Source organism: Prosopis cineraria, unplaced genomic scaffold, assembly GCF_029017545.1.
Source record: "Prosopis cineraria cultivar Desert tree isolate PC_DT_omini unplaced genomic scaffold, ASM2901754v1 PC7, whole genome shotgun sequence".
Taxonomy (NCBI): Eukaryota; Viridiplantae; Streptophyta; class Magnoliopsida; order Fabales; family Fabaceae; genus Prosopis; species Prosopis cineraria.
Window position 1 is genome coordinate 32094470 of NW_026555338.1, and position 64601 is coordinate 32159070.

At 32.6% G+C, this 64601-nt stretch overlaps 4 protein-coding genes and 1 pseudogene across 10 annotated transcripts in view; 1 reads left to right on the plus strand and 4 right to left on the minus strand.

Annotated features, from left to right (window-relative positions):
• LOC129316003 (gibberellin 2-beta-dioxygenase 1) overlaps window positions 1-469 on the minus strand; it is a 1965-nt gene extending 1496 nt beyond the window's left edge. The window contains exon 1 of the mRNA XM_054960224.1: window positions 1-469. This exon is cut by the window's left edge and continues 97 nt beyond it. Coding sequence (XP_054816199.1) covers window positions 1-307 — 307 coding nt within the window. The 5' untranslated portion in view covers window positions 308-469.
• Window positions 470-25017: 24548 nt separating this feature from the next.
• On the minus strand, window positions 25018-27123 carry LOC129315790 (cationic amino acid transporter 8, vacuolar). 2 transcript variants are annotated; one of them, XM_054959843.1, is made up of 2 exons: window positions 26527-27123; window positions 25018-26442 (listed from the first exon to the last, which is right to left on the minus strand). In XM_054959843.1, exons 1-2 carry the CDS (start codon window positions 26951-26953, stop codon window positions 25175-25177), a joined length of 1695 nt encoding a protein of 564 aa, XP_054815818.1. In that variant the 5' UTR covers window positions 26954-27123; the 3' UTR covers window positions 25018-25174. The 2 variants fall into 2 exon arrangements, with proteins under 2 accessions (XP_054815818.1, XP_054815817.1); XM_054959842.1 differs by having other exon boundaries at window positions 25018-27123.
• A 3518-nt stretch (window positions 27124-30641) lies between these two features.
• Window positions 30642-39152, minus strand: LOC129315647 (ubiquitin carboxyl-terminal hydrolase 15). Of its 3 annotated transcripts, none has more exons than XM_054959519.1 (15): window positions 38925-39152; window positions 38369-38474; window positions 37577-38020; window positions 36170-36608; window positions 35641-36082; window positions 35368-35483; window positions 35155-35243; window positions 34370-34455; window positions 34092-34254; window positions 33801-33924; window positions 33530-33687; window positions 33281-33365; window positions 32824-33036; window positions 31907-31968; window positions 30642-31646 (listed from the first exon to the last, which is right to left on the minus strand). In XM_054959519.1, exons 3-15 carry the CDS (start codon window positions 37861-37863, stop codon window positions 30938-30940), a joined length of 2973 nt encoding a protein of 990 aa, XP_054815494.1. In that variant the 5' UTR covers window positions 37864-38020; window positions 38369-38474; window positions 38925-39152; the 3' UTR covers window positions 30642-30937. The 3 variants fall into 3 exon arrangements, with proteins under 3 accessions (XP_054815494.1, XP_054815493.1, XP_054815492.1); XM_054959518.1 differs by having other exon boundaries at window positions 35368-35486; window positions 37577-37988; window positions 38927-39148; XM_054959517.1 differs by having other exon boundaries at window positions 35368-35486; window positions 38925-39148.
• A 7563-nt stretch (window positions 39153-46715) lies between these two features.
• LOC129316735 (disease resistance protein RPS2-like) lies at window positions 46716-51241 on the plus strand (annotated as a pseudogene).
• Window positions 51242-53098: 1857 nt separating this feature from the next.
• LOC129315463 (C2 domain-containing protein At1g53590-like) lies at window positions 53099-60406 on the minus strand. 4 transcript variants are annotated; one of them, XM_054959142.1, is made up of 12 exons: window positions 59805-60406; window positions 59405-59479; window positions 58662-58805; window positions 58334-58426; window positions 58098-58229; window positions 57296-57448; window positions 57106-57147; window positions 56852-56900; window positions 55802-55894; window positions 55532-55715; window positions 54816-54939; window positions 53099-54601 (listed from the first exon to the last, which is right to left on the minus strand). In XM_054959142.1, the coding sequence occupies exons 1-12, from the start codon at window positions 59928-59930 to the stop codon at window positions 53573-53575; spliced, it is 2244 nt and encodes a 747-aa protein (XP_054815117.1). In that variant the 5' UTR covers window positions 59931-60406; the 3' UTR covers window positions 53099-53572. The 4 variants fall into 4 exon arrangements, with proteins under 4 accessions (XP_054815117.1, XP_054815119.1, XP_054815120.1 ...); XM_054959144.1 differs by lacking the exon at window positions 59805-60406 and having other exon boundaries at window positions 58681-58805; window positions 59405-59480; XM_054959145.1 differs by lacking the exons at window positions 59405-59479; window positions 59805-60406 and adding an exon at window positions 59185-59377 and having other exon boundaries at window positions 58681-58805.
• Between the last annotated feature and the right edge of the window lie 4195 nt (window positions 60407-64601).

Genomic DNA, 64601 nt, shown 5'->3' on the forward strand with positions numbered 1-64601 from the left:
CACCGTTGCGTCCGATGTGTTTGTTACCGTAGCCAAAAGGATTAGCAGGTCCTGCTTTTTGCTTCTCATGGAGGGGAAGAGAGAAGAAATTGGCAGCTTCGGATTCTAATTTGGAAATGGCATCCACGGGGACGCCGTGATTGACGACCTTGAAGAAACCAAAGTCCTCGCAAGCTTTGACTATGAGGGATTTGGCATCGGGTTTGGAGAGGTCTACGAGAGGGATGGTGGACAGGAATGTGGGTGCTGGTTTGGAGTTTCGTAGGTACGAGTATTTCTCGGAGTTTGCTTTGGACAAGACCACCATTTTTGTTTTGTGTGGTTCGGTTGTTTTGCTCTGCAGAATCTGATGTTGCTGCGGTTTTGGATGGTAACAAGCAAACTACATGAAGAGAGAGAGAGTGGGGGAGGAAGAGAGTTTGGGAAGGAAATCGAAGAGCTGATAAGGCTATGAAGAGAGAGCTTGAGGAAAGCGGTAGGGGGTCTTGGGGGTATTTATAGCTACAGATGGTGGGCATGACGAAGACGAAGACCAAGGTGAAACAAGGGGCGTTTTATGTCTACTCTTTTGAATTACTCCCTCTAATTTTATATATAAAATATTTTTAATTAAATTTTACATATAAATTTTTTTATTATTTAATTAAATTTATATAAAAATATAATTATATATCAATTTTATGTATAATAATATTATAATTAATATTATAATGATAGTAAAAAAACATATAATTAATAGTTTGTTTTATTTTTAATATAAAAATAAAATTATTTAATTATTAAATATCATCATCACCTTTTATATTTAAAAATAAAATAAATTTTTAAAAAATACTTTACATGTGGGGATGGTGGGAGTAATTGTTTTCTCTTTCTTCACACGTTCATAAATTAATGCATTGCCACATCTGATCAATATAAAACCAGGAATGACATTGAAAGGCTACAAATTGAATTAAATTTAAATTAAGACTAAAATATGTGAAGATCAGCGATCAGGAATTGGGACTGAGACCGAGATTTTTTTGGTTATTTCGTATGAATATTTATTACTTTTGTTTCATACTCAATCCTATATATCCGGTAAAAAAAAGTCCTATATATAAAATAAAGGGAAAAGAATTTATTCTTCTTCATTTGGTAAATTTTTTTTTCTATTTATAACTTATATCATTAAATTTTTATTACAAATTTCTTCATTTATTCTCCATCAAATATTGATGAAAAAAATTTATTTTTAAAGTATGTATATTAAATGAGGATAAATTTAAAAAATTATTAATTTTAGGCATAATTAATGAGTTTTAAAATTTTTTTTATTTAATTGAAATATTCTGAAAGTGACTTATGAATATGATCAAATAATTAATTTGCAGTCATTGAAACAATAATTTGCTCATAAAATTTGATAACTTATAAAAGAAAAACTTGTTAAACATAATATCACTTTCATTATAAAAAGATATACTCTCTCCTTCCTAAATTATAGGACACTTTTGAAGGAGTTTCTTCATCCTAAAATATAAAGTACTTTGAATAGACTAAGGTTTCATTAAATGTGTCAATTTTAATATTATCCTTTCTCTCTCGATAATTAATTTTCATTTCTTCTCTTTTTAATATATTAAATGATGGGTATTTTTAAAATTTTATATTTTTATTTTAGAAAGATAAGGTTGTTATATGTATTTAATGAGATTTAATAATATGTAAAATTTTATTTAAAAAATTTCTCATAATTTAGGACAAAGGAAGTAGTATACATGATATATTTGACTAGTAAAATCCCTAGTTTTTTCTGTGTTTTAAAAAAGTACTTTCATTTCAGGCCAAAAAAAAGTATCTTTTTATATTTTTAATAAAATATAAAAAAGATATTTTATATTAGTTCAAGCTAACCGTTCACATTGTCTCCTCATCATTCTCTCTCCTAAATTTTTTAATAAATAAATATAAGTGAATTGGATAAACTCATCAAAGTCAGGACATGTCTCAAGATTTAAAGAGCGTCCACAAATGTAGTTGCAAATAACTTACTACTAAATTTTTGTATTAGTAATGAGATTTAATCCTATAACATCGCTAGTTATAAATCAACTTTATACCAATTAGAGTAACCTTTATTAGCGTTCTCTCTTATATTCTCTAATGGATGCAAATCTTTTGAAAAGCAACCTCAAAAATTTGAGCATGTGAAAGTACTAGAGCTTGATACATTGGCATTTTGTAGGGTGGTAATTCGGGCGGGTCGAGCTTATTCTAGTCAAGCTCAATTTGGGTAGGACTTATTTGGATCGGGCTTAAAGAATCCTACTCTTTCTAAAAAGCCCATATAACCAAATCCGGCCCTAACACCTTGGGGCTTCGGGCTTATTTAGGCCTGTCCGAATACCCAAAACGTTTTTTAAAATATTTTTTATTTTTTAATCAATTTTAATTTTTAAATAATTTTATTAAGCATAACATATTATTTTAACTTGAAAAGAATAAAAAATAATGAATTATTAACTTTATAGTTAAGTATTTAAGTAGCTCTGTTACTGTTTTGTTGTATTATGTGCAATTTATTCATAAATATTTTCTTTACTTGTAAATTAATGTCTTATTTATTTAAATATTACCCTTATCATGGTTATATAAAAATATTTATATATTTTAATTGAATCATATTATTTTAATCATGATCAAGTTAATCTCAATTCAACTATGGTTAGATCACTAAATTAAAATTATTTTTCTGATTAGTTTAAAGTTTTTAATAACTATTGAATAAACTATACTTTTTATTTTTAAGAATATGAGAAAAATAATCACCATTATATTATATAAAATAAAATTATTTAATTATGGGTAAAATATTATTTTTTTGAATTTTTTTCTTTAACCTTTTTATATTGTGTAAGTCCTATATATAAAGGGTATTTACTTTAGTTCATTCTTAATTTTTAACTAAGTCTGACATGGATGATAATCAAATAATTATCTAAAAATATTATTTTATTTATTATGTTTGTTTAGTAGTAGAGCCAAAAATTCGTATATGTCTAAATTTTATTTTTAAAGTTATTTTTAATTTAAATTAATTATCTTATTTTATAAAAAATATAAAATATAATTTTTTGGACAAGAAAATGGTGTATATGAATTGAGTCTTAAAATATAAAAATTAATATTAAAACATATTTTATTATTATTTTGAGATATTTTATTTGATTAAAAATAATAAAAATGGGAAAATATAAATATTTTTATTTTTTTAAATAACTATAATAATACACTCGAATATATGGTATTTTAAAATAAAATAATATAAAACTTAAAAATAATTAATATTTATTATATTATATATATTTTTTAAATTTTTTCTATTCGGGTATTCGGGCCAAGCCCGAACAATGGGGCTTGGCCCAAATTTTCTTAGGCCTCTTCGGGTGGCCCGAATAGGTCCAAACAATAAAAAATAATTTTTTTTGAGCTCAAGCCTAAATTTTTCGGACGAATTTGGGTTGGCTCGTAGTTTGGTCTAAATTATCGGCTCTAGTATTTTGTGTTGTTTAATCCCCTGAAGAGGATATTGGAGAGAGTGGATATTAAAATATTTGAACGTACAAGAAATATGTACTTCTTTGATCCTATATATTTATAAGTTAATTTTAATATATTTTATTAAAACTTAAAAAACTTAAAGTTTATTAACTATATCTAAAAATTTAGTAATTAAATTTTTAATTTTGTTCATATTAAATGCTTATAATATATTACTTTATTTGACTATCATTTAATGGAGAATAAAAAAATTAATATAAAAAATTAATCACATGGCTTATAAATAAGATTAAAAAATTTGTTCTCTCAACCTTATAAATAAAAGTTAAATGGGTATATATATAGAGAAACTCATAATATTCACAAATAATATATATTTAGTTTGATTTTATTTAAAAATAAATAATTTGGATACACCTTTTACACACGAGTTAAAATATTATTAAATAAAGCTTAATACATGAGGACACTGGTTTTTGTTATTGGGGGATAATACCATAAATTAAGTAAACCAAATATTGTAAAAAAAATTATCTGAATTTATCTCTTAAGTAAGAGCACGTCTTAGCTCAGTCCATTGTGGCTTCTCTGAATCTTATCATGAGCCCCCCTCCTTGACAAAAAGAAACTTTATCCTCAACGAACCAGGAAAATTCAGGTGTGTTATTAATTAAGGCAAAGGGAAATCTAATACTAAAGCCCAAAGTGGAGTGGTTTATCTAATTATATTCCCCTTTATGAGTTACCCATCTTTATAAAATGGAATGGCCATCACAATCCTTGCTGAAACTTGAAAGGCAGTCCAGTCATCACCTACCTTAGTATTATTAACTTAGATTTCCTTCCACTAAAATATACACACGATCCCCTTATGATTTATATCATTCAAAAGGACTTGTCACATCACCTAGATTCCTTTGATCCATGCCCCTTTTTGTTCTTCTTTTTCCTTTTTATTTATTTATTTTTACTGTTCTCATTGCTGCCCAATTCCTCCAGCGCTCATCCAAAACAGGAATAAAGGTGTCATTTTTATAAGTTAAATTGTAGGGGAAGATGATGAATTTTATGCTTTTGAATTTTGGAGATGCAAATTCAATTGAAACTTGGTTTCTTGCAAGAGCAGAGGTAACAGGAGAGAATGGCAGATATAGAGGATCAAGGCATTCACTTTTTGAAGCAACAATGTGCCCATGGCTTCATAAGCATAAATGGAAACACTGCTATTTGAAGTAAAATAAAGGACATTACTATAACTTTATTGAGGTACGTTCCCCTTCGTCCAAGAATCTGGATTCCTATTCATCCAAATCTTAGGTTTCCCAAAATAGTAGGGTAGGGATATGTCAAGATCGTGCCCATTTCTTGTTAAGTTTGATCTTTCTCGCAATAATTCAATTAAATTCCAAATCACCTTTTAATCCTCATTCATCAGTTAGCACCACCAATTATATTTAACTTTTCTCTCCTCTTTTTCATATCTTCCAAAAAAAAAGTTTAAGTTAATAAAAAGTTTTTCATTCCGAGGCACATATTATTAATAGATTAGAGTAAAACATCCATAATTAAAGTGTTCGGGTTACCATTCCAAAAGCATGTGTTTTGCAAGGGTTGAACGCATGGGCAGAGACGCAGAGTCATATGGCGGTGAGAGAGGCAAACGAGCTGCCTTACTTTAAGAAAAATCATAAATCTGATTGGCATGTTTTAATATTTTACATTCATATATATTATTAAAATTTTGAACTACTGGACCTTAAATTTCAATATTTTACACACCCTGTCATCTACCTAGTGGTTTTGGCTCTGTCAATGGCTGAATGCTGGCCACCCAAACATGCTTTAAGCTGTCACTCATGCATGCAGAGACAAACAAGGTCATATTCCTTATAAATAGACATAATGAACACCATTTTAGACATAAAAATATTTATTTAACGTTCGCAGTAATTGTTGGATTTGTAAAAATAGTCAACTTGTTTGTGTGGAATTTTTTTGGTGGCCTAAATAAGAGAGCTTGAATTCGCGTGAACAAAAAATCTAAGATAAAATCCAAAAGGGGTCCTATGAAAGGGAAAGAATATGATATTGGGAGGGAATATGACCTTGGATAGGCATGCGCATTTCGAAGAAACTGGTCATCCATATCGTTCACTTCATCATCACCACCATCGCAAATCAAATTCAAATCTATTGATAAGCACGCACGCGCACACACACTCTAGCACCGAAACTAAAGCATCAACACCAATCAATTCTCTAAGTGTGTGTGTGTGTGTGATGTTACACTATAACAGAAAGGGGTCATACAAGTGCTAGCTCAATCCGGCTTAGTCTGGACCCGTTAAGCCCCTTCAACTTGAGTAGGAGGTGTACTATATGCTAAAAAACAGTTGGAAGAGTGGGCGTACTTGCCTTGTGGAAAATGCTAACGTGAGAGATTATATGTGATAAATAAAGAACACATCAAAATCAAATGAAAGAAGGGTTAATTATATAAATAAGAAAGGAAATATATGGGATGGTGCAGGAAGAGAGAATTTTTTTTTATTTAGTTCTGGTAACTAAGTCCTTGAACTAGATTAATTTAATTTGATCAACAACTTATGAGTACTTCTTTAAGAAGTATACTTTTCACTGAAAATTTAATCGTTGTTGCATATCCATAACTTGAACTTGAGACTTATAATTAAATTAGATCAACTCTTAGTCAGTTGATGTAAGCACCCGGTGATTAGAAAGAGAAATATTAAGAAAGGTGAAAATGAATTGAGGGATAGGTATGGTGAGGGAGGAGACAGAAGCACAGTGTGGTGGGCTCTTCCTGTTGCATCATCGCTCTTGGTGGGCACCATTCTCTTCCCCTTGTTTTCAATTCTCATTTCCCTTTCCCTTTCCCTTTCCCTATCCCCTCCTTCCCTCATTTTCTTCATTTTTAATTCATCTATTAATTTGTTAATTTTTTTCATAAATTCTTTTTATTTCCTTACTTTAATGTACTTTCTCCGATTTAAATTACAAGGTATTTTCAACTGTATTTCACATATTAATTAAAATAGTTATTTCCTTGCTTTTCTGAAAAAAAAAAATCATGTCTTCTCCTTTTTATTCTTAACACACTTTCACTGGGGCAAGAAGAAGTGTTTAACCAGATTTTATTTCTCATATCCATATTGATTAATCGAAGGGTAAATTTAAAAAAATAATATAAAAAAAGAGCAGGGAGTTTCCTACAATATTAAAAGGAAAGAATTTAGTTTGCGTTGTTCCTGGCTCACTCTGAAACTATGGACATGTAGAAGACATTCTTCATTCTCCATCTGTCCCTCCCGTGCCCTGCTTTCTTCCTCCGGGGACCATTCTTCTGTTTCCCCCCATCATTACAATTTACCATCCTTCCATTATTTTATTCGCCGTCCTTCCTCCCCATCCTTATCAATCATTTCCACTCTCTACTGCTTTCACACTAATCTAATATAACGAGCTACATGTTTATCTTTTAATTTCCTACTGTTTAATTACTCCCGTTGAACAAACCATTCCGTGCTTCTTTTATTGAATTAACTATATTAACAATAACAATTCAGGTATCTACATACAATATATAACTTGGCCGGTTATATTTAAAAATTGGGAATTTTCTGACCAAATAAACGGCATATTTTTTTTATTTTTAAAAATGATTGAAAGAGGAATATAGGTCGTAATTGGAACAGGTAGTCAGCAGTGTCTTCCATCAGACGGTGGGGGCAGCCACCAGCCATGAAAGGGAGCTTGAGGTTGAGATTGAGAGCGACTGATACATTGAAACTTTTAGACCCCTTTCACAAATATAAATATTTAAATACACCCATTACTTTTATATAAATTACTTTTAACATTTTTTATTACAACTCATTAATTTTGTTTAAAAATTTAAAGTTTTTTTAACTTTGTTTTTACTATTTATATATATATATATATATTAATAATGTATCGATGAAAATTTAATAATATAATTTATAAATAGAATAAAAAAATATTTTCTCTTCACCTGATGAGCAAGACTGAAGAAAGTATATAAAAAGTAGATGGTTGGCGGCATAAAATATTGATGGTGATGATGATTAATTAAGAGAGGGAGGAGAACAGAATATACCGGCATTCTGTTCCATTAATCTAATGTTATCCATTTAATCAAATGATTATGTCGGGTAGGCTCGCTTAACTTTGATACTTATTCATTATGTAGTATATGCCTGCTGTACTGTGACCTAATGACTCCTCACAATAATGCCTTTTCAATTAATTTATTGATTTAGGTCACTCGGACACTTAATTAAAGTTGGCCGCCTTTTGACTCAAATAATTCAATGTGTTTTTTATTGGAGGAATAAGGAGTCCTGCTTCAAAGTTCATCATGAGCTCTTCAATTTAAAAATCTTATCTTGAAAATTAAAGTAAATTTTATTCTTAATTAAAATGCGGCATAGACAATAAAAAATGCACAAGGGTGAAGCAAGGCCTGTTTAGGGGACGTTGATAGTACTCATCCTAAATGTAGGGATTAACCAAACAATTTGTTTTATTTTCTCTCTGTTAATTGCAAACATTGTGTGTGCAGTGAATAAAAAAATATCAAAAGGAAATTTTGATAAGCAATGACGTCAGGAGCAGAAGGAATGGGCGGTGAGGGGAGGGGAGGCCGTTAATGGAGACGTGGAGAGATATGATTGGGGTGTCGGTCAGTTAGAGAGGTGGTATTATGAATGGGCGGGAAGTAGCTATAGCCTCATAATGCCTAGTACTAGGTAAATGGATTTCGGGTCAGCTCGCGGGATAGCCCACACGGGTTAGCAGTTTTGCAGGTTGGATTGGGTCAACCCGTCAGATAAAACAGGCTGAAAAATTCAACCTAACTTATTTTTCAGCAGGCTAGTGACTAGTCAACCCGCGGGCTAGCCTAAAAAAAATTATCAAACTTTTTTAATAATTTAAAATTTATACAATATAAATATATATATATATATTTATTTTATATTTTAAAGAAAATTAGAAATTAAAAAATTTGTAAATAAATAAAATAAATATAAAATTCAACCAAGCAAATTTATTTTGCTAGATTTTTATTATTAATCATTTTCTCACCTAGGTGTGCTATCTTTGTCGCTAATAAAAAAAAAATTGAATATAAACTCATATTATTTTTCTTAATGAATTCATATTTATAATTTCAATCAATAGAATTTATAAGATTAATAAATAATATATATTCAAAACATTTCTATAAAAACTAATAAATCATCTTCATAAACTATAACAAAAATTTTATTTGCAAATTGTAAAAAAAATTTACACTATATTTTAAATGTAAAGAACATATTTAAAAGTCATAAATTATATATTTAAGAGATATTATCATTATTGTAAATTTATAAAAAAGATATAATGTAATTAAAAAATAAAAATTATTTTTAAAAAATATTACTAGCCCGCAGGCCAGCCTGTTTAGCCTGCGGGCTAGCCCGTTTTAACTTGTTTTTTTGCGGGTTGGGCTAACCCAACCTGTTTTAAAAAATGAGCCAATTTTTTTAACTCAATCTGTCAAATTGTGCGGGTTAAATGGGTTAGCCCGCAGCGTTTTTTTAGCTCTAATAATGTCAGGTCGCCTCTCCCCTCCCTCCCCCTCCCCGTGCCTTCCTATTTCCCACCCACTCCTCCGATTTTTATATATAAAATATTTTTAATTTAATTATATAAATTAATAAAAATTAATTATTTAATTAACAACACAATAATATTTTAATTTTATCTTTAATTATTATAAATAAAAAATAAATTTTTTTAAAGTAAATTAATGAAAGTGCTTATCTTTTTTTCTTTTTAATTTGATAAGAGTATACTGGTTCATTCATTAAAAAAATGCTAATAACTCCTTATATTTAAAGATAAAAAAGATTTTAAAAAACTTCTTATATATAGGGAAGGAGAGAGTAGTCATTATGCTGCTTTCACACTAAAATATAAAATAGTGATAATTAATTTATAATTTTTTTAAAAAAATTATAATTGAAATCTTAATTTTTTAAAAAAAATTGTATCTTTTCCATTATACTTTCATCAAATACTATATATAGGTATCTTGACAATAATAATAATTAAAATTTTAATGTACTATTTAAAAAATAATAAATGAAGTAGAGATGTAGTTAAAAAATAATTATAGAAATCATCTAATATACCTTATAATTTGGATCAAGTAAGGTTTTTAAAAGATGTCTTAAATCATGTCTTAGCAGGAGTACCTACTAGCTCCTTGTATTATTATTATTATTATTATTATTATTATTATTTCCTTATACTATACCTTGATTTTATTCACTCTCAATATGTCTAAATATTATTCACATTTTAAATATAAGTATGGATAATAAATATTTTTATATGATAACAATGCTTATTTATCATTTAATCATAATGTAAAATCTAAGTAAGATAATGACCTAGTTTTAATCAATTTTGTTAATCTGGTTTATCCAGTAATAATGATCTTATAGACTAAACCCACAACTAGCTCAGGTACTTTGCAAATCCCCCACTTTAGTTTTTTGGTACGAGTACATTGAATTTGCATCGCACCCACCATTAAACATAGAGCATTATAGAAGCGCCCCCCCCCCCCCCCCAAAAAAAAAAAAACACACAGGCACCTGGCTATGTATGTATATAGATTTATAGATTTTCCTCAGAAGTTGAATAAATTAAAACAAAATGTGGCATCACTGAGCGGGACTTACCAATAATATTAATAATTGTGATATGAGTTCTGGTTAGTTATCATTAATTAATTAATAGATAGGATGGATGTAAGGACACAATTGGAGGGAGGGAGAAAAAAAATTAAAGAAAAAGGAGAGAGAAAATGGTGAGAATGGAAGAATCTCTTGGATGCATGGTACATTTAGCGTCTCAATTATGGGGGCACGTATGAGAACGAACTCATCGATCCACTAGCTACTTCACTTGCATTATTGCTTCAACTTTGATGTGACCCTTATTCAACGACTTTTATTTTTTAAAAAAATTCCTCTTCTGACAAATCACCATCGCATTTCAATCCAGCAGAAGATTACAGAAATTTCTATGGCCCCCAATATATAAAAGTCGCGAAATATAAATGTACGAACTCTCTCTTATTTTTTATTCCTCCCATTAAAAAATATAAAATATTTTTAAGATGTAATTATTATTATTTATTAAAAATATTTTTATTAAATAAATTATTTTATATTTATTTTATGGAAAAACATTCCATTAAATAAGTGTGACTATGAAAATATAGAGTTAATTTGAAGACAAGGAACTATTTTATTGAGAGTAATATTTAGTTAAAAGTATCTTATATCTTTTAAAGGAGGGAGTATATCACATTAATTCTTCTAAAACACCAAGTTATAATAATCTTGCATTTAGCCGTCGTAGAAAAATGTGAAGCCAAATATATAACCAATTTTTAAATTAATTAGGACAGGAACATGTTTCAGATGAACATTTTTAGAACACTTATTATCATGTCGCGTCAAAAATGCAAATGTCTCAAAAATATTTCCTTGTTTACTCGGCGGAAATATTCCAAGAGGGGAATTTTTGGCGTCTCACGAGAATTTATTTGAAAAAGCTTTCATAGCAAAACCATAATTAGCAATGGTGATATACTACTCTTCAATTAAATTAAAGCTCAAGACAACCTTATTGAGCGTAAACAATTGGCTCCGTACTACTCCTTTACTTGATTATTTTTAATAATTTTTGCATGTTTTGTTATTGTCCTTTTTTTTTTAAAAAAAAAGGATTGTTAGTTTTATATAAAAGTCCATCCCCTATAATATCCTTAGTAATTGTTTTGTTGAAAATGAGTTAAGCAATATACTTTGTATGATTCTAGTATTAAATCATTCTGTAAACACATTAACTGTTTTTTTTTAATTTAGTTCAAAATATATCTTCGTCTATGATAATTTTTTTTTTGAAAAAAATGAAGATTTTACGTATGATTTGACTTGTTCGGAATACATTGCATTATTTCATAGATTCCATATGTAGAGAGCCGGACACCTATAGTCTATACATTCCCCTCTATAACTCAATTTTGCCATTAAAAAGGAGAGCATGCGCATGTACGTTTATTATTATTATTTTTTATCATACCTCCATAAATGATAAATTTCACTTTTATATATATATTTTTTAGTCTTATTTATAAATTATTTTTATCAACTTCATTAATATCAATACAATAAAAATATAAGAAGTAAAAATAAGTAAAATTTTAAATATAACCCTTAAATAAAAAAATAAATAAATAATATAATATTATTTTTTTATCTTTCTCTCTCTTAGTTTTTAATGATAATTTGAAGATTTTAATTTAAAATAAAATATTCTCATCAACTAATAATTTATAAAGTGAATCAGATCATACTTTTAAAAAGTAAATAATATATAAAACCGAAGGAGTACTTTCATATTTAGAGTGTCCGACACACAAGCCAGATGCATTGAGTGTTCTGCAGGGAACAATATCTAACCCTAAAATATCTCAATTTTCAAACGTACATGCTCCTTAATCAAGCGAGACACGAGAAAAAAATGATGAAATAAAAATCATAGTACTCAGAGTGAGAGACATAGAAAAAGGAAAGCTATCTAGCTAAAGTCCTCCAGGATTCACATGAATCTGTTACTTCTGGGGTCTCTTATCATATCAGAAAGATCACTCAAGAGGTACTTGGACGCACAAGATCGTGTATAATATATATATATATATATCTCTATAATAGACTAGTAATGCATAATCTATTGCTCAGTAACATCGTACCATGACCTTTATACATTAAAATGGTGTAGATATCGTGTACCATTTCCGCGTTCTAAGTGGTACGGTATTAACTCATTATAGTACTTGTTGGCCTCAGGGATAATCTGGGAAGGGAAGAGAACACATACAGCTCAGCCGGCTAACAATTTTAGAAAAATAAAAAACACATATAAACGAATATGGTACCATATAAATTTAATCCAAAACCTTAAAACATTAAATTTATGAATCTTTTTCATTCGCATGCGTCTTTTCCAATCTAGTCAAGTCAATTGACAAACTTGACATCCCAACAATGCTCACCTCATAACCTGGAACACAGAAGATGATAGAAATCAAAGTGTAATAAATCCATATATATATGTTGTATGTGTGCCTTTGCACGGGCTTGCATTAGGGTTTGGTTAGTGTTGAGAAAGGAAGGCCACAAGAGAAACTGATAATATTTCGTTGAATTTGAGAGAGACAGAGAGAGAGAGAGTTTTCTCAAGAGAGATGTCAGAGATGGGGAATATTAATTGATCTTAAAGCAAGAAAAGTGTGCTGGGGAAAGATTTGGAGGGTTCGGAAGCATATGGAGGAATCAATATTATTAAAAGTCCTCAGGCTCATAATTGATTCCGAAGGTGTGAGTCATTTGGTGCCACGATACTATGTTTATGAAGGTGACACGATGCACAAATTAATTGTGGCTGGACACACCAACAGTCTGAGATGTCAGTGTTCTTTTTTTTGGTACGACCTAGCTAGGGCCATGCATGCATGATTATCTCTCGATTCTTGATTCTCAATCCAAGGCTTATATTTAACTAGGAATACAGTACCACTAATTTCCTCTCTCTCTCTCTCTCTCTCTCTCTCTCTCTCTCTCTCTCACTCATGTATTCCTATCATGAAATTAAACCACCAATAATTGATGGACCTGTGTGTGTATGTTGATGCTGGGAAGAAGCTGATAATATAGAAAAATGGCTGTGTTTTCTTATCTTTTAACTAGTGGATTTAGACTTTAGACGATGACGAAGATCCTTTGTCTCTCACCCAGTATTGTCATCCAATCATAAACATTGTTAAAAAATATAATGATGAAAGTGTTGGTCAGTTCCATATATCTGAGGGGACACAGTAGATGGAGATTTCTGTCATGAGCATTATTTCATTTATTAATCGTGATGTTCATATATGTTAGTGTAGTATATGTTGGGATTCTAGCATTTAATAACGAATCATTACAATTATACTAGCTAACGGTTTGCTTTGAAGTAGTCTTGAATACAGTGGTCACTTGTTATTGGAGGAAGATTTCATGGACCAAATCATTTACAAACAAAAATATCCAGTGCATTAATAACTTTTTCCATTCCTACCTTTCATCAATTAATTTGGGAGTCAATAGATCATGAGAGAGGAAGTAGAGTATGTATCTATTAATCATCCTTTAATTGGATTTATGAAAAATAATTTTAATTTGTGAGAAATTTAAGATGTCTAACTATTTTTCTTAAAACATGTGAAAGTACTCTATTCCTCCTCATACACAGCTATATAAAGTGCTTTCTATGATTTTGAGTAATTGAATAATTTTGCCCTTATTGTAACATCTCAATTTAAATTTTAATAGTTAATTTGGGTTAATAGAAATTTTAAAAAATATTTAGAGGTAAATAAATTAGTAGAAAATGATTATTAAATCTAACTTAGGATATAATTCTAAAAAAAAATAATAAATAAAAAAAATAATAATAAAAAAATATTATTAAATTATTATTATTATAATAAAAAAAACAAAAGAAAAGGTGTAAAAACAAGAAAGGAGAAAAACAAGGAAACTTTCGGCCGCCGCGCATGAACAGTAAAATAAAATAATAAAAAAAAGAAGGAAAGAAGAGAGAGAAAAGAATAAAAAAAATGTGTGGGACCCACTGAATTTTTATAAAACTCACCCGTTTCCTTTCATTTCTTCAATTCTTTTCCTGCGCGCGAGCTGAGGCGGAGAGAAGCGAGTTGCCGGTGCGAAATATCTAAATGTTTAAGGTAAGAGTTTTTAATAGGATATTTAGGGTGTGATTTTAAGCTTTTTAAGATTAAGTAAGTGTTTTAAAAATTTTTCTTAATCATCCTTCTTCTTTAGTTTCTGAGTTTGTAGTGGTAGAAAATTTAAGATCTGGAAGAGGGATGAATTTATGTTGAATAAATATAGTTTTTGAGGTTGTCAGTAGTATAATAAATGTTCTAGAGTATAAATTTGTTGATGATCTTTGAATCTGTGGCTTATGGATCAAATTCTAAACTAGATCTGAAAATATATGTTGATTTATTGAGGTTTCGATGATTATTTGGGATGAGAAATGAATTATTATGGTTATAGGATTATGATTCTAAGCTAGAGACTTAATTTTTAATTTTTGAGTATTTTAGGTACGAATTTATAAAATAAAAAGAAAATTTTGATAATAGAAATTAGTTTAAAATTTGATTTTTAGATTATCAATGTTTATTGATAATTAAAAGAGGAGTTAAAAATTTTACTTAATAGTATTAACTATAGATTTGTATTAAGATTGAAATTAGGAATTATATTATATTTTTAATTCTATTATTAGAATTATTTTATTAGTTTCAAAAATTGAAACTAATATTTATAAATAATATGTTATTTGTAGATTGTATTACTGGTGAAGATTGTGATGAGAGAGAAATTTTAAGGAATAATTTATTGAAAAAGCCACAAGGTAACCATGCTTTTAATTTGTGATTAGTGTTACTTCATGTTAATTGGGTGATTATTGAGAAAATTATGAATTTTGTAATATTGTATAATTGTGCAATATTATTATGAATTTGTTTAATTATTGTGGGAGGTGTTGGGAGACTTGCTATTATTGTTGTATTTATGTGCCACGTGGTACGCCCCTATTGGAGCTCAATAGGTGGCTTGTAAGGGCTCGGGCTAATCTACCTTTGGCCGGGTAATTTAGCACCGAGTGAGGGCTACGGCTCGAGGTTAATGGAGGGATATAAGGATGGTTGTTTATGTGTATTGTAATATTTCTTATATTTGTTAAAATTATATTATTTTTAATTCTCACTTAGTAAGCACACACTTAACTGTTTGTATACACTATCATAAATTGGCTTTGGTTACTGGGACTTTTGAGTCTCATTATGTGGTTAACAAATTTTCAGGAGAAGAGCCACGAGTGACACGTGGAGGAGTCCCAGAGGCTTAGTGGTATAGATCCACTGTCTCTTTTGGGTATTTAATTTATGATTTATAATGTGTTATATTGCCAATATTAGGGCTTTTTGTTTATTGTCAATTATATGAATATATAAATGTAATCATGCCTTTCAAACTATTTCTATTTTTGGTACAATTTGGATGACTGTAATTTTAATATTTAGTTTACTTTGGATTGGTTAAAATGGCATGATCATAAGGCCAAATAACTGGCTTGTGTTGAAAATTGACTAAATTGCTTATTTTACTTGTTGGGAGTATAAGGATGGACAAATGTGATTTAGCCTAATGGCATGTGGGAGGTAAAAATTTATCTGAAATGTTAATTATAAAATATTTTATATTAAAATTATTGATATAAAAATGTGTTGGGTGGCTGTAACCCAACTATAGTTGAGTTAAATTATTTAAAAAAAAAATTTGGTGTGTTACACTTATTGTCTTGAAAAATGAAGAGATATTAGTTGTGCATTTTACTCATCACTATGATATTAACTATAACATTATCATGGGCAAAACTAGACAATTATTGTGGTTTTACATGTTTTATAATAGGGGTATTTAATTTAGACCTATCCTGATTGGCTTGATATTGTCCCTATTATATCAGGACAGGTCTTATCCTGGCTCGAAAATAATCAAGACAGGATAGGAAAGGGGTTGGGACGGGATGGGACACGGGAGTACCATCGGGACGTCCTGTCCTGTCTTGAATATATATATATATATATATTTTTTTTTTTAGATATATTAATTATATTAATATAATTTATACTTATATTAATTATATCAATTATAATTTTAATACTTGCAATTCTTATTTTAAATTAAAGTTTTTTTTATATTGATAGTTTTATTGACATGGAGTAAACACGACGATATCTTTCTTTATAATATATTAATTATATTAATATAATTTATTTTTATATCTATCTATTTAATAACTTTTATTTGTATCTTATTTCTTGCTTTATTTTTAAAAGAGTAATTAGCTTAGTATATCTCCACTAAAGTAGAATAATAATGATTTAATGTTGTGCTTAACTTGCTTGTTGTTGCTGCTCTTATAGCCTAAAAATCATTTGTAGTTGTTATTATAATGTGTAGTTGTGATTAATGTAATTTAATAATTAACTTTAAATTATTGTGATTTATGTACTTGTGGTGTTTTGCTTTTAAACTTAATAAATTATATAATTTAAAATTTTAATGAATGTTATTATTCAGATCTTTCTTTGATATTATTTGATTTATCAGGATAACGGGACGTCCCTATCTTGTCCCGATCCCGTCTCAACTCTTAACAAGACTAGATGAAACATGGGACCAAAATTTAGTCCCGATCTTTTTTTGCTGGACGGGACAGAGGTGTCTTGGTCCTGTCCCGTTCCATCCCCGTGAACACCCCTGTTTTATAGGAACGAGAAAGTGTAGAAGATCAGTGACTTGTATTAAGACTCAAGTTTGTAGTTTTCACTGGTTAAGTTAATTAAGCATTGATCATTGTAATTATAATGATGAATGCAATGTGATTAATTGTGTAGAGAGAAATCGTTGATGATTAGTGTAGTTCTTTTGATCAATTATGAGTAGTCCTTATTATAAATCACTTGAATGATGAGGTGTTAATTAAAATTTTATAATATTACCCCTGTTTATAGTCATCAATCATGAGAGAGAATATAATGTAAATTTAAAAAAAATTCATTTAAATTTAGGAAAAATCAAAAGCTTATTATATTTTCAAACAAAGTTGATGATTTAATCATTTTACCTTAGCTTTGATGAGAACGTCCTAGGAGTCCCATAATAAGGATTAGAGGGAGTACCTCCAGTCTCATTATATATATATATATATATATATATATATATATATATGAGTCACTATTAAGTGCACTTGCTCCCTAAAATTAATGATAGTTACTCCTTCATAATTTGACGACACATTGGATAAGGCTAAAATGGAGGGCATAATTGGAATAATATAATTAATAAATAATACTCCCTCCATCCTAAATTATAAGATACTTTTAGACAAAATCTCACATACCAATAAACCTCATTAAATACACTTAACAATCTTATCTTTTCAAAAAAAAAATATAAACTTTTAAAAATGCTTATTATTTAATATATTAAAAAAAATAAGGAACAAAAGTTCATTATAAAGAGAGAAAGGATAATGTTAGAATTGGTATATTTAATGAAATATCAAACTCCCAAAGTGTCTTATATTTTGAGACGAAGAAACTCCTTCTAAAATGTCTTATAATTTAGGACGGAGGTAGTATTGTACATTAGTTGCTTGTTTATACTTGAGGGAAAATTAGTTGGCAGGTCTTTCTAGTTTTTCTTAGTTTTGAATTAGGTAGTTTATTTTTATTGAAGAAAATTTATATACTTAATTTTATATACTTAAAATACTTTAATCCAATTAAATCAAGACGTATGAATTTTTTATAAATTATTTATTTTATAATAAATTTTTATTATTGATTAAACTAATATATTAAGATTCACATGTCATGATTTGATTGTATATAATTATATTAAGTATATAAAGTTAAGTACGTAAGTCTTGCCCTATTTTATTTTAATAAAGTTCTTATATTTTGATCAATTAAATCTCTAAAGGTTAAAATAATTTAATTTTTTTAAAAAATGAAATTAAGAAATTTTATATTTTTATTAAAAAATTATATAATCTTAGAATAAATTACATACTTTTTATAATTCAAAATTTATATAATTAGGTTATGTTTTCTAAATAACTTAAACACACAATTTTTTTTGAAAATTTAATAATTCATTTATAATTTTAACGTTCAGGGAATACTATATTTAATTGTTGAAATTCTAAGAGCTTGATTACAATAAAATAAACTATAAAAATTTAATTCAAACTAATGAAAAGTAAAAGGACTCGCAGAGGAAGTGTATTAGATGAAATTAAGTTTAGTACCAGAGGAAGTACCTACCTCACTAAAAATAAGAAAAATAGTTAGATTATATTTATTAAATTTGTCGCAGATTGAAATCATTTGAATTTCAAGAAACACCCCAGTTAAATGGTAAATTTTTACAATCCATGATTAACTTAACCAAATTCTCTCTCGTCGTTGGTAATGAACATTGTTTATATAGTTATTGAGGGGCATGGGTTAAAAAAAACATAATTCTTCAAACACTTACTCCCTCGGTTCAAAAATATAAAGTATTTTTTGAAAAGTTGGATATTAAAAAATGTAAAGTATTTTTAATCTTTTGAAGTATAATTATTGTCTTTTTTTAAAAGTGTCTCTATTGATAAATGGCTTTATATTTATTATAGGGTGTTTAATAGGGGTAAATATGAAAAGATAGAGTTATTTTAAAAGTAGGTAACTACTTTATTGGGGAATGAGATTCAATTAAAAATGCTTTACATTTTTGAATAGCGGGAGTATAAATTAGCACTCCATTTGATTCTTTTTATAAGGTTCTGTGACTGATTTCCTCGCATTAAGAAAATTAGTTAAAGATAGTTAAAAATAAAACAAATTTACAACTTTCTAAAATCATCCTGAATCAAACAAAATTCAATATTCTAGTTAAAAGTGAAAGAGCCAGACGAGCATTTTTTTTTTGGAAAATTTGACGTTAAAATTTTATTAAATTTTTTAATGAATCTTATACAAAGAATCAAGGGCTAGGATTGTATGAATAGAAATAAAGGAACTTATATTTGATTACCAAAAAAAAAAAAACAAGAAAGAAAGAAATAAAAGAACTAAAGTACGATGTGAAACTCGAAAATCAGTTTTGAGGTGCCCTATGTTAATTAACATGAGTAAAAATATTCTTACTCCCTTTATCTAAAAATATAAGACATTTTTTAATGAGTTGAATGTTAAAAAATGTAAGGCATTTTTAATCTTTTAATGTGTAATTATTGCTTTTTTTTAAAGCGCCGTTATTAATAAATAACTTTATATTTATTGTAAGATGTTTAATAAGGATAAATATGAAAAAATAGAGTTAGTTTAAAAATATGTATCTACTTTATTGGAGGGTAAGATTTAATTAAAAATATCTTCTAATTTTTAATGAAGAGAGTATGTTAATTAAGGTATTGTCATTATATTGATGTGAGATTCAAATTTTAAGTATAAAATGAAGGAAGCTAATGATAATTAAGGTTCACTCACTTGATGAGTATTTCACGTGATACAATAATATCTATTCAATTTATTGGACAGTTATAAAATATTTTATTATATGATATTAAAAATTATCAAATCTCAAATTAATTTTTTAAAAGGACAATATATGTGAGGAATATTATGATATGTGAGAATTATTACTTGATAAGTATTTCATGTGATACAATAATAACTATTTAATTTATTGGACAGTTATTAAATATTTTGTTATATGATATAAAAAATTATCAAATCTTAAATTAATTTTTTAAAAGGACAATATATGTGAGGAGTATTATGATATGTGAGAATTATTATAAATTTTTGAAGAAAAATATAGAGTATATGATTTGAAGGAGTGAAGTAATGCCACTAATAAAATCCAAATCAAAGAAATATTGTGAAGGGGCCATAATGAAGACGAATAGTGGAAGCACGAAGAAGGGTGGAGGAGGAAGGCGCGTGGCGAGTGTTGGGAGCAGCCATAATTTATCAACGCCCACGTTTTCTACTGTGCGATCCTTCAAATATTAATCGGTCACATCACCTCCCATCACCTTATCATTCCCCCAATTTTGTTTTTTTACTTATCTATCTCCAATATTCCACCATCAATCCATGGACGACCATTCTACGCGCTTTGATCTTTCCCAAATATTTCACGTGTTATTAACACCATCATTGCTTTTTTATATATATATATATATATATATATTATTTAAAATTCAACCTTATCTTTATTCATTCTAATTCAATGTTTTCCCTATAATAAATGTATTTATATGTTGTCACGAGAAACTTGAAATGTGTATAATGTATATGATGTAACTTCTACCGCCAGGCTACAGGCACTGTTTTTCTTACAAATATTATATGTACATATGGTACAAGAGAGAATTGACATGTGTTTATAAGGGTTGATTCTAACTGAAGGGTTATAATCATTTAAACACGAGAGCTCTTATAGAAGCAAATTAAATTACCAAAGGGATGAGATGGTTATGGATATCACAAATCTCATCATAAAGTCTAATGCACAGTGCATGCGCGCTCCTATTGATACTATTGTTTGTCGACAATTTCAACACGTGAACCACACAGAGACAAATAAAGATCCAAAATTAAGGCAAAACCAATAATATAAACGACAATTTCATGGACCACCACTTCAATCTCTTGCGGGAGATCGATTTTAATCAATGGCTAATCTATAGCCACCTCCTTCTTATCTTTCTCTTCTCATCCTCACACAACAATGCAATTGATCATTGGGGATTTATATTTTTGGATGAGATCTTGAGTTTAAATCTTGTGTAGAGAGAAAATCGATTATGAAAAGGTTTTACATTTATATAATCCGACCCGAACGAGATGGGCCCTAATTGGGAATTAAGGGGGGGGGGGGAAGAAGCAAGGCATGTGAGGATCTGAAGTGTGGGAGCTGGGACGGCTACACAGCGGCAGAAAGAGACCACATGATCTATGATCTATCACAAGAAGATGCAGTCTCTTGTACATTATGTTTTCTCCCCACAGTGCATACATACATACATACATACATATGTATATTTCACTTTCCACGCCGCAACATGTTTCACTGTGTCCTGATACACAAAATGTTTATACCACACTCAATCATTCACTCCTCACAATTGCCATCATCCATGCTCCTACACCCGATCCTATCCTATATATCTCCTTGTTTTATGTAGCATTTGGTGAGTTATTCCAAAAATAGCTTTTTGACCACGTTTTAGTATAATATGAAAGTATTTAATTAGTGATAATGTTAGTTGGGGTAAAAATGGAATGTGATATGACAAGTTTGTCTTTTTAATTAACTTATCTTTATTTTGGCCAGTTGGGAGTGTTATTTCGGGATTAAAAAAAAGAAAAAAGAAAAGGTTAAAATAAATTTTATTTCAATTTTCAAAATTCAAAATGAAAAAGGCATTTGTAATTATTTTCAATTTTTAATTAGATCCATCCAAAAAATGTATCTTTCCTTTTTAAGCTTGAGATTTTTAATGTAATTCTATCAAATAATTAGTAATGACTTGCATTTTTTGTGCTCCCAATTTTAACAGCTGACATAATTTTTTAAATATAAAGAGTAGGTTACGCTGATAATAAAGATAATTTCTCTCAAGATATTGAGCATAAATAGATAGAAGTCTCTCAAAAACTCACATAAATTACATATGCGTGTGTTTATGAATAAATGTAATTTGAGTTGTATGAATTTATGTTGTAATCAGAATTATTTGAATCTCAAATAAATTGTGAAAATCTGGAGATTCTCGAAAGGTCATGTTTGGTATGAGTGAAGAAAAAATAAAAGGAAGAACGAGGGAGAATCTCCATCTTAATTAATATTAATACACAAACACGATAATTAAAATTCTAAAGAATTAATGCTTCTCTCAAATAGAGGAACTGTATATGACGTTCCCTCATCTCCTTTTATCTCAGAATCAATCCACCAGACCAAACATGATCTTATTGAAAAAAACTAAAAACAAAATCACTCTATATTTACATAAAAGTGAAATCTAATTTTACGCCAAAAAAAAAAAAAGAACACTTCTAGTGGAGTGAATGGGAATATTTTCATGGTTGATTTATATTTGTCTTCAGGAAGTGCGATCCAAAAATCTCGTTTGTAAAATTAAGGAAGCTAAGATTTTCCCCACAAGGTTAGATAATAATCATATTCTGAACCTTGACACCATGTCTTAATCTAAAAAGACAAACCATCAAGTCGATATAAATGATTCCATTAATTTGCTTTTCACGAATCACGAGAGAGTACTATTATTTCCCCTGCAAAAAATTCCAAGTAGAAATGATCACAACACTCTAAAAACCATAAGATATGAAGAGCCTGGACCAAGACGCAACTACACATGAATTGATCACTCAGATATGTATTATCCGTTCAATCCAACCAACCTTACAAGCTTGGAGTTCAGAAATAGGTGGTTCACACAAAGTGCAAGTTCGTGCTAATATCTCCTTGACTAGACCCAACAGCTTCTTTGATCTTCAAACCATCATTAATATGCCAAACTCAGGAGTAAATGATTGAGATTTTTTGGTAATCATGTCGCTGTTGAAGTTTTCCTGTTTTGGAGCTGAGATAAACATGTGCATCGTATAGTGGGCTTGTTAATAATCAGCATGAGAAGTGAGAACTAAAACTAAAAGTCATCTTTTAGATGATAGGAAAAATAGAATCTGAGGATCATCATTAATTTCCCTTCGGCCTTGAAACAATTAAACTGGTAGGCCCACTGATAAGAACAACTGAATTAGAGCATTAAGCATGCCTTCGCCTAATTCTCAATCATGATAACTGATTAATTAATTGTTAATTTCAGCATTATCCACAGGTTAGTGTGTGAGGATAAGAGGTGTACAATGGAAGATAATAGCCTCACACCACCACTAAAGGCAAAGGCCAACAGAACTGGCGTCTGTGCTTAATTAGACCCATAAACCAATTTCGATTGCTATGTCTAACAAATCACAACATTAATTGATTATGAATCAAACCACGTACACATAAAATCACTAACCAACTTGTCCGTTGTTTGTCTCTAAGTTTTGGATTTCTACAAGAAATCCATATTTCTTATTTATATGACATCGTTTAGGTTTATATAACTTCAATAGTTTAAACTTTACCACTTTCTATCAATATAAAACTCCTTTCATACTCAAAATATGATTTCAATTAAAAAATTTAAAGTTTTTTAATTAAAATTTTGAAGTTAATGATATCATATATTGTTAACGCTTTTAGAGATTGCTGCTGGATATCTCCTCTCATATAAATTAAAGAAATGCAGTAATACAACCTTAAATTAAAAGATTCTCAAAAATCATCCGTCTTCTTTTGATGTTTAAATTGTGCGGAAAAATGTGGGGATAAAAATTGAAGGAGAATATATATAAAGCCATGGATTAAAAAAAATTGTGAGAGCATATACCAGACATTGTTTAATTTTTAGCTAGCCAAAAAATTAATATTCGTTGCATCATCGCAATATAGTAGTACTTTCCTATGAGCACGTGTGATAAAGGTTGACGTTTCTGGAAAGAAATAATAATAGTAAATTCAAATTAAGTGTATTTATTCCTGATCAGATTCAACGCAAAATGAAGTGGTAAAGAAAAATGATTACGATGATCAAGGATTTAGGAAAGAAGTAAAAAACGAAGATCAAGCAAAGGCCAAACAATTAAAGATGAACAAATTATATGAGGAAAGTGTCAATTGCAGATTGAAGAGCGCAAACACAACCACTCTACTGTCTGTATTCAAATTTGATGCCATCCACTATTGTATTAAGTTTTGGGCAAAGCTTGTGTGGGAATCCTAGGCTCATGTGAGCATTATGAGAAAATTTTAGGTTTGCTAAAATCTACTTATCTACATGAGTTACTTGTAAGTTGTTGTAGAGTCATTCGTTGTAATATGACAGTGAAAAAAATCATTCGAGGTTTCTCAAAACGACTGGACATAAGTAGAGAGGTAAACTCGGATCCTGGGTTAAGCTTACTGAATCTGGTTGATTGGTTGGAATTTACTTGATCATGCACCAATTAATAGAAAAAGCGGATAATTTCAACATCTTGAAATTGTCTTCAATGGGCTGATTTCTGTGTAGAGTATAAATTGGGGGCAGAGCATGATGGGTGAGATTCCAAAATAGAAAAAGAGGATGGAATTGAGTTGTATTCTCATTCATTACGCGGCAATCTAAAGTTTGACAGTGGATCAGTTTCTTTGTGATTGTCTGCTGCAAAGTTTGACAGCGTTTCAGAGTGGGGCGTTTTATTTCTGTTGATTATGAAGTGAAACTAAACACAGTTGGCGCTGAAAGCGTTATTCTGTCTGTGTGTTGGGCAAGGATGAAAACATGTGAACATTCCTTTGTAAGGCTTCACCATAATGTTGACTCTTTTAAAAGCAATTTAATTTTATTAAGGAACTTATTAGCAGACATCTAACATTTGCAGGCGTAACTGAATTTTTCTATTCGGAAATGCCGCTAGTCTGCTACAGAACTGTGGAACACTGGTCTCTAGCTGCTACTATTAGAACAATAAAATTACCCATCTACTGTGGAATCAGGACACAAGGTTATGTGTTAACGACCAAAGAAACCCCTTCACCTCAAGAAATACAAAATGCAAATCTGAACTAATTTGATTCCATGACTGAGCAGGTTAAATTGTTCCACATCTTACACAGAAAACTCTATTTGGGTTGCAGAGGCTGTGTAATAAAAACAATATAATCACGCCACTCAAACATTCCCAATATCACAGAATTGAAACTTTTTACAAGACCTCTCCATTTTTCTCATCATTTCCCTGTTCGTATTTTGATCCTGGTTCATTCTCATGTGCAAGATCATAGGTTGTATGAACACCAATGAATAAATAATATAGAAGCATTACTGCAGAGCAAATCAAAAACCTCCAGAATGCCACAGAACCTAATGATCCCAACAGAAAAACGTTCATTGCAATGGACAGTGAAGGCAGCCATGGAACCAGTGGAACACCCCAAACCTTCGGAGTTCGCTTTTTCGGAACGGAAGCCATTACCAATGTTGCCACAAACCAGACAATAGCAGCTACTGAATAACCAACCCATCCTAGCTTATCTGAGCTCCAAAGCGCAGTTCCAACAGCAGAAGAACCAATAACAACACACAAGAGCACAACAAGTTTGATCAAATCATTCCTTGATGTTCTATCCCTGATATAGTATCTCCTCACCAGTAAAGCAACAACCATAAGCATAAAAATGAACAGGGTGCTGAAAGAGAAAACACTAGACAAAACATCCAAACTAGAGAAAAAGGCAATAATTGCACTGCCTATGGTAATCAAAAGAGTAGCATTCACAGGGGTTCCAGTTCTTGGGTGAACACGAGCAAACAAGGGTGGGATCATGTGGGATCTTGCAATCTGAGTCGTGTATCTAGCTTGCCCTAGAGATCCAGCAAGCAAGCTTGTGGTCATTCCCTTCAATGCACTTATACTCACGAGATACTTAGCCCAATTCATGCCAATGCTCACAAAGGCAACAGAATAGGCAGCATCCCTATCTATCTCAGTGTATTTCTGCATCATTGTGAGTGCCAAAGCCATTACACAGTATATCACAGTAATCATAGTCATTGAGCCAATCAAACCCACTGGTATATCCCTTGAAGGCTTCTTTGTTTCTTCGGCCATGGTTGCCACCATGTCAAAACCAGTGTAGGACCAGAACACAACTGCTGCAGCCTCAAAAACTCCTTTTGCCCCGTCTGGGGCAAAAGGTACTAAGTTTGAAATCTTGGCATGAATAAATGCAACCACGATTATAAACCCAATTATAAATGTAGTAGCCACAGAACTAATCCAATTCAATATGGAAGTCCTTCTTGTTCCAGAGACAGCAATACCATTAGCAAGTAAAAGCACTACAACAGCCAAAGGATCTAACATGTTAAACCCTTCTTTGAAAGAACCCACTCGAATTCGTAGAAAATCAGGGTCGTCTTTGATCATAGTAGAAAAATACGATGTCCAAGACCGACCCAATCCAGCAGCACCTACAAGAGCCTCTAAGAAAATGTTTCCAGCAGCAATAAAGGCAACAAAATCACCCAATTCGATACGTAGGAAAGAAAACGAACCTCCGGCGACAGGGATTTCGACGGCGAATTCGGTGTAGCAGAAAGCGGAGAGCAACGCGGAGAGGCCGGAAGCAGCGTAAGATAAGACAATTGCTGGTCCCGCATGATCATGTGCTTCTTGGCCGGTGATGATGAAGATGCCGGAGCCGACGACGGCACCGAAACTGAGCCACATCAAGTCCCACCAAGTGAGGCACTTCCTCATGTCGTTCTCGCTCTCCTTGGGTAGCTGGAGGAGCTCGTAGTCATCTGTGGAGCGGTTGGTGAGGCGGTCCACGAGACGAGGGCATGTCTCCGATAACGCCCTCCGATAGGATTGGAGACTATGGAATGAGTCTCCCGGGAAAAGATCGTGCTTGCTCCACCGCCAGTAACTTCTTCCGGCACCGTCGGAGGTTGGTTCCGACCTTTGCGTCGGCTCATCCATGGCGTACCAAGCAGACGAAGAGGAAGGGAATGCACGAAGAACAAAGTCCTAAAGGTATATGAAGTTATGAACTGATGAAGAAGAAGATAACTATAACACTTCTGTCAACGTAGATTGATGACAAAACATTCTAAATTCAATTCAAATTCAATGTGATACGACTGTTCCTCTGATTCCTTGCTCATTTTATTATTATGTGTTCATCTTCATTATATAGGTAAAAAAAAAAAGTTGTAAACAAGATCGCTTAACCTTCATTTGATTTTTGCTATTTTAATTAGCAATTGTACAAAATTGAAAAAATTGCAGATCTGAGGATAATATCATGACATCCAAGAGGTATCTCACTTTCGATTTTTGCCCCAGAATTTCTTAATTTAATTGCAGAATATCCTTATTTGGTCAAATGAGAAATAAATTTTTTTGGCCAACAATAAGAAAGAAATTATTTGATATTTATTTTTGGGCAAAATTAACTGGGATGGTACCATTGGTAATGCATCAAGGATTGTATCGTGTCCACATTCATTATTTAGTACTGTAATTCATAATTGATAGCATCTCCATCTCTTTGTCGGAATTAATGGTTCATAAATCAATATTTAATAAGTGATTTACTTCTTATACACACACTCATAACAAGCATTACATTTAACCCTCATAAATTTGACCATATAATAAAATTTATTTTTATTGAATTATTTGATATATAATACTATTAAATCATATTTATATATTGTTACCAGTTGCCACGAGTGATTCACAAGTCACAGTTTTTCTTTCTTTCTTCGTTTTTTTTTTTTTTTGCCAGAACAAGTCGCAAAGCCAACTATTAGAAAATACGCCTCATTTAATTAAGAAAATGGCAAAGAAAATATGCCTCAAACAGAAACTCATGATTGTTTATAATTGATTAATTATGAGTAGTCCTAGAGTCTTGTTTTCCCGTTAAATATTCTAGAGGAATGGAGTAAGTAATATGAAATATTGACATGAATATTTGAAATATTGAAGTGAAGGTAATTTATTGTTTAATCTGAATCATCCAAAGATGATTTTATTTAAGAAAAGAAAACATTGAAAAAAAAGTCTTTAAAAGACCGCGGCTTGATAAAAAAAATATTGAAAAAATAAAGAATTTTATGTTGAAAGTAATTTAAAATATGTCCAAAATATTAGTTTTTTTAATGGACACGTGAAGCCAACCCTCAATCATAAGCATGTGAAAATTAACAACATAAGAAAAATTATGAGGTTCCTAAATTTGACCAATGCCGGCTGACGACAGTGGCACCCTAGCCGAATTTGGTTTGGACAGCAATATTCAAGAAAAAAGTATCTTTTCAAAATTTCAAGAGACATAAACGTGACGAATTTTTTTTTTTTTAAAATCGCTTTAGAAACGGCAATCATTTTTTAACAAAGAGAAAGGAGACACTGATTGCAAATTTGGCAAAACGTAATCTGCATGTAAATTGACCAGCAAATTATAGGAAAAAGAAACTTATTTATCAAAATATTACAAATTTAAAAATATTCATCAAGATATTGTAAATTGAAAATCGGTGTCCATGACATTAAGTTCATATTTTATTTTTTGAGCGTGAGAAGAACAAAATTTGGGCTGTGTAACACTGTGTTTCGAACGATTAATATAAACAAAAATTCATATGTCAAATGTGACAAAATTGATTACCATTATCTCTATATCGTTGAGGCTAAATATCATCTCTTCCTCTCCCCCCAGAAAAAAAATTAACCACGTGTCCTCTCTTACAAGCTCAAGCAGCTCTCCATATTTCATGAATATAATATAGAGTAATATATAGATATTATATATAATATATAAAAAAAATTATATATTTACATTTTATAATTTTTAAATAATTTACCTTTTAAATATAATTGTAAGTATGTTGAAATGAATTATATATATATATATATATGCATTTAAATTTAAAATTAAATCTGATAAATTATAAAATGGATATTTATATTTTATCATGAAATTTAAATAGAATGTTTTAATTTTTTCCCAGGAATTATACAAAGTTTTTCAGAAATCAGTGCAATCATTTTTTTGAAAAAAAAATCTATGATAAAATAATGAGATGCTTTTAAGAAAATGAAAAGATTTGTGTACTTAATATTATATATTTAATATTAATAATAACAGTTTGCTATGAGATAAATAATAGGAAGAATGATAAATAAATATCTCTAAAATAAATAATAATAATTTAATCCCATGAAATATGGTAATATCTTATAAATTCTAAGAGACCTAATTGTCATTAAAGTATTTAATAAAATAAAAAAACTCTTTAATTTTAAAGAATGAAAAATAATGTTGAGAGAAAGTTGTAAATGCATAAACCATTTTAGTCATTTATTAAACTAGACTTATAAATTTTAAAGCTAAAATTGTAAATAAAAAAGATTATTACACTTTGCTAATTTAAGAAAAATGGTGAAAAAAAAGGTTGTGAACGCCTAACTTAGTAAATGGCAAAGTGCAACTTTTATCTAATAACAAAGTTTAATATATTTAAGTCTTTTCATTCTCTTAAAAGAACTCATTATTTTATCAGAAATTTAAAAAATGATAACACTAATTTCTGAAAAACCTTGTATAATTCCTGAAAATATTTTAAAACATTCTATTTAAATTTCATGTTAAGATATTTTATAGTTTTTCAGTTTCAGTCTTAATTTTAAATACATATATTATTTCGATATCTTTACAATTATATTTAAAAGGTTATTTATTTAAAAATTATAAAATGTAAATATATAAATATATATATATATTCTATCTACTGTATATAATATCTAGATATTACTCTATATTATACTCCCTCTGGTCATATATATATGATGCCTTTTCAAAGTACTATTTGATCTACTTTATACATCATTAGTTGATATGATTATTTTGTTTCAAATTGAAATTCTTAAATTACCCTTGAAAAAAGAGACAAAAAATATTATATATTTTATTTATATTTTAAATTTTACTTGAGGGTTAGGTTTGTAATTTCACTTATTTTTATTTCTTATACTTTTGTTATATTAATATTGATGATGTTAATAAAAATAATTTATAAATAAACCTAAAGAAAATATATATGAGATAAAAGGAGATGCTTGAGCTTGATAGAGAGGACTATTTTTTTTTTTTGGGGGGGGGGGAGAGGGGGAGGAGATGTTAGCCCTTAGGGATGCAAACCAATCTTATCACACTTGCCACACAATTTTTTTTATATTAATTGTACAAAACTGGATGTTATTAAAAATCAAACATGAACTAGGCCTAGTTATCATTAGAACCGATTTTTAATTTATAACATTCTGCTAAATATTTTTGAATTTATAGTATTTTAGTAAATATTTATTTTTAATAGTATGCTGGTCAATTTGCCTAATCTGCATTCATCACTACATCAATAGTATGCTGGCAAATTATAATCTGCATTTATCACTACACCTTGTGGCAAATTGTTTCGCGGTCAAGACTTCGATAAATATTGATCATGGGGCTGATTTAAGTTGTCCTATCAATATCAATATTATCAATGAAAAGAAAAGTAACTATATTTTCTTCCTATAATGCATTATAGGACAACAATAAGTCTAATCCCACTGGTGAGCCTATAATGCATTGTATAAGAATAATGATCATCAGGGAGAACCACAGAAACTACTCAACTAGAAACATTGTAAGATTGTACATTTCACTGTCTCATCACCATAAGCATATTTTGCCCTAGACATGCCTGATAACCAATAAGCTTATGAAGAAATGACTTTCAAGGAAACAGATAAGCCCAAGAAATGTCACTGTCATCTTTACAATTTTCAATAACCAAAAAAAAAAAAGAAGAAGAAGGGTATGTTTAGAAGAGCTAATATGCCTCAATCAACTAAATATTGAAAATTTTGAGGCATAGCACCTACAACTACAACCTGCAGAATTTTCAAGAGCTAGGGCTCATAATGACTGTAAGTCCTGGCAATGGGGTTAGTACTCCCATAATATACATACCTACCACAGTTGCCACTAGAAGGAGGTTCAATTGAAGAATGGCTGGCCCTTTTTGACTGGTTCATTCGCCGTTCCCACTCAAGAGGATGGCTCAACGAATCGGTGTCAGATGTAGGATTGTTTGATAAGTTGGTGTCAAGTGCCTGGCCACTCTGGGGAACGAATCTGGTTAATGGCCTACTATGTAAGAACTTCCTGTGACAAACAGAATTTCTGGAATTTTCTGTGGTGTAACTGAAGATAGATGAAAATTGATCAATATTGCAGGAATCACCATAATCCACAGTACTGAAGGAGTCCCGAGTACTCTCAGTTGTGAAAGAGGCCTCATCTGAGCTCGTGAAAAGCGACCAATCACTTGATGTAGCATCTGAAAACTCCCTGCCAATGTTTTCAGTGCAAGTTTCTGTCACTGGCAAATAATTTCTATTGGTACTGTGAAGGGTGCCATTAGAGGCATCAATATAGTGAGTACGGGTTTCTGCCCTGGCATTAAGTGAGGGCTCTGGCACAATGAATTGTCTGCTATCTCTTCTATGTCCTGATTTAGAAGCCTTGTGAGATTCTCCCGGGAATTGCTTCGACGAGCTGGGAACTTGTTGCTGTACGACCTTCCCGGAAAATGGTGATTGAGTGCGGGGACTAGACCTATGAAATATTGTGCGGGTGAAGGTTGAAATGAGCATCAATATCAAATATATAATTTATAATGAGTCATATTATTCCCGGCTGTGAATAGTGCAATTCATTCCCGTATATAAAGAACAGGATTGCACTCTGTCCAATTGAGACATGAAAAAATATCAGATAACCCAGCAAACTATTTTAAGCACATTAAGTACCTACATGATGAAAATAAAGAGGAAGCAAGGTTATAAACCATTGCGAATTTGTAACAAAATCTCTACCTCATGTAAAATAAGATATAAGCTCCTTCTAACATCACTTGACTGATTAGCACCGGCTGAACCTGTTTATAGAGCACAATAATCTGAGAATTAACCCAAGTAAACTTGAAACTGCAAGCAAATTATTAGTGGCAATGATAATAGAAGAAAGTGTGTGTTGTTTTTTGCTTTTCTTCAGATGGAGCCATATTTAACAAGCATATACTAGTGCGTGTGCGCGCGCGCACAAAATAATTTAACGCCAAAGACTTAGGTTCTCTTTGAACGACAAACTTATAATTCCTGAGCTGACACCAAAAGATAGGAGTCACAGTCGCATCTAGGATGGTATGTGCTTAGTGGTCTGAACTATAAAGCATCATAAGATAGTCGTCCGAATCAATTCTGATAACATCTTATTATTCAGAGCAACTCGTCATCTATAGATAAACAATAAGGCATCACAAGTCTCGCTGCACAAAGCCTAGGCAGCTCTGACAATATATCCTTTCTAAGTTCAGAAGATAAATTTACTCTTTGCTTCGGGCTAACAGTAAATAAATAATTAATTAAGCAGCTTAAAATTCAAATTTACCACGCAAAACAGGCTTTGGCATGTTCTAGACTTAGTTCCTAGGCAGAACCATGAAGGAGGATCTTATCAATGTCCCTTGTGTACATTCAGCAAAATCAAACTTTAATGTATGGCTTTATGGAGACCTCACCTCATTTTCTCTACACAATGTATAACATGAAAGTTCATAATAATCTGAACTCACTTATTGATTTTCATAAATTCATGCCCTTTCCAAACTTGAATGAAACGAATATAAGGAAAAGAAAAATAGTGAGGGGAGAAAAATGCGGTGCAATAACAAGGAGTCAAATACACAGATTCGCTCACAACATGCTGAGAGCAGATAAGGCAACAGACTTACCTCAGTATCATCTATCCTGAACCAATTTCCTTGCAAATCTTTCACATATGAAACATAATGTCCAGAGAAAGATGCATTTAGTGTGTCCAGGTGCACAACAACAGCGTAAAGCATGTAAAGTGGAGGAATATCCCCCTTTCCAGTCATGAAAGGAATCATATCCAGCATTTCAGGAAAGGTTATGCACTTGTTAATTTTTCCATATCTTCCTTCCTGATGATGCAGAACCAAAAGCAAGACATTGCAATGGGTTAAAACAAGGAAAAGGAAAGAATTTAGCTACAATCAGATATTTATTAAGAAAGCTCCACCAAATAATAAATAATAAATCTTAGAAAGGGCAAATGGCTGGGTCTGAGAGCGAACATTAAGGAATGGAACACCAAAAAACGTAATTTTTTGATGAATGGAAGAGGAATACAATTTAAAGCACGATCCAACAATATTCATGTGATACCTGAAATCTTTTCAAGACAATTGTAAGGATGTTTGGGGCTTCATGTATACTGAGTTTCTTTCTGGCACGTACATATGCAGTGCACCTTGTTCCAAATGTTAAAAGACAGATGAGTGTCTAAAGTTGAAAGTGATAGATCTAAAAGTCTCATTGCTTTCTTTTTTATCCTCTCTTTCTTCAATATCATTTATCCAACTAAATTATGATACGTGCAAAGCAATAGTAAAAACAAAAATGAAATTGTCAGACCTTCCACATTTGTACATATTTTCTCCATCCAAGTCTTCAGGGGATGTAAATTGTGTCAGGGCATCTTCCAAAGATTCGACCCAACCCAATATCTCCAGTGTTAGATCCATAATGTTTTCATATCGTTCTGATTCATGATTACAATTCAAACATTTCACCTATAATCACGAAATGGCAATGCCATCAGACATGTAAAAACATAGCTGCCCATAAAAACTTACAACCAGAGGGAATAGAAACTTGATAAGAAAGATAAATGTGTAGTAAACACCTTGGATTGAAGACGACCACCAAAAGTGTGTTGTATAAAAGTTGTTTCTTGAAGTCTAGGATCAACCTTTTTCTCACCACCAAGTCCCTCCAAGCATATAGATTGCATCGATGCAATTAGAAGCCTATATTATTATATTTTAGTACAGAACAGAGAATTATGTCAACAAAAGTACAAGACTAAAAATCAAAGAATTATTGAAAAAAGTATAAAAAGATGTTTGATATGAAAACTAGTATGCCTTGAACATATTAATCCTAAAAACAAATTGGCCATCTTATCCCAACAGACCTTAAAAATTCATGGGCATCTTCTTGACTTCCATCACCCATTTGGGAATTCATGCTCCTCATATGCCAAAGTATCCTGCTAGGAGATAGAGGGCCCCCATTTTCTCTTAAAATCATTATCTGTTGCTCTAGCTCACACATGAGACACCAATCTTTTGTACAACCTGGAAACAAGATTAAAAATAAAAACATTTACCAGGCAAATGACTTTTCTTTTTTTTTTTAAGTAATTTATATTTATAATTATAATAATTGAAGATAGAATAAGAATGTACATACAGGCTTTTGAATGTGATCTACAAAGAAAATAGACGACAAGAGGCTTTGTGCAAGTTAAGCATTGCAAGACAGCATTCGCATAGCAACTGCAAAATAAAGATAAAGGAATTTAACATTGTCCCACAACATCTTAAATCGATTCAATTTAAAGATTCCCACAAAATTTTCTCCATGCAGAATATGGACCATTTTGTCAATTAAAATAAAAAATAGTTCTTCAAACTCTCAAATTTCTAACACAAATGATTGCGTGCCTGGTTGAAGCATCATTACACTAAAAAGAATGAGTTGTATCGCATCAAATATGCCTATGGCACTCAAGCATCCGCCTGACCAACTTTGTTTTTTTCCTTTTTTTTTTTTATCACTCTGTCAAAACATTTTGCTACATTCCAAAATAGTTGAAGTGCTAATGGAAAAATTTTACTAGTGCAAATAGAGATGAAAATTGGCATTTAATTTAAATTGGAAAATCTAGTTTTAGTTTGTTTTATACTTAAATTGATAGATTTCTATGGAAATCTTATTTTACATTTGATATCATTGCTTAAGACTCAAATTTTATGCAGTTTTCTTTTTAATGCACTAATTTGTTGAACACACACACACACCCTAACCCTTCACCCATGCCGTAAAATTTAGAAATGTCATATGTCACGCATTTTATCACATCATACTGCTCCCTCATATCAACAAAGAGTACAGTTGATCTTTCTATCATGTAATCATCATTTTCATTGATCTTCCTCACATTTCTATGATTTGTTGGATTATGCTAGCAATACCTGTTTCCACAATTTACAAGGCCCCTGGGGTATATGCCAAACACTTCACTCTGGAAAAACTGTACAAACTCGTCATAAGGAAACAGCATCTGAAGCATCAAAAAATCTCTAGTTAGAAAGGAATTATTACCAAGTCAAGGCCTTGGTAATATGTTCTCATAAACGAAAATGATTAAAGAAATTAAAACTTGGACACATCCAAAGAAAACTTGCCTTCATGGCCGTCACAGTATGTTTTGCTGATTTCCTCATACCCATCATTTTCCTTATTCCCATGATTGCAGCTCCATTGTTACCCAGTGAAGGTATGGGGTCCCTGATCCCTGAAACTGCTGCATAACGAATAGCGGTTTCTTTTTAACATGAACTTGGTATCATTAAACAATGCCAAATGAAGAGTACCACACACATGATCAAGAGCAAATTTGAATTACAAAAAATCATAAAATATGGTGAACTAAGAAAATACTGTTCTTCTGTACTAACTTGGTTCGTCAGCAGTTTGCCCTTCCATCTCCATTTCTGAGCAAAATAAATCGACTGATGCCTTCAATGTTGATTTAGAACATTTAGTCTTGGGAGGGTGGGTTGATTTTTTAGCTTTTATGCTTCCTTTGACTGTCATTTCAGATGAGCATTTGGCTTGTTCTACTTCATCATCAGGACGATTTACCCCCTTGACAACTTGTCCTCCACTGGTAGCATCATCTATTTGAAATTGATCTAACAGTTCACCAATGACTTCTACATTTGATGAACTTGAGTATCCCTGATCGTTTCTTGTGTTAAAAGCATGTCCAATTTGATTTTGATAATTATCATCCTCAAGCATCATGCTCCTCGAGGGATTTTGTTCCTTTACATAGACCTCACTAGCATTAACCTTAGAATTTTCATCTTCCTTGACAGCACAGTCATTATTTTCTAACTACAGCACAGTTTAGCATGATAATTAGACAAAAAAAAAATTATCAAGAAAATGTATACCATTGGAATAACAGTTAGACAAGCAAACCTTCTGTCTCATAAACACCTCTTTTGATGCCACAATGGAAGAGGGATGACTGGTGGCGTTACATCCAGAAGAATTAGTAGAAGAATCATATGTGGTCTCACTGTTTTTTCTACGCAATTCTCTATTGGATTTATGGGGAGTTCTTCTCTCATGGGTGGAGACATGAGAATTATTAAAGAGAGCACACTTTCCCATAGCAGAAGAAACGATGCCAATTGGAGGGTGGACCAAATTGTCTGAAGGCGAGTTCTCATTCAAAGCATTCACCAAATTATGAGCAAAGAACTGAGAGTTCATATTTTCATAACATAAGCCACTCTCATGACTGAATTCATCGACTGAAACAGCTAGAGGAGATGAGTTTAATTTATGAGTTTCCAAAATTTGACATTCATGCTTGTGAACTTGCCTCCAATGAATTATTTGACAATTCCCAGAGCTGCAAGCCAATTTGAAGTTTAAGTTTTGAGAAATATAATTTGAAGATGAAAAGAAAAAAGAATGTTTTCTGCATACATGACAATAATTAAATATTTTTTCAAGCAGAAAATCAAACATAAAATTTGTTTATGCCCAAACATGGAGGTTTACTATTGCTCACCAAATCTAAATACTAATAGCTATCTTATACATTATGGCGACGTCAGGAAAGCTTAATAACTAATAACTCCCTTCAATCAAAGAAGAAATAACAGAGGCATTAAATTCATGAGAGAATCGTGTATTATTTATTTTTCCATATATTTTTTAATATTCTTTAATACATGTCATAAATATAGTATCAAATGGAATTTAACAATATGAAATAATGTATCATTCATGTTTCCTGGAGGGGTAAGCAATCAATTTTTTCTATTTCTTTATCTCTCTGGTAATTGCATGTTTGCAGCAACAGGAACAGAATTTTCTTAATTCTAATCGACTAGGGGTATTGTATCCATTCCTTTGAGATTTGGAAGTGCATGTTGATTTCTTATATAAAAGGCATAGAAGCGAATACAGTAAAAGGGAATAAATAAATAAATAAAACCCCTCTAAATTCCCTAATTCCATTTCTGATCTCTTAGACACTTGAAAAATGATCAAAAAAGCAGAAAGCTCAAGGGAAACACAAATCTAAGAACCACAAATGAGAAGATTCAAATAGGAGAAAAGGCAACCTATTTTTGAACTGTTTAACTGTGATCTCCTAGTCTAGTGGTAATTTTCCCATGCATTAGTGAAGCTTAGCAGTTGCAAACTATCAAAGAACTTTCGCGATGCAATTCACTAGTTCCCAGACAACCATCCTTAAACAAGTGTTCATCAATATGAATTCCAGACAAGCTTCAAACTTCTTTCTGAAAATATTATGGGGCCCCAGAAAATAAAATTTCTTTTGCAACGAACATCAGGAAAACAAATTACCAATATCTAACAGTCTTGCATCTGGAGCACCGGGTTTTTGCCGGGGCCGAACAACTAGCACACGCATGATGTCCAATCTTTGTAGAAGAAATAGGAGGAATGACATCAGAAATAGCCATTTCTTCTACTCTGCTAGCTTCTTCAGCAGCCAGTTGTGCGAGTAAAGATATTCTATCTCTCTTCTTCGCAGCCTCACTCCATTTTCCAAGTAAGAAATAAGCAACCAAAGGAAGTACAACTAAAACCACAAACAGGGCAGGTATATCAGATTCACGCGGTTCAAGCATGTCCCCACCAGCTTACTCATGTCCAGTTTCGCCGTAAATCACTTATCAAAAAATGAGTCGAAGTAAATGACATCCAGATGAACAGCAACTTCAAGGGAATACAAGTCATGGACCACCACTCAAACCTGTCAAGTTTTTGGTCCTTAAATTTGATGGACTAAGATGACCCCAAAAAAAAAAAAAGCAAATAATTGATTAATAAGGTTGACCAAAAACAAAACAGATAATTGAACTACCAATTAGTTGCGCTGATGTAAGACATTTTACTTGTATGCGAACTAGAAAAATAATTATCAAAGGAACGTTTTGTCTTATACATTGAGAATAATATGGGTTGTATGCTTGTTAGAAAGAGAGTTGAATAAAAGAATACAGGCATCAAACTTGCTGATTCAACATCAGCATGCGTATAATTAAGATAATACCAGTTGGTTTAAGTGAAAATGAAAAGACGATGTTGAAATTGCCAAGCTGTACTTCATCATTAAGTATCCTAAGCAGTTACCTCATTAAAGATTCCAGGCCTGAGAATTCTTTCACATCACGAAATCAATCGTTCATCAAAAACACAACGAATAATCAGAAATATTTATCACGACCGCTCACCAGGTCTGCGAAATAAGGAGAAGAATTAAGCATACTAAATAACATCTCGAAAATACACACAAGACGTCACCAGCGAGAGCAATGATTACAAATAAAAAAATCGATTAGCATAGACGAAACCTCTCTTATACAGACAACCATTATTTGAATTTTCAATTGGACAAACACCCACTGACCGTCAAGCATACAAATTTCACAATTTTGCAAAGAAGAACGACGATTTTATCAAAAGGAACCAGCTGAACCACCCTAAAGGCCGAAGTCTCCCAAGCTACAAAATTCAGCACCACCGACTTCTCTCTCATTCAACAGAGAAGCGAGAAAACTAGCCCAAATCTCCGAAACGAATGAGAAAAACCCAGAAAAGATGACGCATTTCCCTACCGAGATTCAAGTACAAGAAAGTACAGGATAAAGCAAAGCCAGGCAAGTCGAAAACAATGAACAAAACTCACACCCAATAATGCAACCAGAGCGAAATCCACAGGAAAACTCGGTGCGCCCAGTGTCTTCACCTCCTCCTCCTTCAAAAGATTCTTTGATTCCGAAGCCAGACTTCCCCACGAACAGCTTGGTTCCCTGCAGCGTCCGCTTCACTCTCAGAACTTAGCACCCTGTTGCTGTACCTTTTATTTTTATCATTTGGGATTTGCAAGATCTCATCAGTGAGACCCAAAAAAAGAGTACAAAATCAAGGCCCGTACACGTGGCAGAGGGCTACTTGATGGAAAGAGGAGGAGGGGTGGGCCCCACCGACAGGAACGAGAAGAGAGACCGGTGAAACTAACGGTGGCCGTAGGATGCAGTGATAACGGCAGGAGGGTGTATGCTTATGGGGTAGTGAGCGAGGCACAATAACATGGTGGTCAGAAAGAAGGAAGGAGGGAGAGTGGGACCCAGTGGATGATGTTCCCAATAATTTCCAGCGGGTGCCACGTGTACGGGTGATCACATTAATAAGAGTATAATTGTTGGTCAGACCAGGAATTTTGAATTGTCTAAACATTATAATATTCAACTTTTTCATGCAGCCTCATGTGAGACCTCGTGACACTTACTTCTTAGCTCCGATTGTCTCAATGTCAGTCGCCAGAAATTTAACATTGTTATATGTGAAATGTTCAGTCCTTTTCTTTCAGGAGAAACATGTAATCGTGTAGAAATAAATAAAAACAAAAACTAGAAGAACAGAACGTCCAACCGGTAAAAAAAATTATACCAGTTTAATTAGATGTGTCGAAATCGAGTAATGAAAATCAGTTTGGTTGTTGATGAAGTAGAATAATATCATATAATTCAGATAACTGATCTGCCTAACTAAATATCTCTTGACTTAGTATTCACTTACAAAATTGTTTACAACAACAACAAGCCTTTATCCCACTAGGTGGGGTCGGCTACATGGATTGCAAGATACCATTGTGCACTTACAAAATTGTTTAGAAAAAAGTATTTATAAAAGGGGTCAAACAGGACGTATTGACCTCCGTGCTTGATAAAAAAAATGCAAACGGGAGGCCAAATCGACTGGTGAGTAAAATAATTGTCTCTTTCCAGGCTTTGACAGAAATTTGAGGGCACAGCCAAGCTTGGTTCAATTAAACCTTAGAGTTAAATTAATTTATTTTTGAATGTTGATTTTTAAGTCTAGGACTATGTTATCATACTGAATAAATAAGTCAAGATTATCTTCAAGATACCTTTGAAACTATCATCGATATTAAATATCTCATATAGTCGGGGTTTGAATTAATTTGGATATAATACCCTGAGTTTTTAAAACTACCAGAGGTGATAGAATAAAAATAAAATTGAGATGCCAAAATAACAGACGCGCGATTATATTGCTAAACAATACATTTGGCTTTACATTAAAAAAGAATCGAATTTATTTAAAAAGGCAGGTACAGTGTATTATCATTTAATAGTTAATGATAGTACTATGTTGTAATCCTGTATGTAAAATTTTATGTATCCAAAAAATTGGAAAAACACAATCGTTAATTGTAATAATTTTATTAGATTTTATTTTTATTTTTTATATTTTTTAATATTTTCAGCCTCTATAATATTAATGAGATTAGGTAACATTTGTTGCTTAAATTTATATAATTTCGTGAATGATTAAAAATACTAAAAAATCTGTAAAAATTAAAAATAAAATCTACTAAAATTATAAGATCGATAATTAGATTTTCCCTCTAAAATTGCAGTAGCAGCAATTATGAAGAGGGAAAAGAAGGAATGTGAGTGAATTTCTGGGTTACCTACAAAGAAGTGTCACTATCAAAGCATTAAAAAAGGAGAAGGAAGTATATTAAGTGGCCTCTTTGACGTACTGTCCTTTTAACTGCTATCACCCACCTTCACCCAATGCTATGTTTTCTTTTCTTATTTATTTCACTTTACTGTCTCGGTCTTCCACATTCTCTTTAAAGAGGTATAAAGCCAGAATATTAAAAAGTTAATAAACCGAAATCATTTACCTTACAAATTACTGTATATAATATTATATTTATAGATGCAAGAGATAGTACAGCATGTTACATGTGTGATAAAGGATAAGAATAAAAGATAAAAGACAAGACATGTAAGCCTTAAAATAGTAGACAATAATGATGAGTCCAAACTATATGATAGCATCAGGTTTAATGGGTCATGACTTAGTCTTAGTGGATTGAGTTTGAGTACATGCTCCAACAACCCCCCTTAAGTTGAGTAGTGGTGAACCAATAGTGAAACTTGATCATAAACAGGTAAAATACAAAGCATCCAAAGGCTTGATAAATAAGTTAGCTAATTGATCATTTAAAGAGACTATAGCAATGTTAAGTGTCTTGACAACTACATGTTCTCAAACAAAGTGATAATCTAATTCGATATGTTTTGTTCGAGCATGCATAACAAGATTTGTAGCTAGATAAGTAGCACCAATATTGTCACAGCATAGAGTAAGAGGATTAGGTAGAAAATACCAAGTTCACCCAGAAGATTTTGTAACCAAATCAAATCACAAGTAGCTAAAGCAAGAGCCTTATATTTAGCTTCAGTAGAGGACTTAGCAACAGCAGATTGTTTTCTAGAACTCCAAGAAATTAAATTAGGGCCAAAGAATACACAATAACCACTAGTGGACCTTCGATCATCAAGGCAACCACCCCAATCAGCATTAAAATAAGCAACTAGTGACTCTGAAGACTCAATGTTAGTATAAGCAACTAAAGAAGAAATGGAACTTTTAGTGATAGTAAGACCAAAATTAATAGTATTACTGAGATAATGCAGGATCCGCTTAACAGCTTTCCAATGAGTGTCCAAAGGATTATGAAGAAATTGACACACTTTATTCACAGCAAAGGAAATATCTGTCCTGGTGAAAGATAAATATTGAAGGCTACTAACAATACTTCAAAAAACTTCTCCATCAGAGAGAGGAGTGCCAACATATGTAGATAAATGTGCCTTAACTAACATAGGAGTATGCTTAGAATGATAATTCATCATATTTGTTCTCTTAAGTAAGTCTGAGATATATTTTCTTTGGAACAAAAATAATCCAATTGAGGTAAATGAACACTCAATCCTTAAGAAATAATATAACAGACCTATATCCTTGACAAGAAAGAACTTGTTGAGAGTAGTAATCAAGTGTTGAACACCATTAGAATCAGAATGAACCACTAAAATGTCATCAACATAAACCAGAATATAAAGGGTAGAAGAGGCAGAATGCTTGATAAACAAAGATGCATCAGCCTTAGAGGGAACAAAACCCAATTGAGTAAGACAAGAACTTAGTTTCAAGAACCAAGCATGTTGTGCTTGTTTGAGACCATAGATGGAACATTGCAACTTGCAAACATGATGAGGAAATGCTACATTTCGAAAGCCCAGAGGTTGAGACATATAAACATCTTCTTCCAAATGTCCATGAAGAAATGCATTTTGAATGTCAATTTGTCATATGGACCAACCAAAAGAGACAGCCATAGAGAGCAAGAGACGAATAGTAGTAAGTTTCACAATAAGAGAAAAGGTTTCATGAAAGTCAATACTTGAGGCTTGATGAAATCCTTTTGCAACTAGATGGGCTTTATACCGATCAAGGGTGTCGTCTGCTTTAAATTTCTTCTGAAGAACCTATTTATAACCCATAACATTTTGAGAAAGAGAAGGGGGAACAAGGCGCCAGGTATTATTGGCAAGTAAAGCCTGAAGTTCTTCACTCATGGCAGCATGCCATTCAGGAAATTTCATAGCAGCAGTGATAAAGGTAGGAGCATCCAGAGGCGTGTCGAGAAAGGTGGTAAGAGCACGAGGGGGTGGCTAGGGAATCGTACCATTCGTATATTGTCTGGGCTGAAAAGAGTGGGTCTAGGACCGAGTGACCATCCATGATGGCAGAGTAGAGGGTGGAGGCAGCGTTGCGAGTGACGCAGAGGAGAGAGAAGGAGTGGAGCCGATAGAATTAGTAAAGGCATGAGAAGCTGGAAGAGAAAAGTGGGGATTAGATACGGGTAGGGAAGGAAAGACGGGTGGAGCACTAGATAATGGGCTGGGCTGAATCGAAAAGTTAGGTAATAAGGTGTGAGTTTCAGGCCGAAAAGTAGGAGCAGTGGATGGAGAAAATAAATGGGCTGCAAGAAATTAATTTTCAGTAAAAACAACATTTCAGGAAATAAAAATTTTACTAGACTTGAGCTCAAAACATAAATACCCATGATAATCAGTAACATAACCTAAAAAAATGCATAAAGTTGATCGAGGTTCCAGCTTATTATGAGTGTAAGACCGTAAATGAGGCCAACAAGAGCACTTAAAGACTTTTAGAAAAGAGTAATCTGGGAAATGATTAAATAACAGTTGATATGGAGATTTGTGATGGAGAGAAGGAAAGGAAAGGCGATTAATTAGATAGACAGCTGAAGCAGAGGTATGAGCCTAAAATTTTAAAGGTAAGAAAGCATGATTAAGGAGTGCAAGACTAGACTCAATGTGTCTATGCTTACGTTCCACAGAGCCATTTTGTGGGTGAGAATATGGGCAAGTTATACGATGAATAATACCATTAGATTGAAGAATTTTATGTAGAGCTTGAAATTCACCACCCCCATCTGTTTGAAGAAAATTTATTTTAGTATGAAAGAGATTTTCAATAGTCTGTTTAAAATTTAAAAAAGCTATAGTAACATCATATTTTAATCGAAGAGGATAAAACCATGTAAACTTTGTATAATCGTCCATAAAACATACATAATAACGATAACTAGATATAGACAATACTGGGGCAGGGCCCCATACATCACTAAAAATAAGAAATAAAGGAGAAAGGGAACGATGGGGGGATGAGGGATAGGGAAGTACATGACTCTTTAATTTATTACAACCAGAACATAAAGAAGACTGAGAAGATGATGTAAGAGGAAGAGAATGTTCAGCCAACACTTGTCACACAATCCTATAAACTGGATGACCAAGTCTAGCATGCCACTGATCAAGGGATGTTTTGACTCTAAAATTAGCTTCTAGTGAAGAAGACGGTGCGGGGAAGAGAAAATTCTTAGTTGGACCTTGAAGTAGAACTTGCTTTGTGTGAAGATCCTTCATAAGAAAATAAGAAGAGTAAAATTTAAAATAAATAGAGTTATCAAAACAGAAATGACCAACAGAAAATAAATTTTTAAAAAGGTTAGGGACATGTAAAAGATTATGGAGATGAAATTTTTTTGAAGAGAGTTGATATCTACCTAAGCCATGGTTAGCAATAAGAGTAGACGAGCCATCACTTATATACACTTGCTCACTCCCTTTATAAGGTTCATCACTTAAGTTGAGGTGAAAGAAATAAGAAGTCATGTGATTCGTTGCCCCTGTGTCAAAATACCAAGCACTATCAGGAATCAATAAAAAAGTAGAATGGTGTGCTTCAGTAAGAGATGAAGGTGGAGGTGCTTGATAGGAGTGATTGTAATGATGGTAGCATGTATGTGCAGTGTGACCATATCTGTCATAGAGTTAGCAAGGATGATCAAACTGATTAGGTATAAGTCCGAGAATGCCACGACCACCTCCAAAATAACCACAACCTCGGTTAAAGCGACCTCTTCCACCTCTGTAACCAAAACGTCCTCTACTTCTAAAAGGAAACTGGCCTCTCAAAACATGTTGTTGAGTCTCATCAGATACAAATGAAGTAGGTTTAGTGGTGAGATTGGCTGAAATATCTAATGAAATAGGAGAGTAATGATTTGTAAGTCTAGCTTCATGAATCAATAAGTAGCTAAGAACTTCTTCAGGTGATATTTCTCCAGATTTAGTAGTAATGAAAGCAACTATAGATTCATAATCTGAGCCAAGGCCATTCAATAAATAAATAATGAAATCAGCATCATCAATGGGCTTCCCAGCAATGCTTAAAGCTTCAAAAATCATCACTGCCTTTTTGCAATAATTAGAAATAGAATCAGAGCCCTTTTTCAAATTAGTAATTTGATTATATGGATGCAAAAGTCTGGCTTGAGATTTATGGGTGAATAATCGCTCAAGAACAAGCCACATAAATCTAGCTGTCTTGTGTCTTATCACCTGGCCAATCAAAGGTTCAGAAAGAGAGGATATTAAAACTGAGAGGACTAATTGATCTTGTTGAAACTATTTCAAATAGTTTGGACTTTTAGATCTATTAGATAAATACATTATAAGTTTAACATAAGAACCATCAAGAATAGGATAAAGTTGTTGCCCATGTAAATATGGAATCATTTAGGCTTTCTAGATAGAATAATTATCATTGTTAAGTTTGATTGAGATGAAATGTAATGGAGAAGATGAAAAAGAAGTAAGAGTTGAAGATTCAATAGTAGAAGCAGAACTATGAGAGAAGCTGGATGATGAGCTAGACATAATGGGAAGAAGATTGAGGCTCTGATACCATAAAGAGGTATAAAGCAAGAATATTGAAAAGTTAATAAACAAAATTCATTTGCCTTACAAATTGTTCTGTAAGTGCTATAATTACAGATGCAAGAGGTAGTGCAGCGTGTTACATGTGTGATAAAGGATAAGAACAAAAGATAAGAGGCAAGACACGTAAGCCCTAAAATAATAGACAATAATAGTGAGCCCAAACTATGTGACAGCATCAGGTTTAGTGGGCCATGACTTAGTCTTAGTGGATTGGGCTTAAGTGCATGCTCCAACACTCTTTACTTACCATTCTTATTCTTTTTCTTACATATTTAAATTATTCCATACATTCACCAAATACTATACAAAAATTCCATCCCTTTTTCCTAATCCTCTCTATTGTATGGCTTTTACCCATTCAATATCTGTAGGCATGCAAGAGTGAGACTGGTTGCAGTAGGTGACATATATAAAGTTTCAAATAGGATCTTTTGCATCTACACTGATGCCTTAAAAAATGATGATATCATGCACAATGTGATTGTCTGTTGTGCATGTATCATGTTTTATATTGATCCTTTTTCCAAATACAAATACGCTTATCTCATGCAGTAATACAACTGCAACTTGAACTTTTGCTAATACCTTTCAACTTGGTATGGTCTAGATGATAATACGTTTTGCTCACCCTAAGAAGAGCCCCCCAAACTCCTCCTTACCGCACAATCCAATTGGATGAGTGTTAGCTTAGAAATCCTTCTATCAACTAATATTAATGTTTAAGTATTGTTAGGATGTCAAACATCAGTTCACTTGATTTATCATATGAAAAAGTTTCACATTGAGTAGGACTAAATTGGATAAGGGATATATAAATGAAAAAACCTATAAACTTGATGTTTTAAGATTTTAAATTAAAATCTAACATCATACTCATATGTGTTTTTTTGGAATCGTTAGACACCAGCTGTGTTCTCTCCCTTTTTGCCTGGATAACAAATATTATATGATCAAGTCCTGAATTGAAGAACAATAGAAAAGATTCGAATGGAAGATTGAAATAAATTAAAATAGGCAGTTGTGCATGAATAGAAGTTTCTTTTGCTTTAATTGCCACCTTGTCATTAAGGGTGTGATCTCCCTTGCTTTCCCTTCATTTTTCTATTTTGCATCAATTCCTTGTTTCATGCATATTCTTAATTCCTATTCCTAAATCTTAATTAGGCATCTGTACATATATATATATATATATATACACAATACTTACGAAACCTGGCTTGGCTTCTCCTGTTGGCTAACCAATTAGGGACAAGGACATTAGCAGTATCTGCATTCGTTTCATGCCAATAGCTCTAACAGCCACGTTCTTCATATCTAAGCCTTCTCTCTTGGTGACTAGTGAGAGCATTTATGAATAGGGTGGAGGGAGAAGGACCAATAGGGGCCGTGATTCCTCAATTTTTTTTAAAGAATTTCTATTATATAAGTATCACATACTTTCAGCTCTCTTAAAATTTACAAAAATTTTGTAGTATATATGTTTTTTAATCTTGACCCTCCTTATTTTTAATTGTGGTTCCGCCCTTATTTATGAACCTTTTTAAATATTGAGTATGTTTGTGTTGATAATCACTTTTGGTTTGTTTTATGTGTATATGTTACTTCTCTTTTTATTTGAATTGTGAAACATGTTTTGACATGTACATGTGTATATGTTTCAGTGATTGTTTTTTTTAGTCAAAAAATAGGTGGCATATGGTAATTAGTAGTCATTTATAAATATTACAAGACAAATATTACAATCACGAGAGCCCGTCTTGTAATACTAATATTTATATTCTCTGTCACCAATAGCCTTTTTTAGAGCAGCAATTCCGTCATACGAGGAAGAGAATCAATTTTAATTTTCTCAATGACAAATGCATTTTCAAAAAAAATTATTTTTACTCCAAAACTTTTTTTTTTTTAAAAAAAAGCATTAGATGTTCTATATTGATAAGTGATAAATGGGGTAATTTTTTTTCTAAATCAATTTTTTAAGGAACAAAAAACCCTTTTCATTAATCATCCGTTAATTTTTTCATTTTTTGCTAATATAACATATGCACAGACCTACACAGTGATAAGTAAAATCCTAACCATATCTCTTAATACAAATTTATACTTGAATTCTTTTTTCAAAAGTGCTAAACAACCTAAGTCTTTTTAATGTAAAATTTAATAAATAGTGTTAAAATATAAAATATTTTAATATTTAATAATTTAAATATTATTTTTTATAAAATATTCATCCAAAGCTTTAAATTATTTTTTAAATATTAATAGCTTAAACTAATTTTTCATAAATTTATAAATGATTTATAATTTTTTATATATTAATATTTTTAATATTGATTAAGTTCTATAAATTTTTAGGATACTTAAATTTTAAATTATCAAAATTTTAGGGTATTCAACACTTATAAAAAAGGAATTCAAAAATAAATTAGTATCAAAGGACAGTCAAAATCCTACCAGCTATTGTGTGTAAGCTTCAAGCACATGTAAAGTTAACGAGGGATTAATGGAAGGATTTTTTTCACTTTTTGAAGAAATTATTAAGAAGAAAATTATCCTGCTTATTAATATAAACTACCTAGTGTTTTGAAAAAAGTTGAGGACACCTCAACCCAATATTAAATTAATGTAGAAAGTATGAATATAAATAATTGCCATATATAAATTTGTAAATGTTATGAATTGTGAGTAGTTAAACAGTATTTTACTTTCAGCCTACAGCTTTGAAAGTAACTAGACAATGTGCTGGTTTGCCACTTTTTCTTGTTACAGTGGCTAACGCATTGAAGAACAAGGAGTTGCTTGTCTGGAAGGATACACTACAACAGTTGACTAGAGCTGATCATGAGGGATTGAAATATAAAGTGTACACTGCTATAGAGCTAAGTTACAATCGCCTAGAGACTGATGAACTGAGAAAATTCCTTTTATTCATTGGTTCTTTTGGGAATGGTCATAGCACTTATGATTTGCTGATATATGGTTGGAGCTTGGGTTTGTATAGAGGCACTGATACATTGGCAGATGCCAGAAACAGGATCTATACATTAACCAGCGACCTTAGAGCATCATGTTTGTTGCTTGAAGGGGAAAGGGATTGGATTGAAATGCACGACACCATCCATGAAGTAGCTTCTGCTATAGCGTTCAAGAATGAACCTTTCTTTTCTGTGCAACGTTATGGTGAATTAAGAGAGTGGCCCAAGATTGATTTGCTCAAAATGTGTCGTGGTGTTTTCCTTCCTTGGTGTTTCATAAAAGAACTTCCGGAGAGATTGGGGTGTCCAGAGTTGGAGATTCTTGTGCTGGACAGTATAGATAATACTGGAAAGTCCCAGAGAACTTTCTTGTTATGACAAAAGAACTTTAAGGTTTTGGATCTGGGAGGATTTGATTGTTGTCCATCATTGCCAACATCTCTGTCTCTCTTGACAAACCTCCGTGCATTGTATCTTTGTCAGTGCTCGTTGGAAGGCATAACCATGGTTGGAAAACCCAGAAACTTGGAAATTCTTAACCTCGACAGATCTGAGATCGAAGAGTTCCCAAAGGAAATAGGTGAACTAACTCGTCTACGTTTGTTGGATTTGACAGATTGTTCAGGATTGAGATCCATTCCAAGTAATGTCTTCTCGCGCCTAACGTGCTTGGAGGAACTCCACATGGGGAATTGCTTTATTCAGTGGGAGGCAGAGGGAGGCAGAAGCCATAGCCAAGCAGTAATGTGAGTCTTGGGGAGACAAGACATTTGCATAAGCTAACGGCTTTGAAATTGCAGATTCAAGGTGCCTCTGTTTTGCCTAGGGACTTGCTCATCTTTGGGAAGCTAGAAAGTTACGAGATTTTAATTGGTCATAAATGGAAAGGGTCGCAGACAGATGGTGATGTGAACTATGGAACTTCAAGGATACTTCACCTCGATTTGAGCATGATTGTTGCCATTCATTTGGATCATGGGATTAAGATGTTACTGAATAATGTAGAGGACTTGTACTTGGCCAATTAAAAGGGTGTTACAAGTGTCCTTTACCATTTGAATACAGAAGGATTCCCACAATTGAAGCGCCTCCATGTTCAAAACAGTGGTGAAACGAAGTGCATAATTGATTCAACAGAGAGGATTGACCCTCATCCTGCTTTCATGAACTTGAAGTCTTTAGTTCTTTGCAATCTAATCAATATGGAGAAGATTAGCCACGGCCCATTTCCAACAGAGTCCTTTACCAAACTCAAAGTTATTAAGGTCATGGGATGTGAAAGGTTGATAAATCTTTCTGTTTATGAAATGGTTAGGGACCTATGCCAGCTTGTTGAAGTGGAAACTTCTCAATGCAAATCAATGACTGAGATCGTAGTTTCAGATGATAAGGAAATTGACAAGCTAAAGCTTCCCAAACTACGATCACTTACCCTGGATTGCTTGCCTATGTTTTCTGGTTTATATTCCAAGTCATTGCCAAATAATATGCAATCAAGAAATGGTGTTACCGAGGATGGTTTGGCCATTCCAGCTGCATTGTTTGATGAAAAGGTACCCTCATGAGTTATCAGTACTTCGCTTCTTAAAATGTTAAACACAACTGCTTACTTAAGACAGTTTTTGTAAGATTTGTGCTTTTAAATTAACTTTATTTGATTGCAAAGTTATTTCGCATTAAGTTCTGAACTGTTCTGTCATGTTTCTTTTTCTTCCTCCTTTGCAAAATACTGCACTATTGTTTGTACGAATAGGTTGAATTGCCAAACTTGGAGAGCTTAAAGATTTCTTCCCTCAGCCTGAATAATATATGGGATGATCAACTTGCGGCACATCCTTGCATTCAAAATTTGACAACTTTGGGAATAGATAACTGTGTTAACCTAAAACGTTTGTTCTCATACTCTGGCTAGGGGTCTGGTTAAAATTCAGTATCTCAAGATTACTAGGTGCAAAAGATTGGAGGAGATATTTGTCACAGAGGCAAAGATGAGCCATCTTCCTAACACTAGGAGGCAAATGTGGAATGAAGAGATGAGTTCATGGATCTGAGATGATGAATTTAAGTATAACTTCAGGTGAAATCAGGAGAAAGATAAGCCCCAATTGATGGAGTGCATTTCTCCCTCTCCCTCCCCTCCTACTTCTAGGTTTGAGTAATAGATATTTTATCATTGTTATCTATGTACTTCATCATAATGTTTTAAGGATGTAATGAATTGAAATTTTCAGGCCACAGTCCCAAGATTGGAGACATTAGTGACCTCTCATATGCACAACCTGAAGGCAGTGTGGAAAACTCAAATAGCACCAAGTTCCTTCAGCAACTTGAAAGAAATGGAAATTTCATTCTGCAGAAAATTGTCCATTTTATTTCCATCTTGTGTCCAAAATCAGTTGAATAATTTGGAGACAGTGATTGTAACGGACTGTGATGCAATGGAAGTTATATTGGAAATACAAGGGTCAGATGAAGCAACTGCAAGCCAAGGAAGGCTTGCTAATGAACTGAAAACTTTGACACTGAGACAGTCTTCCAAAAATGAATCATGTCTTTCCCCTCACCCTGGTTAAAGAGCTTCTGCAACTCCAAGTATTTCATGTGGCAAATTGTGGCGTAGAAAATGTTGTTGCAGAAGATAAAACAGTTAAGGCAGCTCCAGGATTTGCTTTCCCACAATTAACATCGTTGACATGCTGGGAGGCGCAAAACCTTAGAAGTTTCTACTCTGGAATTCACACTTCGGATTGTCCCAAGTCAAAAAAACTAGATGTGTATCATTGTGATGAGTTGCAAACTTGCAATTATTCAGGCTGAGGTGAAACGAAAAATAGAAGAGCAGAAACAGAAGTCACATAATGGAGCACAGTAAACTCTTTGTAACCTCCTCTTAATTCCTGTAACGTTCCTTTTATTTTGTAAGTTTCAATTTCACGATTCCAGAACTATAAATAAGGCCCTTGTGGCTGTATAAGGGACCTCAGTTTTTGAAAGAATAAGAATTGCTTGTTTTCATTCAGTTTCTGTGCCACAAGGTCTCAAGATTACCCAGAAAATATGGTTAAGCAACCTCTCTTCTCATTCGAAAAGGCATCTTATTTTCGCTGAAGATGTAATTACTGTCTTAATCTTGGATAAACATTCACCTAACTTCCTTATGTCTAGTTGTTAATTCATCGTATTTAAGTAATTGACTGGGTTTGGGAGAAGAGCTAATGAATTAAAGGAACTTTTGTGCTTGTGTTTTTCTGATTCCATTACATAGGTTATATCCAACATAGAGGAAATATCTCTGAGCAGCAAGGATATTACAAGAATTTGCAGTGGTCAGCTTTCTCATGAAGACTTTACTCTGTAAAATCTTAAGAGTCTTGCAGTGTCTTGCTGTCTCTTCCAAGAGATATTCTCTAGTGAAATCTCTGAAAGTGAATTTACTGAGACAAATACAAAGTTAACAAGCATAGGCAAAGAAAAGTCCAACGTGCAGCCTATTCTTCAAAGCCAGAGAACTTTGAAGTACATAATCTTCCCAGTTTGAAGAATGATTTTATTTCCTCACTGCAATTCCAGAACTTGGCCACCTTATTTTTATGCAAGTGTGATGGTTTGATAAACCTCATGACTTCCTCGAAGGCCAAAAATTTCTTGGATCTCAAGAAACTGACGATTTATAATTGTAAAATGATCGAGGAAGTTGTGGACAGTGATGAGGGTGATGATGGTGGCGAGATTGCCTTCATATGAAGCTAGAGCGTTTGGAGTTGTATAGTTTATCAAGTCTCACCAGCTTTTGCAATGGGAATCACAGCTTCAGGTTTCCACTATTGAGAATAATATTTTTGGTAGAATGCCCAAAGATGGAGACTTTCTCCAAGGGGATCTTGAGCACTCCAATGCTGAGGACAGTGAAAGTGACATGGGAAAGAGATGGTGAATGAGATTGGCATGGCGACCTCAATACTACGATGGGAAAAACTTTCAAGGAAACGGTAATATCTGCGTCATCTATATCTCATGATCTCCAAATTGTAAGAATCCTCAATTTTTTCCCGTTTTACTTTCTTACACTTCAAATGCCTGCCTGTTGAATATCCAGAATGCTGAGGAAGTCTTGATTTCTGAATATTGAAGCAGGCAGCTATTATCTCATCGGACTCCCCATTTCTTGTGTTCATTAGAAAAAAGTGCAGCTCCAGTTCGTAATGCTCTTTCTTTTTGTTATACATTTTGTTTTCTTCGGGAATAAGAATTTACCTGAATCCTGCAAAACGTGCCACTCGACATGTCCTTTTATTTTTACTAGAATCTCTATTTACAGCCTCTATGGTTATCAATCTATTTATTTATTAATTGCTTTTCATTCATACAAATTTCTCATCTCAGCAGCATGTATTTTGAGCCTAGCAAAGCGATATATCTCTCCTTCAGGTTTGTCCTGCCTTTTATTATTCAAAAAAAGTAATGAGATATATCTTCTATTTAGAATGGTGCTTAGACAATTACGCGTCCAATTACATCTGGAAGATACAATTATGTCGTGATTGACGTTAGTATTTGCATAGCGACCGACTGCAAAGCATGGAAGAAGCTAATTCGTCAATCATGTCTCGTAATGCTCATAGCTCTGTCTAGTTCAGGAATGTCAAGGCAAGTGCCGTGTTCACTTTAATTAAAAAAAAAAAATCAAATTATATTGCCATTCCGATATATTTATAACAACATTCCAAACAGGTACATAAGATTTGAAACAAACTATAGGATCATTTCGAGGCAACTTTCTATAGCAACCTAAGCAACAGCTAGCAGGTATTTTGACAAAAACCTAATTCACTGTTGCTGGTACAGAGATATTTGAGAAACACGTGTATACTTTATTAGACGGTTCGATCAGGACAAGCGGGGTATTTACATTTCAAACCCCTGTTATTTTCATCCTGTTAACCAGCAATTAATCCCATCTTAGTTACTAACTGACTAACGGAATAGAAACAACTCGTATAACTATTGACACGTAACAATTGCAAAACCCAAACCCACTCAAAATTCCTGTTATGAAGGGCTAATTACAACCAGAACCTAGTTTCTCCAGTGATGGCTGTACAAACGGGAGAATCAACAAAGCTGCGGGGCAAGACACACACAATGGCTAAGACAAACTGATTTCATATCTGTTCCGTCTCACCACTCACTCTGTCATGCATTGTTTCAACAGAAACGTTTGAAGATTTGTCAAAGCCGCCATGCTTTGCAGGCTCTTCTTCAACGCCCGGGTTCTCTGTCAGAACTTCATTGCCCAAAATAGTGTCAGGCGAACGTGTCTGAACCACATTGTCACTGGAATTGAAGGGGTCATTGCTGAAAGAAACTATGACCTTGGAAGCAACGGGAATTCTTCCATCTCTGGGTGATTGAACAGAAAGGGAATTATCATCAGAAGAGTCAGATTCTTCAGAGATTCTTGTTTCTTGAACCCCTGGTTTTCTTGTTTTATAGGAAAGCACATGCTTTAGGCCACGAGCTGATTTCCCAGCTGCATGCTTCAGCATGTTTCTTGCCTTTTCTTTGGCATTTCCCTTGCTTGGGCTCTCTGGACCATTGCTTTCAGTGGATGTTCCTTCTATCTGAACCTTACCAGAGGCAAACCCAGAAATGTTATCCTCCATAACAAAGTTCACACCAATCTCCTTGGCATTCTCAGCCTTAATATTTGCATGTGGATATGGAACAGCCTCTCCAATGCTCTGTGCTGATGTTGGTGTCGGAGGCTCATGCTTCTGGCCCCTTCGAAATACGGACCCAATCTTGTGCAGTCCCCTCTTAATTGATTTTATTCTGTCCTTATCCTCTGAGTCATCATCAGGACTGCTGCAGCCATTGTTCGAGGATCCATATGCTGCTGAATTAAAACTCCCATTTAATTCATTAGGCTCCCTGTGAATTTCAGTATCAAGGCGACGACTCTTCCCTTTTCTAGGTTCCCATGTTTGGGACACTTCACTACCTGGTTGATGAACCCAAACTCCAGTGTCCTTTTGTCCTTCAACATCTATAGGCTCAAAGTTATCTGCAACTTTCTGGGATTTTTCTGAAGAAACTGATGAGAATGAACTTCTATTACAATTCTCATTTGCAAAGGAATTCCTTTTTTGTTCAGCATCCATTTCTTCCTGGTTACATGTTTTATCAACCTCCTGAAAAGATTAGAAAGGGGGGAAAAAAAAAGATGAAATCAAACAAAAGATCACCGTATCAACAAATGGGAGCAACTCAATGTCTCTAAAACAGACTAAATACCATTTTTATTTTCCTTCTTCATTTCTCTTCATTTATTTGTTATTTGAATTTCAATGCTGCTTTATTAAATACTACATAAAGGATCATAATAAATGGCAAAGAACAAGACACCTTTGCATTGTCTTCAAGAACAGTTATAGCCAGGTGCAACCTCCCAGTTTTAATACTTTGAAGAGTTAACCACATATCATGTCTCTGGCCATCCCTCAAATCACTGAGGTTGACAGAACAGTTTCTGTAGACAGTAAAATGTTCAATTAGCCTATAAAAAATGAGCGGTAACAGTGACTGGACAAGAGAAGAAGGAAATACATCCACAACAATAAGTTAAGTATAACCAGAAGGCAAGAAAAGACGGAAGCTAGTGATGGAAAAAAGAGTTTAAAAAATGAGAAGTATTGTCAGAGTCTCATAAGAAACTGAAACACCCAACATTCAGAATTAACTTGATTGATCTGCCTCAGGAAGCTATGAAAGATTAGGTGTCAGGGACCGATACAGACTCCATAGGAACAACCATCAATCACAGAAATCATGGTTTAGTTAGTCAGTCTAGAAATGGAAGCTAATATACTGGAGATAATACATGAGGCAACATGGTTGTCAGGTTATTGCTTAATTGCTGGGGATCTCATCAAGTGTAAAGACATGTAAATTTAGACTAATCAAACACAAATAGATAAATGTCAACTAGTCAGTGTTTAACCTCATATAATGTTAAAAACTTTGCTTTGGTATCACAATATGTTCCAGAAGACGAATCAAGGCAAAGTTGATCCTTAAGACCAGGTTAAAATAATCTATTATGCTCAAAAAGAGAGACAGACCCGAGGTTATCATCATAAAAGTGGTCCTTGTCACAAACTTCTATAGCCAATATATTAGTGTACTCCCATGTTACAATGGGAATTTTAAATTCTTCATGCCATTTTGGACTAAGTGTTTTCCTCTGTATCTTTGTCCTGAATCTGTAGCCACCTAAATGACCTTTTACATATGGATCCGCTAACCCTGAAATATCACGTAATTTTCACAAATGAGAAAAAAATAAGAGGCAGACAGTAAATCCTCATGTTCTTCAAAAATTAAGGGATGACCATTTAGATCTGATGGCTTCATGTCAGATCCTTCAACAACTTCTACAAGGACATAGGCAACAGGCTCCTTCTCATTGACGGAGAACCATGCCTCTGCAACATTGGGAATTGTGGATGCATGAGAATGTGCTTTTAAAGAAAGCAAAAATATGTGTCAAATGCATAACATAAATTTTAACAACTAAAAATTTACCCATGATATAGAACCTTAAGTGCATTATGCAGAATGTGTTTTTGATTTACTACAAATATATGACGATACCAGATGAATCGTAAGAACTCTAATGACATTAAAAGTTTCTCCAAAATCCTTTAACTAATCAAACTCTCATGTATAATGAAAATACGGCCACCGGTAACCCAAGTTTTAACACAATGATGACCACAATCCCTACTTTTAAGTGACTAAGCCCGCCACCATCATCATCAACAACAAGCCGCCTTATCCTACTAAGTGGGGTCAGCGATATGTATTGAATGATACCATTATACTCTACCATCAACCAAGCTTTTAAGAATATTATTAACTAAGAGGTTTCGTTCAACAACTTCCATAAGTGTTCTCTTTGGTCTTCGTCTACCCCTCTTTACATGACTCAAAGCTATCCACTCCACTCTCCTTACAAGTGCCACCAACATATTCTTTATACATGACCGAACCATCTCAAACGATTTTCTACCATTTTTCCCTCAATTGCTCCCACACCCACCTTTTCTCATACATGCTCATTTCGAATTTTATCTTTTCCTATATACTTGCACCTCTACCCTAATATTCTCGTCTCTATCACTCCAACTTTATACTCTTATTGTTTCTTTAAAGCCCAACATTCACTACTATGTTATTTAAAATGGGTACAAAATTTTGCTTTTAGCAAACAAATCAATATGTTGTCTATGAAAGGGGGGGTATAGCAAGATTCAAGCTGCACCCATGATGGACACGAGTACTTCTTTGGGTAGGTCATCTCCCTTAAAAGTAATTAATGCATGCAAGTCAAGTCAGGCTTACATACATAAAAAGTATAAGTATAAATATGGGTGATTTACCTGGCTGGGGCGAAGCAAATTTCTCAACATCAACTACCAGCATATTAGGCTGCAAAATTTGTTGATGTTTAAATATAAAGATAAAATTGAAAATAAATAAACTATACAGCTAGAATGGGATTTCAACATTAGAAACTGCTATAAAAAGAAGAAATAAGGAATTCCAAGACACTTGTAGGATTATCAAATCACCCCAAGATCATCATGCCATAAATCGCCCCAAGATAAAATTATCATAAGAGAACTAACTTCACCTCAACAAGAGTCTGTTCAAATGCGATAGACAAAAGCTTATCCTGATAAAGGGGAAAAAATAAGATGAGAACAATTAATCAAGTAATGGGCAAATAAATAGAAATGAGCAAGAGTGAGGGAGAGAATAAAACAAAAAGAAAACAAAATAATTCTCAAAATTCTCCAAAAAAATGCAAGGTACTCTCTTACTAGCCATCCAGCAATCCCAGGAACTTCTGTCACATCAAGCCCATGAGTAAATATAGGCTTGACAGTCATCTGAAAGTATGGGGGTTCAACAAAGCATACACGCAAACGACTAAGGAGGGGCCATGTTTGGCGAAATTTTATCCCAATCAAAACCTGATGCAGAGGGAAAAGGAGACAAAACATATCATTCAAATTTCATTATATTTCTCTCCACTGCATGTGTGAAAGTCATTTAGAGTTTGAATATATGGAAAGCCAACAAAGCAAACTCATAGATCGGCATTTCAACAAAACAGTGCTCCAAATCATATGAACCTCAAAGGACATACGTACTAAAGCTTTTTCTTTCTATTGCTCACTAACGTATAAAAAGGGGGGGAAAGGATGAAGAGTAAATTAAAAACTGTGCATGATAAAAATTAAAAACTGACAGTATAAATACTTTTCACACTACAAGCTATAAATATAAATGGTAGTGGAAACTTTTAAACCATTTCCACCATACGATCATCTTGTGACCATTTCCACCATACAATCATCTTGTATATCTTTAACTTTTAAAAAGTTTATTAAAATTCTTCATTTTTAACTTAGACATTGTACTGTGAACATCACATTTATCCTTCTCATTACCACTATGTCTTTTCTTTTCCAATAAAAATTATACTTGATATCAATCAAATTGCAGGTTATTGAGAACCCTTATTCATAAAATTTAATTGACTAGTTAGTCAATTAAAAAATAAGTTTATATTCATCAAATGAGTATAAGTTTACTATAAGTTAGATTCTATAGTCATACCTTCCCTTCAACATGCATACCCGTTATGTGCAGCTTTGCCGACATCCCAAAGCCTAATCGTTTCCTTAGTTTCACAGCTATTATTGCACTCATATCATCGGCCGTGAGAAAATTCATTCCTAATTCCAGAACCTGCATAGATCACAGTGCAACATCTAAATCAAACCAGAGAAGATTTTCAGCAGCAAATGCTGAACAAAAGATCGATAGAGTATCCTGCTTTCAATACCACATACCAAGTGGTCATCACTATTTTGACGAAGCACCCTCATTTCAGTGAATAAAGGGGGGTTTCTCCCCAGGTACAGGTGCTGAACCATGGCTTTTTTCTGCAAATGCAATAACAGCCGAGTCATCAATATTTCATTGCACCACAATTCTCGAGTCAAAGAAAAGGAAGAAGAAAAAAAGCTTTCTATGTCTCTGGCCTGGCATCTCACTGAAAACTATGAAATTCGTACAATACTTTGACGTTCATGCATGCTAACAATGAAAATAATGTTCAAATTTCTAATTGATTGACCTAACAAAGTCAAACACTAATGACAGAATCGTAAGTCATACAGCAGTCCAAGGTTTGTACTTCTCCAAGAACCAAGGTATGATTGGGAGCAAAATCTTCTGAGAGGCAATTTGTTCCATACATATGGGCCATATGTTTTCAACTGCATGGTTCAACCACCTCACTGATTCAGAATCAGAAAGCACCTGAAGTACACGAATATCTGTTATTCAACTTATCACTACATTATCATAGTCCTTTACAATTAAAATATCACACCTCAATAATACATTAAATTTCAATGATAACACAAAAACATGCTACCGAAAGAAATGTTGAATTTTAACTCACAAAAGATGAACATAAAAAGGAAAAGAAAAGAAAGAGACAAGTAATGTTTTAAATCTAGAATTTTTTTTAAAATCCTTTTATTTTATTTTATTTCCTAGGTGAAGTTTAATATAGTTTTCTTTTCTTTTATTTGTATGACGAAATAAGAAAAACACAAAAGTTGAATGCTAGCCTGAGAACTTTTTTGTAAAGCAATAAAAAATGGATTGAAAAGCACCAAAGGAATAACAGAACTTAAGATGCAGACTTCAACTTGTCTCATTCTCTTGGTATCAGATTCCGTTTTCGGAATCATGTGGATCTGAGACGGCAGGAAATGCTTTTTGAGATCCGCGTAACATAGTTCTTTACTCCTTTTTCCCTTCAAGCATCTAACTCTTTTTCCCTCAAATCGAACGGATCGAGCAGATTAGCAAGTTCATGACATAATATCAAACACAAGTTGCAGAATTACCCTTCTTTGATTAGCTTGTTTCCTCTCCTCAAATTGTAACTTCCTCCGCAGTCTCGTGACATAACGTTCATGAACCTTGTTCAGAGGAAAGGATGAAAGATCACAATCAGCAGTAGATTCAGTTCACACTTTTTTTGGATATTCTTCAGACAAACAAAAATATATAATACAGAATATGATTCGGTTTCCGAGTATCAACAAGGGCCCATTTGTTTTCTTTTTGATGTAATCGATTGAAAGACAAATCTAAAGGAAAGAAATGGATGAGCAGGAAAGAAAAACTTATCAAGTAAGGGCGAGAAACAAAGGGAGTGTGAAGCTAATAATAGTTGTGCAGAACATCAAAATATTTGCAACATGAATAAAGAAGGCAGCCAGAGGAATCAGTATGGACTCGTACCAGGTAGAGATAAATCAGTGCTGCAAAATAAGCAACGGGGTGGCACCAGTTGAAGGCAGATAGCAACCAAAGCACCAGAAGCACAATGCACGCATGATGCAAGATTGAAATTTCCGTTATATCCATAACTTCCTCTTCCTTCTTCTCTCTTCCTCCAAACCCAAAGTACTGATTGTTGTAGAATGATTGAAGCTCTTAACGCACCGGCTGATTCAGGCCTGCTTTTCAATGCGATATCAACTGAAAGCGTACCCGAAAGATACCTCAAATCTGATCCCCTAATACGACGTCGATGAGCAAAAAGCATGAGGGACAACGTGAGAACAGGAGTTTGATAACAAATGGAGCGAAATTCCAATCAGGCCCTCAAAGTCAAAATGAAAAACCACCAGAGCAAACAATCGAACTGACACATTCTCCATCTCGACAAGAGGACGGCAGTAAAAGGAAATCGATAGAGACCTCAAAGATCAACTCATTTAATCGCAACATGCTTGGGTAAAAATTAAGAGTGGACGACTCCGATTGGACAAAACCGCGTGATGCAGGAAAAGGCGGCGAGGTAACTGACGATCGACGCTGTGCCGAACCGCTTACATAAAGCGGGACTGCGTTGAAAGGTTGACTGCAATATTAAGCCACGCGTCCGGGAAGCGTCTACGACGTGTGCCAATCGACCAATAGGTGTCGGCACGCACACAACAAGCGGCTTCAGATAAGGAACATTTGTCTTGAACCAACGTTTTATATATACACACATACAGCTCTGCTCTCATTTACAAGGTATTGAAAGAGTATTTATTTTAATATTATTTACAGATCATTTCAATAATTATTATATTTATTTTTATTAAATATTAAAAAATTATTAAATATTAAAATATTTTATTTTAAAGTAGTCATATTTGATAGGGATAAAGTTAAACATTTATTTAATTTTTAAATAGGGTTAATAAGGTTTAAATTTTTTTTTAAGTTTGGATAAAAATGTTAAAAGTGATATATAAATAAGATAATAAAAAATATACATGTATGTGTGTGGGAAGAAAATTAGGAATAAAATAGATAGATGGAGTATATGAGAAATAATATTAATTATTAAAAACTAGTCTGGGTAATATTAATTTTTAATTGATAAAATATGATGAAAATTGCATAAAAGGGGGCCTTTTTTATTATAGATTTTTTTATAATATGTGATCATATATTTCAGAGTGATCATGTTACAGATCACCTAATTTAATATTATCCAACCATTCTGGTTTTGGACTTTTGATTCTATGACTGAGGCAACGACTGAAATTTTTATTTTTATTTTTATTTTTAGGGGTAAAAATATCGAAGGAAATCTTCCCTGCGCTCATATTATTTAAGAAATTGTTGATACTAATGATAGTTTCTTTCATGGGATAATCAACCTTTCAATCTTTCAAGTTTGTTTGAATCATTAATTTAATTTTTTAAATTAATTTAGTCTCTTAAGCTTAAAAAATTATCATGTTAGTCATTTAAGATTTAAAACACAAATGGACTTTCATATTAATCTAATATATACAAAATGTTAATAACTTGATATGTATATGTAACTAAATAAGAATAAATCAGCCTTCAAATCAGTTAATTGTTATTAATTTAATCTCGTTACATTTTGTTCTTTTATTTTTAAAAATTTGTGAATATATTTTCCTATCTAAATAATTACACTTTTTTCGTTAATATACAATGGTTGTTATCATATCTCATTACTTATAACCATAGATTTTAATAATGTTTTATTCTTTTTAAACAATAAAGATCCAATCAAAAATTAAGACAAACTTAAGAGATCAAATTAACAAAAATTAAATTTGAGAAACAAAGTTAATAGCTAAGTTCAAGAGACTAAAAATTTCAATATTTCATAGTTTATTAAATGAAAGAAACTCAATTCTTCATGGTTAATGCCACTGTGGTAAATAGCATTGGACACATGGTTCAACTAGTAAGAGAGTTGCACCAATTTAATTAGAGATTTCAAATTTTTAGCTCTAAGGATGAATGACATTGGTGGTAGAACTTTTGCTTGAAAAAATCCTATCCCAACTTGATCTAAATTAGTTTGGCGCCCCATTAAAGTCATCTCACTTGATGAGGGCAAGCCTATAGAATTTCATAATATCAATTTAATTATAATTAGGTCATCTATGAAGAAGATCTTCACATCATTAATAGAATTTGAATCGACCATATTAAAAGCTATAAACCAAATTTGTGCCAATTTTATTCCTGGCCTCTTGCCAATTTTAGTTTCATAATATTTGCTCCATTTAATCTTATTTACAAGTCACTTTTAAGGATAGAAGGGCAAAAATACCAACAAAGTAATCAACCACAGGAACCTAATGTCCTAAAGTGAGAAAAAAGACAAAAATACCTATAACGTTACATGGATGGGTGTAAAAGTGACCAAACCATTAACTTTGACCTAACGCTATAAACTTTAACCGTTAAATATTGACTGTGCATGTCATGTGTCAGTCTTTGCTGACGTGGAGTAATAAAAGTGCAAAAATATCCATGAAGTCATCAACCAAGAGCAAAAATACCCACAAAGTCATAGGTCAGGAGTAAAAATATCCATAACATTATCAAAGTTAGTGCAAAAGTACCAATCCATCTAATCCCTTAAATATTAGCCGTTTAACTGACACCTAAGTAGAAGTTGACTATTTTTTCATTGATGTAGATAAAAAATATTTCCAGATAAATTTTTATGAATGTTGATCGATCATCGTATGAGTACCCATAATGTTACTTTAGAAGGTGTAATAGTAACCAATTGATCAAAATCAATGTTACATGATTTCTTTCCATCGTCATATATCTTGCCCCTTTACTTTCTTTCTCTTTACTCACTTTTCTTAATTGTAAAACCTGAGATTCAACATAGTAAGATAAGTTGTATAAAATTAAAAATTGAGACTAAGCACATCTATCTTAAGAATATTTTCACAACCTTAAATAATTGTATTCATGATAGGTTTAAAATTTTCAAATGGTTTTCACCATCTGCCGCAAAAAATAAGCAATTTAATTTGATATTCAGTCAAAATAACATTTTCTCACATAATATTTATGCAATGATCGATTAACCTCCGAATAATTTCATTTACAAATATTCTTATCTATATTAGTAAAAAAATGGTCAACTTTTGCTTAGGTATTAGCTAAACGATCAACATTTAAGGAATTGAATGGATTGGTGCATTTGCACCAACTCTAGTAACGGTATTGATATTTTTGCTCCCGGTCGATGACTTCGTGGGTATTTTTGCACCTTTAATAGTTCATGTCAGCAAAGGCTAAAACGTGACATACACAGTCAGCATTTAACGATCAAAGTTAATGGTGTTAGGTCAAAGTTAATGATCCGGTCATTTTTGCACCTATCCATGTAATGTTATTGATATTTTTATCCTTTTCCTCACTTTAAAATACTGGGTACTCATGATTGATTACTTTATGAGTATTTTTGCCCATTTATTCCTTTATTAAACATATCATTTTTAAAATATTTTCTCTCTCATGTATTAAATTTTTACTCTCTACTTATTGAAAAATATGAAATATAAAATTAAAATAAAATGATTAATAATCCTTTTTTTTTTAACGAAGTCACTTGTAAAAATTATAAATTTCTTTTTAAAAGTTTAAGGAAGTACTTCCCTTGTTAATTACTATTTCTTCACACATTTTATATTTTTTTGTCTTTCTTTGCGTCACTTGCACAATTATTTAATAGGCATCTACCTACGGTACGGGGAAGGTATAGTAAGCATTAATATTTGGGTCAAACAATCAACACTACTCCCCTCTGTCAAAGTGACACTGAATACATTAATCATGTACTCGAGCACTGTACTTTTGCCGCTAAAGTCTGGAAGAAAATCCTGCCATCTGATTTGTATGCTGAGTTCACTAAGCATGCTACTGATTCGTGGATGCTTGGAGCTTTGAAATCAACATCTCTTGACGACTCCTGGAGGACTGGAAGGTTTCGAAGTTAGGAACCAACGCATTTTTGTTGATGCTACTTAACAGAAGAGGAATTCCTTGTATAAATTAGAGCTTTAGTTAACCATAGTATTAAAGCTTTCTCTGGTTATAAGTCGCTCATATAATTTTGTTTCCCTTTGTTCTTTTGTACGGTCTTTTCATTAATGCATTTCTTTTCACTCCAAAAGTATTTGGGTCAAACAAGGGAAAATCACATTGGCTTTCAGAATGGAAATATTTATAGAAAAGGCTCAATAGATTATAAAATTTTTTTGACAAGTTCAAATGTCTCACTCACAATTATATTCTCGCTAAAATTACCAAATTACCCCTTGCATGATTAGCTACTCACGCCTTAGCATTTTCTTCTTCTCTCCTTGTTTCTCACCCATCCTTCTTTCTCTTCCTCTTGCAACAACGATGGTCGAATGGTGTCGAAGTGTTGCCAGCAACAACGGTGGAGGAATGTCTAAGACCTCACTCTCTAGATGATCCTTCTTTTGACAATCACTTTTGCCTTCTCCCTCTTCTTGTTCACTGTTATTGTAGATGTGAGAATAAGAACGTTCAAGGTTAAGCTGTGGATGTTTTTAAATGTGATAAAATAAATGTTGAAGGTTAAGCTTGCACCTTCATAGGACCTTCAAGTTTTGCAATTTTTTATTCAGATATCACCTTCATTTTTAACAACAGATGTGTGTGTTCTTATGTAGATGTTATTTATGAAGTTTATATTATACATTTGCAATTGTGCAATTTTTC

Bases quoted from the DNA above. Each gene is read 5' to 3' on its own strand.
- LOC129315790 (XM_054959842.1), bottom strand. From the start codon at position 26,953: ATGGATGAGCCGACGCAAAGGTCGGAACCAACCTCCGACGGTGCCGGA.
- LOC129315463 (XM_054959142.1), bottom strand. From the start codon at position 59,930: ATGGATATAACGGAAATTTCAATCTTGCATCATGCGTGCATTGTGCTT. The intron at 55,895-56,851 runs GTAAATCACCCA...CCAATGTTGCAG, and splicing joins ATTTGCTTCGCCCCAGCCAG to AGGCATGGTTCTCCGTCAAT. The intron at 54,602-54,815 runs GTGTCTTGTTCT...TAATCTTTTCAG, and splicing joins TTCTTGAAGACAATGCAAAG to GAGGTTGATAAAACATGTAA.
- LOC129315647 (XM_054959518.1), bottom strand. From the start codon at position 37,863: ATGCTTGAACCGCGTGAATCTGATATACCTGCCCTGTTTGTGGTTTTA. The intron at 33,925-34,091 runs GTCTGTTGGGAT...ATAATAATATAG, and splicing joins GATGCCCATGAATTTTTAAG to GCTTCTAATTGCATCGATGC. The intron at 33,688-33,800 runs GTGTTTACTACA...TCGTGATTATAG, and splicing joins GTGGTCGTCTTCAATCCAAG to GTGAAATGTTTGAATTGTAA.